The following is a 72,089-nucleotide window of genomic DNA, read 5'->3' on the forward strand; positions in this document are numbered from 1 at the left end:
CTCACCAGGTGGACCGTGGGCCAGATCCCGACCCAGAACAGGGTCAAAACAGGGTCCGACCAAATGTGTTATCTAAATAAATCATTTTTTTTTTTTAAGTCATTGTTTTTCTTTTTTGGGCGGAGGGGTGGGGCTCGACCCCTGGTGTCATATGAACACACATAAAACATGGCAAATGTGTAGAATTGCAGGAAATGAGCTTTAAAACAGCCAAATGTTTCTTGTCACGTATTCTCCCTCTCTGGCCTCTAGGTCACCAGACTACTGACTATTACGCACACCTGTCACTATCGTCACACGCCCCATCGCGTCATCAGACTCACCTGGGCTCCGTCACCTCCCTGATTACCTGCCCTATTTATGTCACTCCGTTTGGTTCCTTCCCCAGGCGTTATTGTTTCTATATCAGTTTCACGTCGGTGCGCTGTTCGTGTTTCTTGTTTTGTTCATGTTTATTTATTAAATGTATTCACTTCCTGAACTTGCTTCCCGACTCTCAGCGTACATCGTTACAGTTCTCCCTGCCCCATGACAAAATGTGTAGAATTTCAGGAAACTAGCTTTGAAACAGCAAAATATTCTCTCTGCCATATGACAAAATGTGTAGAATTTCAGGAAACTAGCTTTGAAACAGCAAAATATTCTCTCTGCCACATGACAAAATGTGTAGAATTTCAGGAAACTAGCTTTGAAACAGCCAAATATTCTCTCTGCCACATGACAAAATGTGTAGAATTTCAGGAAACTAGCTTTGAAACAGCCAAATATTCTCTCTGCCACATGACAAAATGTGTAGAATTTCTGGAAACTAGCTTTGAAACAGCAAAATATTCTCCCAGCCCCATGACAAAATGTGTAGAATTTCAGGAAACTAGCTTTGAAACAGCCAAATATTCTCCCTGCCACATGACAAAATGTGTAGAATTTCAGGAAACTAGCTTTGAAACAGCCAAATATTCTCTCTGCCACATGACAAAATGTGTAGAATTTCAGGAAACTAGCTTTGAAACAGCAAAATATTCTCTCTGCCATATGACAAAATGTGTAGAATTTCAGGAAACTAGCTTTGAAACAGCAAAATATTCTCTCTGCCACATGACAAAATGTGTAGAATTTCAGGAAACTAGCTTTGAAACAGCCAAATATTCTCTCTGCCACATGACAAAATGTGTAGAATTTCAGGAAACTAGCTTTGAAACAGCCAAAACGGTTCTGAGGGGGAAGCACACACACACACACACACACACACACACACACACACACACACACACACACACACACACACACACACACACACACACACACACACACACACACACACACACACACACACAGGGGAGAACTCTCTCCAGCAATGTGGTCTGACCTGCCTTGCTTGTAGAGGAACCAAACACATAAAAGCAGTGGCCATCAGCCAGTTAGCAGGCTACAAGGGGAACTGTACAGAACATCTGATTAATGCTGGCTGGCTGGATCTCCCTTTATAACCCACTGGAAAACTGGTCTGCTTGGCAGGGTCTGTCTGTCTGTCTGTCTGTCTGTCTGTCTGTCTGTCTGTCTGTCTGTCTGTCTGCCTGCCTGCCTGCCTGCCTGCCTGTATCTGTCTATCTGATCACCTGTCTGTCTGTCTGTCTGATCACCTGTCTGTCTGTCTGATCACCTGTCTGTCTGTCTGTCTGTCTGTCGGTCTGTCTGTCTGTCTGTCTGATCACCTGTCTGTCTGTCTGTCTGTCTGTCTGTCTGTCTGTCTGTCTGTCTGTCTGTATCTGTCTGTCTGTCTGTCTGTCTGTCTGTCTGTCTGTCTGTCTGCCTGCCTGTATCTGTCTATCTGATCACCTGTCTGTCTGTCTGATCACCTGTCTGTCTGTCTGATCACCTGTCTGTCTGTCTGTCTGTCTGTCTGTCTGTCTGTCTGTCTGTCTGTCTGTATCTGTCTATCTGATCACCTGTCTGTCTGCCTGTCTGTCTATCTGATTACTTGTCTGTCTGTCTGACGACCTGTCTGTCTGTCTGTCTGTATCTGTCTATCTGATCACTTGTCTGTCTGTCTGACCACCTGTCTGTCTGTCTGCATCCGTCTGTCTGACCACCTGTCTGTCTGTATCTGTCTGTCTGATCACCTGTTTGTCTGTCTGTATCTGTCTATCTGACCACCTGAATCTGTCTATCTGACCACCTGTCTGCCTGTGTGTATCTGTCTATCTGACCACCTGTCTGCCTGTATGTATCTGTCTATCTGACCACCTGTGTCTGTATCTGTCTATCTGACCACCTGTCTGTCTGTCTGTCTGTCTGTCTGTCTGTCTGTCTGTCTGTCTGTCTGTCTGTCTGTCTGTCTGTCTGTCTGTCTGTCTCTGAACGTCTGTCTGTCTGTCTGTATCTGTCTCTGAACACCTGCCTGTCTGTCTGTATCTGTGTATCTGACCACCTGCCTGTCTATCTGTCTGTCTGTCTGTCTGTCTGTCTGTCTGTCTGTCTGTCTGTCTGTCTGTCTGTCTGTCTATCTGACCACCTGCCTGTCTGTCTGTCTATCTGACCACCTGTCTGTCTGTCTGTCTGTCTGTCTGTCTGTCTGTCTGTCTGTCTGTCTGTCTGTCTCTGAACACCTGCCTGTCTGTCTGTATCTGTGTATCTGACCACCTGTCTGTCTGTATCTGTCTATCTGACCACCTGTCTGTCTGTCTGTCTGTATCTGACCACCTGTCTGTCTGTATCTGTGTATCTGACCACCTGCCTGTCTGTCTGTATCTGTCTGACCACCTGCCTGTCTGTCTGTCTGTCTGTCTGTCTGTCTGTCTGTCTGTCTGTCTGTCTGTCTGTATTTGTCTAACTGATCACCTGTCTGTCTGTCTGTCTGTCTGTCTGTCTGTCTGTCTGTCTGTCTGTCTGTCTGTCTGTCTGTCTGTCTGTCTGTATCTGTCTATCTGACTACCTGTCTGTCTGTATCTATCTTACCACCTGTGTGTCTGTGTATCTGACCACCTGCCTGTCTGTCTGTATCTGACCACCTGTCTGTCTGTATCTGTGTATCTGACCACCTGTCTGTCTGTCTGTATCTGTCTGACCACCTGCCTGTCTGTATTTGTCTAACTGATCACCTGTCTGTCTGTCTGTCTGTCTGTCTGTCTGTCTGTCTGTCTGTCTGTCTGTCTGTCTGTCTGTCTGTCTGTCTGTCTGTCTGTCTATCTGACCACCTGTCTGTCTGTATCTATCTTACCACCTGTTTGTCTGTGTCTGTCTATCTTACCACCTGTTTGTCTGTGTCTGTCTATCTTACCACCTGTCTGTCTGTATCTATCTTACCACCTGTTTGTCTGTATTTATCTGACCACCTGTCTGTCTGTATCTATCTGACCACCTGTCTGTCTGTATCTATCTGACCACCTGTCTGTCTGTCTGTCTGTCTGTCTGTCTGTCTGTCTGTCTGTCTGTCTGTCTGTCTGTCTGTCTTACCACCTGCCCTGGGAGGGGAGACATGAGATGAGGGGAGTGTGTGTGTGTGGTGTGGGGGGTGTATGGTGTGTGGTGTGGGGGCGTGTGTGGAGGGTGTATGGTGTGAGGGGGGAGGGGAGCAGCCAAACAGTGAGTAGGTGCAGGATGGGGAATGAAGCCCTGGATCAGATCTGTTCAGACTGACCTTGGCAGTTCCTGTCAGCTGGATGACAAACACACCCTGAGGAGAGGGGAATGGAAGTACTGCTAACCCGCGCCATGGAAACAAACCCCAGAAGTACTGCTAACCCTCGCCATGGAAACAAACCCCAGAAGTACTGCTAACCCGCGCCATGGAAACAAACCCCAGAAGTACTGCTAACCCTCGCCATGGAAACAAACCCCAGAAGTACTGCTAACCCGCGCCATGGAAACAAACCCCAGAAGTACTGCTAACCCGCGCCATGGAAACAAACCCCAGAAGTACTGCTAACCCTCGCCATGGAAACAAACCCCAGAAGTACTGCTAACCCGCGCCATGGAAACAAACCCCAGAAGTACTGCTAACCCTCGCCATGGAAACAAACCCCAGAAGTACTGCTAACCCGCGCCATGGAAACAAACCCCAGAAGTACTGCTAACCCTCGCCATGGAAACAAACCCCAGAAGTACTGCTAACCTCGCCATGGAAACAAACCCCAGAAGTACTGCTAACCCTCGCCATGGAAACAAACCCCAGAAGTACTGCTAACCCTCGCCATGGAAACAAACCCCAGAAGTACTGCTAACCCGCGCCATGGAAACAAACCCCAGAAGTACTGCTAACCCTCGCCATGGAAACAAACCCCAGAAGTACTGCTAACCCTCGCCATGGAAACAAACCCCAGAAGTACTGCTAACCCTCGCCATGGAAACAAACCCCAGAAGTACTGCTAACCCTCGCCATGGAAACAAACCCCAGAAGTATTTGCATGCAACAGCTGTGAGCTGTATATTTATATGTCTCCATGCAAATGGTTACAATGAAACAGTCCCAACGTATTGCAGCACTGAACTGCTGTCCCAACCTCCCAGATCTGATGGACAACAGCAGAGACTGAACTGCTGTCCCAACCTCCCATATATGATGGACAACAGCAGAGACTGAACTGCTGTCCCAACCTCCCAGATCTGATGGACAACAGCAGAGACTGAACTGCTGTCCCAACCTCCCAGATCTGATGGACAACAGCAGAGACTGAACTGCTGTCCCAACCTCCCAGATCTGATGGACAACAGCAGAGACTGAACTGCTGTCCCAACCTCCCAGATCTGATGGACAACAGCAGAGACTGAACTGCTGTCCCAACCTCCCAGATCTGATGGACAACAGCAGAGACTGAACTGCTGTCCCAACCTCCCAGATCTGATGGACAACAGCAGAGACTGAACTGCTGTCCCAACCTCCCAGATCTGATGGACAACAGCAGAGACAAGAGAAACGGGTAAACAGAAGAAGAGAGGAAGAGCAGGAATGGAGGATGACCTTGATAACAGACAAAGTGCAGCAGCTGTTTTCTCTCCATCAGGTATTTCTCCCCTGGGGAAAATGGTGAAGAAGTACACAACCTACAGTTAACAGACACCCACTCCAGAACACAACAACAGAATAGAAGAGGAGGAGAGGTAGAGGAGGAGAGAGGAGAGAGCAGGGGAGGAGAGAGGAGAGGGCAGGGGTGGAGAGAGGAGAGAGCAGGGGAGGAGAGAGGAGAGGGCAGGGGAGGAGAGAGGAGAGAGCAGGGGAGGAGAGAGGAGAGGAGAGGGCAGGGGAGGAGAGGAGGAGAGGGCAGGGGAGGAGAGGTGGAGAGAGCAGGGGGAGCAGGGGAGGAGAGAGGAGAGGGCAGGGGAGGAGAGAGGAGAGGGCAGGGGGAGGAGAGAGGAGAGGGCAGGGGAGGAGAGAGGAGAGGTAGAGGGAGGAGAGAGGAGAGGGCAGGGGAGGAGAGAGGAGAGGGCAGGGGAGGAGAGAGGAGGAGAGGGCAGGGGAGGAGAGAGGAGAGGGCAGGGGAGGAGGAGAGGGCAGGGGAGTAGAGGAGGAGAGGGGCAGGGGGAGGAGAGAGGAGAGAGGAGAGGGCAGGGGAGGAGAGAGGAGAGGAGAGAGCAGGGGAGGAGAGAGGAGAGGGCAGGGGAGGAGAGAGGAGAGGGCAGGGGAGGAGAGAGGAGAGGAGAGGGCAGGGGAGGAGAGAGGAGAGAGCAGGGGTGGAGAGAGGAGAGGGCAGGGGAGGAGAGAGGAGAGGGCAGGGGGAGGAGAGAGGAGAGGAGAGGGCAGGGGGAGGAGAGGAGGAGAGGGCAGGGGAGGAGAGAGGAGAGGGCAGGGGAGGAGAGAGGAGAGGGCAGGGGAGGAGAGAGGAGAGGGCAGGGGAGGAGAGGAGGTAGAGGAGAGGGCAGGGGAGTAGAGGTAGAGGAGAGGTGAGGGAGGTAGAGGAGAGGGCAAGGGAGTAGAAGGAGAGGGAAGGGGGGGAGAGGAGGAGAGGTAGAGGAGAGGGCAGGGGAGGAGAGGGAGGGGAGGGGAGGAGAGGGAGGAGAGGGAGGGGAGGGGAGGGGAGGACAGGGGAAGAGTGGTAGAGGAGAAGAGGGGAGGGGAGAGGAGGAGAGAGTAGAGGGCAGGGGAGGAGAGGGAGAGGGAAGGTGAGGAGAGGAGGTAGAGGAGAGGGCAGGGGAGTGAGAGGTAGAGGAGAGGTGAGGAGGTAGAGGAGAGGGCAAGGGAGTAGAAGGAGAGGGAAGGGGGGGAGAGGAGGAGAGGTAAAGGAGAGGGCAGGGTAGGAGAGGGGGAGAAGAGGCCAGGGGAGGAGAGGAAGAGAGGTAGAGGAGTGGCCAGGGTAGGAGAGGAAGAGAGGTAGAGGAGAGGGCAGGGTAGGGAGAGGTGTAGAAGAGGCCAGGGGAGGAGAGGAAGAGTGGTAGAGGAGAGGCCAGGGGAGGAGAGGTGGAGAGATAGAGGAGAGGCCAGGGGAGGAGAGGTGGAGAGGTAGAGGAGAGGCCAGGGGAGGAGAGGTGGAGAGGTAGAGGAGAGGCCAGGGGAGGAGAGGTGGAGAGGTAGAGGAGAGGCCAGGGGAGGAGAGGAAGAGAGGTAGAGGAGAGGCCAGGGGAGGAGAGTAAGAGAGGCAGAGGAGAGGACAGGGGAGGAGAGTAAGAGAGGTAGAGGAGAGGCCAGGGGAGGAGAGTAAGAGAGGCAGAGGAGAGGCCAGGGGAGGAGAGTAAGAGAGGCAGAGGAGAGGCCAGGGGAGGAGAGGTGGAGAGGTAGAGGAGAGGCCAGGGGAGGAGAGTAAGAGAGGTAGAGGAGAGGCCAGGGGAGGAGAGGTGGAGAGGAAAGCATATCTCTCTCCCTGTTTTGTCAACATGCTTCTCCCTCTGGACTTCCCAAGGTCTCAGACGTGTTCTTATCAGGAGGAGAGGAGAGGAGGGAGGAGGAGAGGAGTGTCCCAGGAGATGTTGACTAGCTAGCTGCCAGCCACGCCAACTGGGTTAGGAGTCAGCAGCAGAGCCTCATGTCTGTCCTAACTAAGGCTGCTTTCCAAATGTCCCTCTATTCCCCATGTAGTGCACTACTGTTGACCTGGGCCCATAATAGTAGAAAACAACCAGAATGGAGAAAGAACCATTGAAATCCCAGAATGTATGTGATGCCACCCGAGGGTCAACTCATAAAGCACATTTAAAACCTGTATTATTCAAAAACACTCAATTCTGTCAAATACTGTATATACCATCAAAATGTTTTCAAATATTGTGATATGAAATTTTGGTCATATCGCCCAGTCCAACTAATAGCCTAATAACTAATAATAGCCTAATAACTAATAACAGCCTAATAACCAATAACTCTAATAACCCAATAACTAATAATAGCCTAATAAATCTAATAGCCTAATAACTAATACTAGCCCAATAACTAATACTAGCCCAATACCTAATAACCCAATAACTAATAATAGCCCAATACCTAATAACCCAATAACTAATAATAGCCCAATACCTAATAACCCAATAACTAATAATAGCCTAATAACTAATACTAGCCTAATAACTAATACTAGCCTAATAACTATAATAGCCTAATAACTAATACTAGCCTAATAAATGTAATAGCCTAATAACGAATAATATCCTAATAAATGTAATAGCCTAATAAGTAATATAGCCTAATAACGAATAATATCCTAATAAATGTAATAGCCTAATAACGAATAATATCCTAATAAATGTAATAGCCTAATAACTAATATAGCCTAATAACTAATAATAGCCTAATAACTAATAATAGCCTAATAAATCTAATAGCCTAATAATATATCTAATAATAGCCTAATAACTAATAACTAATAATAGCATAATAACTAATAATAGCATAATAACTAATAATAGCCCAATAACTAATAGCTAATAATAGCATAATAACTAATAACAGCCGAATAACTAATAACTAATAATAGCATAATAACTAATAACAGCCGAATAACTAATAGCTACTAATAGCCTAATAACTAATAATAGCCTAATAACTAACTAATAGCCTAATAACTCTAATAGCCTAATAACTCTAATAGCCTAATAACTCTAATAGCCTAATAACTAATAACTAATAATAGCCTAATAACTAATAATAGCCTAATAACTCTAATAGCCTAATAACTCTAATAGCCTAATAACTCTAATAGCCTAATAACTCTAATAGCTATAATAGCCTAATAACTAATAATAGCCTAATAACTCTAATAGCCTAATAACTAATAATAGCCTAATAACTCTAATAGCCTAATAACTCTAATAGCCTAATAACTCTAATAGCCTAATAACTCTAATAGCCTAATAACTCTAATAGCCTAATAACTCTAATAGCCTAATAACTAATAATAGCCTAATAACTAATAATAGCCTAATAACTCTAATAGCCTAATAACTCTAATAGCCTAATAACTCTAATAGCCTAATAACTCTAATAGCCTAATAACTCTAATAGCCTAATAACTCTAATAGCCTAATAACTCTAATAGCTATAATAGCCTAATAACTAATAATAGCCTAATAACTCTAATAGCCTAATAACTCTAATAGCCTAATAACTAATAATAGCCTAATAACTAATACTAGCCTAATAACTCTAATAGCCTATTAACTCTAATAGCTATAATAGCCTAATAACTCTAATAGCCTAATAACTCTAATAGCCTAATAACTCTAATAGCCTAATAACTAATAATAGCCTAATAACTCTAATAGCCTAATAACTCTAATAGCCTAATAACTCTAATAGCCTAATAACTCTAATAGCTATAATAGCCTAATAACTAATAATAGCCTAATAACTAATAATAGCCTAATAACTCTAATAGCCTAATAACTCTAATAGCCTAATAACTAATAATAGCCTAATAACTAATACTAGCCTAATAACTCTAATAGCCTAATAACTCTAATAGCCTAATAACTCTAATAGCCTAATAACTCTAATAGCCTAATAACTCTAATAGCCTAATAACTCTAATAGCTATAATAGCCTAATAACTAATAATAGCCTAATAACTCTAATAGCCTAATAACTCTAATAGCCTAATAACTAATAATAGCCTAATAACTAATACTAGCCTAATAACTCTAATAGCCTATTAACTCTAATAGCTATAATAGCCTAATAACTCTAATAGCCTAATAACTCTAATAGCCTAATAACTAATAATAGCCTAATAACTAATAATAGCCTAATAACTCTAATAGCCTAATAACTCTAATAGCCTAATAACTAATAATAGCCTAATAACTCTAATAGCCTAATAACTCTAATAGCTATAATAGCCTAATAACTAATAATAGCCTAATAACTCTAATAGCCTAATAACTCTAATAGCTATAATAGCCTAATAACTCTAATAGCCTAATAACTAATAATAGCCTAATAACTAATAATAGCCTAATAACTCCAATAGCCTAATAACTCTAATAGCCTAATAACTAATAATAGCCTAATAACTCTAATAGCCTAATAACTCTAATAGCCTAATAACTAATAATAGCCTAATAACTCTAATAGCCTAATAACTCTAATAGCTATAATAGCCTAATAACTAATAATAGCCTAATAACTAATAATAGCCTAATAACTCTATTAACTAATAACTCTAATGGCCTAATAACTAATAATAGCCTAATAACTAATAACTGACTTCATCCTACTGCTACGATTGGATAGAGCAAGGCTTTAACTACGCTCCCTTTCACATCTCCTCACATCTGTCTCCATCGCTCATATCATATAGTATTGCTGAACATGGTGCATGTTCAAAATGATAACCAGGTAACGTTAGCTAACTACGTTGGCTATTAGCTCCTATCTGATATCTTAACACCATGTTTATCTAGCCAGCTAGCTAGCATAGTAGCTAATATAGCTAGCTAGCTAACACCACATATGAAAGGGTAAGTTATCGTAATCTTTGCTAACAGGTCACATAGCTATCTGCTTAACTAGCTTGCTTATTCCATGCATCTCCGGGCACATCGTCACAAGCCTTATTATTAGTGAATTAATTAAACTATTATTTGCAAAAGTAGTTTGATTTTGGTCACTGCGTCAATTCATCCATTTCTCAATACTTCATCTTTCTGTTGGAGAATTAGCTAGCTTGCTGCTGCTGATTTTCCCAGCTGGACATTCCTGGGCAGTGCAGTGCTTGTGGCTCAGGTGGTGAGTGGTGGCTGGCATAGCAGCAGCTTTGCTATGTAGAGGGACATAAACAGAGAAGGGCCGACAGCCCACAGACTAGAAAAGGTCAATACTGGCCCGATATATCGGCTTGGACGATTATCGGTCGTTCTCTACTACACGGAGCTACACAGAGCTACATAGGGCTACACAGAGCTACATAAAGCTACACAGGGCTACACAGGGCTACATAGAGCTACACAGGGCTACACAGAGCTACACAGAGCTATACAGGGCTACACAGAGCTACACAGGGCTAGGCTACACAGAGCTATACAGGGCTACACAGAGCTATACAGGGCTACACAGAGCTACACAGAGCTATACAGGGCTACACAGAGCTACACAGGGCTACTCAGAGCACAGGCAGGTCTTTTTAGAGATGGCTTCCCAAGCAGTCTCTCTCTCCACACCTCCCACCTCCTCTCTCTCTCCCTTCCATATTTCTTTCTCTCTCTCTCTCCACACCTCACCCCCCCTCTCTCTCTCCCTCCCTCTTTCTCTCCACATCCTACCTCCTCTCTATATCGCTCTCTCTCTCCCTTCCCCCTCTCTCCCTTCCCTGGTTCATTCACTAAGTCAGTTTAGTACATTATTCTCTGGTTCATTCACTAAGTCAGTTTAGTGCATTATTCTCTGGTTCATTCACTAAGTCAGTTTAGTACATTATTCTCTGGTTCATTCACTAAGTCAGTTTAGTACATTATTCTCTGGTTCATTCACTAAGTCAGTTTAGTACATTATTCTCTGGTTCATTCACTAAGTCAGTTTAGTACATTATTCTCTGGTTCATTCACTAAGTCAGTTTAGTACATTATTCTCTGGTTCATTCACTAAGTCAGTTTAGTACATTATTCTCTGGTTCATTCACTAAGTCAGTTTAGTACATTATTCTCTGGTTCATTCACTAAGTCAGTTTAATACATTATTCTCTGGTTCATTCACTAAGTCAGTTTAGTACATTATTCTCTGGTTCATTCACTAAGTCAGTTTAGTACATTATTCTCTGGTTCATTCACTAAGTCAGTTTAGTACATTATTCTCTGGTTCATTCACTAAGTCAGTTTAGTACATTATTCTCTGGTTCATTCACTAAGTCAGTTTAGTACATTATTCTCTGGTTCATTCACTAAGTCAGTTTAGTACATTATTCTCTGGTTCATTCACTAAGTCAGTTTAGTACATTATTCTCTGGTTCATTCACTAAGTCAGTTTAGTACATTATTCTCTGGTTCATTCACTAAGTCAGTTTAGTACATTATTCTCTGGTTCATTCACTAAGTCAGTTTAGTACATTATTCTCTGGTTCATTCACTAAGTCAGTTTAGTACATTATTATCTGGTTCATTCACTAAGTCAGTTTAATACATTATTCTCTGGTTCATTCACTAAGTCAGTTTAATACATTATTCTCTGGTTCATTCACTAAGTCAGTTTAATACATTATTCTCTGGTTCATTCACTAAGTCAGTTTAGTACATTATTCTCTGGTTCATTCACTAAGTCAGTTTAGTACATTATTCTCTGGTTCATTCACTAAGTCAGTTTAGTACATTATTCTCTGGTTCATTCACTAAGTCAGTTTAGTACATTATTCTCTGGTTCATTCAGGATTTACAGTGAAAGGATGTGTTGGGTCTTTTTATGTGGTGGCCTTCCTTCATATACTGACTGCTGTAGTGAGTCATGTCTTCCTGAATCCAAGTCCCCCTCTCCTCTCCTCTCCTCTCCTCTCCTCTCCTCTCCTCTCCTCTCCTCTCCTCTCCTCTCCTCTCCTCTCCTCTCCCTGAACCCAAGTCACCCCTTTAACTTCTGCTGTGTGTTTCTAAGTCAACTCCATGTCAAACCATGACATAACCAACCAGAGTACACAATCTGCTCTGAAAAACACAAGCGCTTCCCCAATGGCATGCTAATTCCTATGTAGGGCCCTACTGTTGACCAGGGCCCTATAGTCATACAGGGAATAGGCCCCTACTGTTGACCAGGGCCCTATGGTCATATAGGGAATAGGGTGCCATTTGAGCCACAGCCGGGATAATGTGCTTCTGACTGTAGTTGTGCCAGAGATCCTGACTGACGTTGTTTCAGTACCATCACGGCCAACGTGTGGGTGGATGAGGTAGGTAGGTGTACCTGGACCTCACTGGGGTGGGTGGGTGTACCTGGACCTGGTGTGTGTGTGTGTGTGTGTGTGTGTGTGTGTGTGTGTGTGTGTGTGTGTGTGTGTGTGTGTGTGTGTGTGTGTGTGTGTGTGTGTGTGTGTGTGTGTGTGTGAGTCTGTGTTTGTGCGTACTGTAGGTGCGTAAGTGCGTAGGTGTGTGTGTGTGTGTGTGTGTGTGTGTGTGTGTGTGTGGTGCGTAAGTGCGTAGGTGGTGTGTGTGTGTGTGTGTGTGCGTACTGTAGGTGTGTAAGTGCGTAGGTGTGTGTGTACCTGGCCCTTGCAGGCCCCAGTACAAAGGAAATCTAGCAATACCTCTATCTGCTTTATCAGTTCAGTCCAAGGGTTCAGTGACAGCCTGGAGCGGGGAGTTGACCAACTGATTTAGTGGCTAGCTGCTCTGACGGGGACTACAGGCAGGAAGGCAGGCAGGTATCCAGCCCGACCACAGCAGCTGATAGAAGGGATGTATCCCAAATGACACCCTATTCCACACAGGCCTCTGGTCAAGAGTCGCGCACTATGAAGGTAACAGGGTAACATTTGGGACGCAGAGCCGAGTGTTCAGAAAGCTTCCGTTGCTCTCCTTCACTCAGGCCCTCTCTCTACATCTTAGCCTGACATCTCTATCCACACTGATACCTCAACCATACCCTTTAACCTAAATATATCCACACTGATAACTCAATCATACCCTTTAATCTAAATATATCCAAATATATCCACACTGATACCTCTAACATACCCTTTAACCTAAATATATCCACACTGATAACTCAATCATACCCTTTAATCTAAATATATCCAAATATATCCACCCTGATACCTCTAACATACCCTTTAATCTAAATATATCCACACTGATACCTCTAACATACCCTTTAATCTAAATATATCCACCCTGATACCTCTAACATACCCTTTAATCTAAATATATCCACCCTGATACCTCTAACATACCCTTTAATCTAAATATATCCACCCTGATACCTCTAACATACCCTTTAATCTAAATATATCCACCCTGATACCTCTAACATACCCTTTAATCTAAATATATCCACACTGATACCTCTAACATACCCTTTAATCTAAATATATCCACCCTGACACCTCTAACATACCCTTTAATCTAAATATATCCACCCTGATACCTCTAACATACCCTTTAATCTAAATATATCCACCCTGATACCTCTAACATACCCTTTAATCTAAATATATCCACACTGATACCTCAACCATACCCTTTAACCTAAATATATCCACACTGATAACTCAATCATACCCTTTAATCTAAATATATCCAAATATATCCACACTGATACCTCAACCATACCCTTTAACCTAAATATATCCACACTGATTACTCAATCATACCCTTTAATCTAAATATATCCAAATATATCCACCCTGATACCTCTAACATACACTTTAATCTAAATATATCCACCCTGATACCTCTAACATACCCTTTAATCTAAATATATCCACCCTGATACCTCTAACATACCCTTTAACCTAAATATATCCACCCTGATACCTCTAACATACCCTTTAATCTAAATATATCCACCCTGATACCTCTAACATACCCTTTAATCTAAATATATCCACCCTGATACCTCTAACATACCCTTTAACCTAAATATATCCACCCTGATACCTCGAACATACCCTTTAATCTAAATATATCCACCCTGATACCTCTAACATACCCTTTAATCTAAATATATCCACCCTGATACCTCTAACATACCCTTTAATCTAAATATATCCACCCTGATACCTCTAACATACCCTTTAATCTAAATATATCCACCCTGATACCTCTAACATACCCTTTAATCTAAATATATCCACCCTGATACCTCTATCATACCCTTTAATCTAAATATATCCACCCTGATACCTCTAACATACCCTTTAATCTAAATATATCCACCCTGATACCTCTAACATACCCTTTAATCTAAATATATCCACCCTGATACCTCTAACATACCCTTTAATCTAAATATATCCAAATATATCCACACTGATACCTCAACCATACCCTTTAACCTAAATATATCCACACTGATTACTCAATCATACCCTTTAATCTAAATATATCCAAATATATCCACCCTGATACCTCTAACATACACTTTAATCTAAATATATCCACCCTGATACCTCTAACATACCCTTTAATCTAAATATATCCACCCTGATACCTCTAACATACCCTTTAACCTAAATATATCCACCCTGATACCTCTAACATACCCTTTAATCTAAATATATCCACCCTGATACCTCTAACATACCCTTTAATCTAAATATATCCACCCTGATACCTCTAACATACCCTTTAACCTAAATATATCCACCCTGATACCTCGAACATACCCTTTAATCTAAATATATCCACCCTGATACCTCTAACATACCCTTTAATCTAAATATATCCACCCTGATACCTCTAACATACCCTTTAATCTAAATATATCCACCCTGATACCTCTAACATACCCTTTAATCTAAATATATCCACCCTGATACCTCTAACATACCCTTTAATCTAAATATATCCACCCTGATACCTCTATCATACCCTTTAATCTAAATATATCCACCCTGATACCTCTAACATACCCTTTAATCTAAATATATCCACCCTGATACCTCTAACATACCCTTTAATCTAAATATATCCACCCTGATACCTCTAACATACCCTTTAATCTAAATATATCCACCCTGATACCTCTAACATACCCTTTAATCTAAATATATCCACCCTGATACCTCTAACATACCCTTTAATCTAAATATATCCACCCTGATACCTCTATCATACCCTTTAATCTAAATATATCCACCCTGATACCTCTAACATACCCTTTAATCTAAATATATCCACCCTGATACCTCTATCATACCCTTTAATCTAAATATATCCACCCTGATACCTCTAACATACCCTTTAATCTAAATATATCCACCCTGATACCTCTAACATACCCTTTAATCTAAATATATCCACCCTGATACCTCTAACATACCCTTTAATCTAAATATATCCACCCTGATACCTCTAACATACCCTTTAATCTAAATATATCCACCCTGATACCTCTAACATACCCTTTAATCTAAATATATCCACCCTGATACCTCTAACATACCCTTTAATCTAAATATATCCACCCTGATACCTCTAACATACCCTTTAATCTAAATATATCCACCCTGATACCTCTAACATACCCTTTAATCTAAATATATCCACCCTGATACCTCTAACATACCCTTTAATCTAAATATATCCACCCTGATACCTCTAACATACCCTTTAATCTAAATATATCCACCCTGATACCTCTAACATACCCTTTAATCTAAATATATCCACCCTGATACCTCTAACATACCCTTTAACCTAAATATATCCACCCTGATACCTCTAACATACCCTTTAATCTAAATATATCCACCCTGATACCTCTAACATAACCTTTAATCTAAATATATCCACCCTGATACCTCTAACATACCCTTTAATCTAAATATATCCACCCTGATACCTCTAACATACCCTTTAATCTAAATATATCCACCCTGATACCTCTAACATACCCTTTAATCTAAATATATCCACCCTGATACCTCTAACATACCCTTTAATCTAAATATATCCACCCTGATACCTCTAACATACCCTTTAATCTAAATATATCCACCCTGATACCTCTAACATACCCTTTAATCTAAATATATCCACCCTGATACCTCTAACATACCCTTTAATCTAAATATATCCACCCTGATACCTCTAACATACCCTTTAATCTAAATATATCCACCCTGATACCTCTAACATACCCTTTAACCTAAATATATCCACCCTGATACCTCTAACATACCCTTTAATCTAAATCATTTAAAACGCCTTGTGGGGGAGTTGGTTGTGTCGTGTTGAGATTTCCATATACGAGCATGGATGTGCATACATGCACGCACGCGCACACACACGCGCACACACACACACACACACACACACACACACACACACACACACACACACACACACACACACACACACACACACACACACACACACACACACACACACACACACACTCAGTGTTTGGTGGAATGGGGTCAAAGGTGACTCACCCATTTCCTGGGTCTGCCTCTAGGTCTCTTCTCTCCAGAGGCCAGGGCTTTCTGCAAAGCAAACACAAGACTCGTCATTAGACACAACATATAGAAAATAAATCTAGAAACATATCAGAAATAAATCTAGAAAAATATCTAGAAATATATGTAGAAATATATCAATAAATAAATCTAGAAATATATCAAGAAATACATCTAGAAATATATGTAGAAATATATCAAGAAATAAATCTAGAAATATATCAAGAAATACATCTAGAAATATATATAGAAATATTTCTCATATATGATAGTTGTTATTTATTTATCCCCCTGCAGGGATAACAGATAAAACAAATACATTACCATGACATTTGACATCTTTGAAATGTATCAGATACTCTTATCCAGAGCTACTTACAATCAGTGATACACTGTTAGAAAAAAGGCTCTTATCCAGAGCTACTTACAATCAGTGATACACTGTTAGAAAAAAGGCTCTTATCCAGAGCTACTTACAATCAGTGATACACTGTTAGAAAAAAGACTCTTATCCAGAGCTACTTACAATCAGTGATACACTGTTAGAAAAAAGACTCTTATCCAGAGCTACTTACAATCAGTGATACACTGTTAGAAAAAAGACTCTTATCCAGAGCTACTTACAATCAGTGATACACTGTTAGAAAAAAGGCTCTTATCCAGAGCTACTTACAATCAGTGATACACTGTTAGAAAAAAGGCTCTTATCCAGAGCTACTTACAATCAGTGATACACTGTTAGAAAAAAGACTCTTATCCAGAGCTACTTACAATCAGTGATACACTGTTAGAAAAAAGACTCTTATCCAGAGCTACTTACAATCAGTGATACACTGTTAGAAAAATACTCTTATCCAGAGCTACTTACAATCAGTGATACACTGTTAGAAAAAAGACTCTTATCCAGAGCTACTTACAATCAGTGATACACTGTTAGAAAAAAGGCTCTTATCCAGAGCTACTTACAATCAGTGATACACTGTTAGAAAAAAGACTCTTATCCAGAGCTACTTACAATCAGTGATACACTGTTAGAAAAAAGACTTCCAGAATGGTTCTTTGGCTCTCCCCATAGGAGAACCCTTTGAAGAACCCTTTTGGGTTCTATGTAGAACCTTTCCTCTCCTCCTCCATCCATCCCTCCCTCCCCCTCCCTCCCTCCCTCCCTCCCTCCCTCCCTCCCTCCCTCCCTCCCTCCCTCCTACCATGCTCTATATCAGAGGAGTAGCAGCAAGATAAGCAGGTATGTCAGACAGGAAGTTACATCTTGTTCCAGTCTCTGAGCTCATCCTAACACTAACAGCTTCACTGTAATCAGTCCACTATGGGCCCTGGTCAAAAGTACACTCTTAGATAAAAGGGTTCCAAAAGGGTTCTTCCACTGTCTCCCACAGGAGAACCCTTTTTGGTTTCTGGTAGAACCCTTTTTGGTTCCAGGTAGAACTCTTTTGGGTTCCATGTAGTTGGGTTATCGCTGCACCTGCGATAAAATCTGGCAAATATGTGTACGCGACCAATAACATTTTATTTGATAATTGTCTCAGACGGTAGAGCTATACGGCTTCTTCTTCTCATGTCTCTGTGACTGCCTCGTCCTCTAACTCCTCCACCTCCTCTTCTACCTCCTCCTCTTCCACCTCCTCCTCTTCCACCTCCTTCTCGTCTACCTCCACCTCCTCCTCTACCTCCACCTCCTCCTCTACTTCCTCCTCTTCCTCCTTCTCGTCTACCTCCACCTCCTCCTCTACCTCCTCCTCTTCCACCTCCACCTCCTCCTCTACTTCCTACTCCTCCTACCCCTCCACCTCCTCTTCCACCACCTCCTCTACCTCCGACCCCCCTCCTCTTCCTCTACCTCCTCCTCTACCTCCCCCTCCTCCACCTCCTCTTCTACCTCCACCTCCTCCTCCTTTTCTACCTCCACCACCTCCTCCTCCTCTACCGCCTCCTCTTCCTCCTCCTCTTCCACCTCCACCTCCTCCTCCTTTTCTACCTCCACCTCCTCCTCCTCCTCTACCTCCTCCATTTCTACCTCCACCTCCTCCTCCTCCCCCTCCTCCTCCTCCTTTTCTACCTCCTCCACCTCCTCTACCTCCCCCTCCTCCTCTTCCACCTCCTCCTCCTCTTCCACCTCCTCTACCTCCCCCTCCTCCTCTTCCACCTCCTCCTCCTCTTCCACCTCCTCTACCTCCCCTCCTCCTCTTCCACCTCCTCCTCCTCTTCCACCTCCTCCTCCTCTACCTCCCCCTCCTCTACCTCCTCCTCCCCACCTCCCCCTCCTCTACCTCCCCCTCCTCCTCTTCCACCTCCTCCTCCTCTTCCTCCTCCACCTCCTCCACCAGAGAGCCAAGAGCCCTGTCCCAGGTTCCAGGGGAATTCTAGCCTAGGTATCCCTTACCCAACCAAACAGGAATGCAGGGTAAATATAGTGTGGCTTTGTGATGTTAACTGAGTCAACCTGAGTGTAGTGATGACTGGGTGGAAAACTATGCTATGTTGTACTTATCAGGAAAGGCATTGATGAATGGCCAACGCAATTTCCCTTGAAGGCCTCCATTATCAGCCAAATAATGATCATTTTGTGCAAAAACTCCAATTCAGACAGGCCCACCGGGCTAAAGATGGGCCATCAACTCTTACTGCCCTATGGCCAGTCCTCCCCTGTCTCAGAGAGATCCCCTCTGCAGGTGGCTCGTCTCACAGCCTCATCTCTCTGCTGAGATTATCTCTTATCTGCCAAACATCCCCACAACCACCCCTACTGCTCTGGAGGTTACTAGCCTACCAGTCACCAAACGTCAAAGCACAGACTAGAGCCAACTACATCTCAACAAACCAACAAGCCTAAAGGACTAAAAGCTAGTGAGATGATGATTCGCACAATAACACATTTATGTTGACATTTTTTCCTCAGGGACGTTTTCAACCTGTGTCTGTAGACGAGCTCGAATTTTCTACATTCCACCCTTATTCCCATGGTGTGCTGCAGACAGACACACAGACGAGATGCCCCCAGACAGACACACAGACGAGATGCCCCCAGACAGACACACAGACGAGATGCCCCCAGACAGACACACAGACGAGATGCCCCCAGACAGACACACAGACGAGATGCCCCCAGACAGACACACAGACGAGATGCCCCCAGACAGACACACAGACGAGATGCCCCCAGACAGACACACAGACGAGATGCCCCCAGACAGACACACAGACGAGATGCCCCCAGACAGACACACAGACGAGATGCCCCCAGACAGACACACAGACGAGATGCCCCCAGACAGACACACAGACGAGATGCCCCCAGACAGACACACAGACGAGATGCCCCCAGACAGACACACAGACGAGATGCCCCCAGACAGACACACAGACGAGATGCCCCCAGACAGACACACAGACGAGATGCCCCCAGACAGACACACAGACGAGATGCCCCCAGACAGACACACAGACGAGATGCCCCCAGACAGACACACAGACGAGATGCCCCCAGACAGACACACAGACGAGATGCCCCCAGACAGACACACAGACGAGATGCCGCCAGACAGGGGCCGTGTCTCAAATTACACCCTATTCCCGAATTAGTGCACTATTTTTGACCAGAGGCATTTGGGACACAGAACATGTTTACAGCAGGGATTAAGTCAGACTGGAACTTGACTGGTTAACAGTCTTCTGTCGTATTGTGAGACAACTTGACTGGTTAACAGTCTGTCGTATTGTTAGACAACTTGACTGGTTAACAGTCTGTCGTATTGTTAGACAACTTGACTGGTTAACAGTCTTCTGTCGTATTGTTAGACAACTTGACTGGTTAACAGTCTGTCGTATTGTTAGACAACTTGACTGGTTAACAGTCTGTCGTATTGTTAGACAACTTGACTGGTTAACAGTCTGTCGTATTGTTAGACAACTTGACTGGTTAACAGTCTGTCGTATTGTTAGACAACTTGACTGGTTAACAGTCTGTCGTATTGTTAGACAACTTGACTGGTTAACAGTCTGTCGTATTGTTAGACAACTTGGTATTGTAATCATTACCAGCACCTAAATATAAACATTACCAGCACCTAAATATAAACATTACCAGCACCTAAATATAAACATTACCAGCACCTAAATATATACATTACCAGCACCTAAATATATACATTACCAGCACCTAAATATAAACATTACCAGCACCTAAATATCAACATTACCAGCACCTAAATATAAACATTACCAGCACCTAAATATAAACATTACCAGCACCTAAATATATACATTACCAGCACCTAAATATAAACATTACCAGCACCTAAATATAAACATTACCAGCACCTAAATATAAACATTACCAGCACCTAAATACACACATTACCAGCACCTAAATATAAACATTACCAGCACCTAAATATAAACATTACCAGCACCTAAATATAAACATTACCAGCACCTAAATATATACATTACCAGCACCTAAATATAAAAATTACCAGCACCTAAATATAAACATTACCAGCACCTAAATATATACATTACCAGCACCTAAATATATACATTACCAGCACCTAAATATAAACATTACCAGCACCTAAATATAAACATTACCAGCACCTAAATATAAACATTAACAGCACCTAAATACACACATTACCAGCACCTAAATATAAACATTACCAGCACCTAAATATAAACATTACCAGCACCTAAATATAAACATTACCAGCACCTAAATATAAACATTACCAGCACCTAAATATAAACATTACCAGAACCTAAATTGAGTACCAGCACTTATTTCAGTCCACTTCAAGCACTGCTGCTCACCACCACTACAGCCAATCAGTGTTCTTTAACCCAGTTGTATGATTGCATTTTAATGAGGGGATTTAATGGTCTGTAACACAACACCCTCACAGTGTTTTCATTTAATGGTCTGCAACACAACACCCTCACAGTGTTTTCATTTAATGGTCTGTAACACAACACCCTCACAGTGTTTTCATTTAATGGTCTGTAACACAACACCCTCACAGTGTTTTCATTTAATGGTCTGCAACACAACACCCTCACAGTGTTTTCATTTAATGGTCTGCAACACAACACCCTCACAGTGTTTTCATTTAATGGTCTGCAACACAACACCCTCACAGTGTTTTCATTTAATGGTCTGTAACACAACACCCTCACAGTGTTTTCATTTAATGGTCTGCAACACAACACCCTCACAGTGTTTTCATTTAATGGTCTGTAACATAACACCCTCACAGTGTTTTCATTTAATGGTCTGCAACACAACACCCTCACAGTGTTTTAATTTAATGGTCTGCAACACAACACCCTCACAGTGTTTTAATTTAATGGTCTGCAACACAACACCCTCACAGTGTTTTCATTTAATGGTCTGCAACACAACACCCTCACAGTGTTTTCATTTAATGGTCTGTAACATAACACCCTCACAGTGTTTTCATTTAATGGTCTGTAACACAACACCCTCACAGTGTTTTAATTTAATGGTCTGTAACACAACACCCTCACAGTGTTTTCATTTAATGGTCTGTAACACAACACCCTCACAGTGTTTTCATTTAATGGTCTGTAACACAACACCCTCACAGTGTTTTAATTTAATGGTCTGTAACACAACACCCTCACAGTGTTTTCATTTAATGGTCTGTAACACAACACCCTCACAGTGTTTTCATTTAATGGTCTGTAACACAACACCCTCACAGTGTTTTAATTTAATGGTCTGTAACACAACACCTTCACAGTGTTTTAATTTAATGGTCTGTAACACAACACCCTCACAGTGTTTTCATTTAATGGTCTGTAACACAACACCCTCACAGTGTTTTCATTTAATGGTCTGCAACACAACACCCTCACAGTGTTTTCATTTAATGGTCTGCAACACAACACCCTCACAGTGTTTTCATTTAATGGTCTGTAACACAACACCCTCACAGTGTTTTCATTTAATGGTCTGTAACACAACACCCTCACAGTGTTTTCATTTAATGGTCTGTAACACAACACCCTCACAGTGTTTTAATTTAATGGTCTGTAACACAACACCCTCACAGTGTTTTCATTTAATGGTCTGTAACACAACACCCTCACATGTTAATGACTGGAATGATTGAATGAATAACTTGGGGATACAAGACAAGTTTCCACATATTCAGGGCTGTGCCAGCCAACTAGTACCTACATACATCATGTGTGGGGATCTGATAGGATCATGTTACAACACGTTTAAACCACTAAGGCCATAATTAACACGGCACAATGCTTTGGATAGGCCAGAATCTTAACCAATCCTAAGGCCATAATTAACACAGCACAATGCTTTGGATATGCCAGAATCTTAACCAATCCTAAGGACATAATTAACACGGCACAATGCTTTGGATAGGCCAGAATCTTAGCCAATCCTAAGGCCATAATTAACACGGCACAATGCTTTGGATAGGCCAGAATCTTAACCAATCCTAAGGCCATAATTAACACGGCACAATGCTTTGGATAGGCCAGAATCTCAACCAATCCTAAGGCCATAATTAACACAGCACAATGCTTTGGATAGGCCAGAATCTTAACCAATCCTAAGGCCATAATTAACATGGCACAATGCTTTGGATAGGCCAGAACCTTAACCAATCCTAAGGCCATAATTAACACAGCACAATGCTTTGGATAGGCCAGAATCTTAGCCAATCCTAAGGCCATAATTAACACGGCACAATGCTTTGGATAGGTCAGAATCTTAGCCAATCCTAACTCCTAGTTCAAATTAAAACATCACTCACTATAATTGTTACGATTGTCCATAACTCAGGCTGCTTCCTAAAAAGGCACCCTATTCCCTATATAGTGCACTACTTTTGACCAGAGCCCTATGGGAAGAGGGTGCAATTTGGAATTCAGTCTTAATTTATGAGGTCATCTGTTTTGGTTTATAAGCAATTAATAACTTGACGCTTCTTTCCCAGAAAGCACATCTGTGGCACACAATCAGGTCTGGGAAGTGGGGCATACTAACAATAGGGTGCCATTTGGGACGCAGAAGTGTGTCAAAGCCCTGTACATCAAGCCCTGTACATCAAGCACCAATTGTTATGAAAACTTGAAATCGGCCCTAATTAATCGGCCTTTCTGATTAATCGTCCGACCTCTAATATCAAGCCCTGTATATCAAGCCCTGTACCTCAAGCCCTGTATAACAAGCCCTGTATTTCAAGCCCTGCACATCAAGCCCTGCATATCAGGCCCTGTACATCAAGCCCTGTATATCAGGCCCTGTACATCAAGCACTGTACATCAAGCCCTGTATATCAAGCCCTGTATAACAAGCCCTGTATATCAAGCCCTGTATATCCAGCCCTGCATTTCAAGCCCTGCATATCAAGCCCTGTACATCAAGCCCTGTATATCAAGCCCTGTACATCAAGCCCTGTACTTCAAGCCCTGTATATCCAACCCTGTATATCCAGCCCTGTATATCCAGCCCTGTATATCAAGCCCTGCATATCAAAATCTGCAAAGCAAGCCCTGCATATCAATCCCTGCATATCAAGCCCTGTATATCAAGCTCTGTATATCCAGCCCGGTATATAAATCCCTGCATATCAAGGCCTGTATATCAAGCCCTGTATATCAAGCTCTGTATATCCAGCCCTGTATATCAAGCCCTGTATATCAAGCCCTGCCGACCGTACACATCCTCATATCATACACATCACCTCATCTTTCAGAATGGTAGTCGGTGTGATTGATTTGAGGAACAGAAAGTGAACGTTGAAGGTGCCTGCTCAGCTCTGGCTCCTTTCATCTTTTAGTAGGTGTATCTCCTTTACGTTTATCAGAACAATGCCATTTCCAGGCTTTCCTAGTCGATCGCCAAACAGTTCAGTAAAAAGGCGGATGATAAAGCCTTGCGTTCCTATTGTTTTCATTTGTTTCTCTCTGTTTGCACTAGGGGAGTTTGATTCAGCTGCCCTGCGTGCCGGGTAGTCGATCTGATCCCATTATGAACCAATTCATGTGTCTGAAGGTACAAACTCTGCCTACCCGGCGGGCGGGCCCGGAGAGCAAATCAAGTACACCTATAGGCCTACCCCTGGCCAATCAGATAGCTCAGATGACCTGCAGCCTCTACCAGCCAACAGCTAAGCTGATAGTCGACCACAGTGTGAGACTTCAAAACTTTTAAAACCACGACGAGAGAGAGACTGTCAACGAATACAGCAAATAGCTGCTGTTTATAAGAGTAAGTTCATGTTTAAGTTATTCAGCACTGTCAACACTTTATTCAACACTTTCATAAAGCCATAAAATGGCCGCTCCCTTATCCACTCACATTACAAAGTGTATCGATAGACGTGCATTGTTATTAACGGCTTGTGTCCATTTTTTAATATGGAGGAATATTTCACGTTCTCTGGTCATACGAGTAACAACATGAACTGGTGCATGAGGCCAGAAAACAATGAAGTGTGACTGGAGTTTCTCCATCCGCTGGAAGACTGATGGTCAGTCAGCGGAGGGAGGAAGAACAGAGGGACGGTGCTCTCTCTTTCTCCCTCTCTCCTTCCCTCTCTCTCTCTCTTTCTCCCTCTCTCCTTCCCTCTCTCTCTCTCTTTCTCCCTCTCTCCTTCCCTCTCTCTCTCTCTTTCTCCCTCTCTCCTTCCCTCTCTCTCTCTCTCTCTCCCTCTCTCCTTCCCTCTCTCTCTCTTTCTCCCTCTCTCCTTCCCTCTCTCTCTCTCTTTCTCCCTCTCTCCTTCCCTCTCTCTCTCTCCCTCTCTCCTTCCCTCTCTCTCTCTCTTTCTCCCTCTCTCCTTCCCTCTCTCTCTCTCTTTCTCCCTCTCTCCTTCCCCCTCTCTCTCTCTTTCTCCCTCTCTCCTTCCCCTCTCTCTCTCTTTCTCCCTCTCTCCTTCCCTCTCTCTCTCTCCCTCTCTCCTTCCCTCTCTCTCTCTCTTTCTCCCTCTCTCCTCCCCTCTCTCTCTCTTCTCCCTATCTCCTTCCCTCTCTCTCTCTCTCTTTCTCCCTCTCTCCTTCCCTCTCTCTCTCTCTCTTTCTCCCTCTCTCCTTCCCTCTCTCTCTCTTTCTCCCTCTCTCCTTCCCTCTCTCTCTCTCTTTCTCCCTCTCTCCTTCCCTCTCTACCTCCGCTGCTGAGACTGACCATCAGATGCAGCCTCTCTACTACTCTCTCTCTCTCTCTCTCTCCTTCCCTCTCTCTCTCTCTTTCTCCCTCTCTCCTTCCCTCTCTCCCTCCGCTGCTGAGACTGACCATCAGATGCAGCCTCTCTGCTGCTCTCTCCTTCCCTCTCTCTCTCTCTCCTTCCCCTCTCCTTCCCTCTCTCCCTCCATTGCTGAGACTGACCATCAGATGCAAGCACCATCAGTCCAGTAAAAATAAAAGCTAATTCAATTTATGCCTCGCAATTAATACAACAAATGAACAATTACCAGTGTGATCATATGCCTCACGTTTTGAAATATAAATATAAAATGGTCTGAGAAGAACAACATTGACAGGGCAATTTAAGAATAGTCAATATGCAGTGATAATGTATTGGGCCTATAGCCTACTGCACAAACCGCATTGCTACACAACTGTTTTTAATTGGTTAATGTTGCATAGACTTATCGGAGGGCCTGTTGTCCGGGCCTCTGGCTGTCTCTATGGGGGAGCCACAGAGTTCAATTCTCGGGCCGACTCTTTTCTCTGTTTACATCAATGATGTCGCTCTTGCTGCTGGTGATTCTTTGATCCACCTCTACGCAGACGACACCATTCTGTATACCTCTGGCCCCTCTTTGGACACTGTGTTAACAACCCTCCAGACGAGATTCAACGCCATACAACACTCCTTCCATGGCCTCCAACTGCTCCTAAATACAAGTAAAACTAAATGCATCCTCTTCAACCGCTCGCTGCCTGCACCTGCCCGCCCGTCCAGCATCACTACTCTGGACGGCTCTGACTTAGAATATGTGGACAACTACAAATACCTGGGTGTCTGGTTAGACTGTAAACTCTCCTTCCAGACTCACTTTAAACATCTCCGAAGCAAAATTAAATCTAGAACCGGCTTCCTATTTCACAACAAAGCATCCTTCACTCATGCTGCCAAACATACCGTCGTAAAACTGACTATCCTACCGATCCTCAACTTCGGTGATGTCATTTACAAAATAGCCTCCAACACTCTACTCAGCAAATTGGATGCAGTCTATCACAGCACCATCCGTTTTGTCACCAAAGCCCCATATACTACCCACCACTTCGACCTGTATGCTCTCGTCGGCTGACCCTCGCTTCATATTCGTCGCCAAACCCACTGGCTCCAGGTCATCTATAAGTTCTGCTAGGTAAAGCCCCGCCTTATCTCAGTTCACTGGTCACCATAGCAGCACCCACTCGTAGCACGTGCTCCAGCAGGTATATCTCACTGGTCACCCCCAAAGCCAATTCCTCCTTTGGCTGCCTTTCCTTCCAGTTCTCTGCTGCCAATGACTGGAACAAACTGCAAAAATCACTGAAGCTGGAGACTCATATCTCCCTCACTAACTTTAAGCACCAGCTGTCAGAGCAGCTCACAGATCACTGCACCTGTACATAGCCCATCTGTAAATAGCCCATCCTACTACCTCATCCCCATACTGTATTTATTTATTTATCTTGCTCCTTTGCACCCCAGTATCTCTACTTGCACACTCATCTTCTGCACATCTATCACTCCAGTGTTTAATTACTATATTGTAATTATTTCGCCACTATAGCCTATTTATTGCCTTACCTCCCTTATCCTACCTCATTAGCACACACTGTATATAGACTCTTTGTATTGTATTATTGACTGTATGTTTGCTTATTCCATGTGTAACTCTGTGTTGTTGTTTGTGTACCACTGCTTTGCTTTATCTTGGCCGGGTCACAGTTGTCACGACCTCCACCGAAGTCGGTCCCTCTCCTTGTTCGGGCGGCGTTCGGCGGTCGACGTCACCGGCCTTCTAGCCATCGCCGATCCACTTTTCATTTTTCATTTGTTTTGTCTTTGTCTTACACACCTGGTTTCAATCCCCCCAATTACTTGTTCATTATTTAACCCTCTGTTCCTCCATGTTTGTTTGTGAGTGATTGTTTGTATGTAAGACGGTCCGTTATGTGGGCTAGATTATTGTATTATATTTGTCTATTTTGAGTAAATGGCGTTTATTTACTCATATCTGCTGTCCTGCGCCTGACTCCTCTACACCAGCTACACACAGACCTCATTACAGCAGTTGTAAATGAGAACTTGTTCTCAACTAGCCTACCTGGTTAAATTAAGGTGAAATGAAATAAATAAATAAAATGATGTTTTTTTAAGTCATGTTTATAAAAAAATCTCAGCGGTAGATCATCGGCTTGCGTTTTGACTCAGAAAGTGACCTGGGCTCAGAAAAATGTTGGTGACCACTGCTGCCTGTTGGCTCATAGAAGGAAGCTGCTGTAGACTGCTGCCTGTTGGCTCATAGAAGGAAGCTGCTGTAGACTGCTGCCTGTTGGCTCATAGAAGGAAGCTGCTGTAGACTGCTGCCTGTTGGCTCATAGAAGGAAGCTGCTGTAGACTGCTGCCTGTTGGCTCATAGAAGGAAGCTGCTGAAATGGGAGTCTAGATTTGGACGTGTTGTCATTGCATTGACAATAATCTGCCAAATACATGAGTCATCCTACTGTTGTTTTACAAAACAATGTTTACAATGCCAGGAACGAGGGTTTAATTCCTGCTGGGGCCACCCATAGAACGAGGGTTTAATTCCTGCTGGGGCCACCCATAGGACAAGGGTTTAATTCCTGCTGGGGCCACCCATAGGACAAGGGTTTAATTCCTGCTGGGGCCACCCATAGGACAAGGGTTTAATTCCTGCTGGGGCCACCCATAGAACGAGGGTTTAATTCCTGCTGGGGCCACCCATAGGACAAGGGTTTAATTCCTGCTGGGGCCACCCATAGGACAAGGGTTTAATTCCTGCTGGGGCCACCCATAGGACAAGGGTTTAATTCCTGCTGGGGCCACCCATAGGACAAGGGTTTAATTCCTGCTGGGGCCACCCATAGGACAACGGTTTAATTCCTGCTGGGGCCACCCATAGGACAACGGTTTAATTCCTGCTGGGGCCACCCATAGGACAACGGTTTAATTCCTGCTGGGGCCAGCAATAGGACAAGGGTTGAATTCCTGCTGGGGCCACCCATAGGACAAGGGTTTAATTCCTGCTGGGGCCACCCATAGGACAAGGGTTTAATTCCTGCTGGGGCCACCCATAGGACAAGGGTTGAATTCCTGCTGGGGCCACCCATAGGACAAGGGTTTAATTCCTGCTGGGGCCACCCATAGGACAAGGGTTGAATTCCTGCTGGGGCCACCCATAGGACAAGGGTTTAATTCCTGCTGGGGCCACCCATAGGACAAGGGTTGAATTCCTATATACAATAGCACTGTGTCACTGCATGTGTGTCAGGGTTAGGGTGAGGTGATGAGGTGTCAGGGTGTGTGTGTGTATGTGTGTGTGTGTGTGTGTGTGTGTGTGTGTGTGTGTGTGTGTGTGTGCGTGCGTGCGTGCGTGCGTGCGTGCGTGCGTGCGTGCGTGCGTGCGTGCGTGTGTGTGTTAAAGTTCAGTAGCATGGTTCTCACCCTGGCGGCTGCCTTGGAGGGGCATTTGTTCTTGCTGCCTCTGGGACGACCCCTTGGTCGTTTAGGGACGGGCTCTCCAGTAGGTTCCTATGGGCAGACAGACAGTCAGTCAGACAGAAAGACATAGAGACAGTCAGACAGACAGTCAGACAGACATAGAAACAGTCAGACAGACAGAGAGACCGTCAGACAGAGAGACCGTCAGACAGAGAGACAGTCAGACAGACATAGAAACAGTCAGACAGACAGAGAGACCGTCAGACAGAGAGACCGTCAGACAGAGAGACCGTCAGACAGAGAGACAGTCAGACAGACAGACATGGAGACAGTCAGACAGACAGACAGACATGAAGACAGTCAGACAGACAGTCAGACAGACATGGAGACAGTCAGACTGACATAGAGACAGTCAGACAGACAGACAGAGAGACAGTCAGACAGACAAAAAGACAGTCAGACAGACATAGAGACAGTCAGACAGTATGAGATAGAGACAGTCAGTCAGACCGTCAGAGAGACAGTCAGAGAGACAGTCAGACAGACATAGGGACAGTCAGAGACATAGAAACAGTCAGACAGACATAGATACAGTCAGACAGGCAGAGAGACAGTTAGACAGACAGAAAGACAGACATAGAGACAGTGAGACAGTCAGACAGACATCGAGACAGTCAGACATAGAGACAGTCAGACAGACAGTCAGACAGACATAGAAACAGTCAGACAGACAGAGAGACCGTCAGACAGAGAGACCGTCAGACAGAGAGACAGTCAGACAGACAGACATGGAGACAGTCAGACAGACATGAAGACAGTCAGACAGACAGTCAGACAGACATGGAGACAGTCAGACTGACATAGAGACAGTCAGACAGACAGACAGAGAGACAGTCAGACAGACAAAAGACAGTCAGACAGACATAGAGACAGTCAGACAGTATGAGATAGAGACAGTCAGTCAGACCGTCAGAGAGACAGTCAGAGAGACAGTCAGACAGACATAGGGACAGTCAGAGAGACATAGAGAGTCTGTCTACCATTTACTGGTGGTCTCTTAGTCTGTCTACTGGTGGTCTCTCAGTCTGTCTACTGGTGGTCTCTTAGTCTGTCTACCATTTACTGGTGGTCTCTTAGTCTGTCTACTGGTGGTCTCTCAGTCTGTCTACTGGTGGTCTCTTAGTCTGTCTACCATTTACTGGTGGTCTCTTAGTCTGTCTACTGGTGGTCTCTTAGTCTGTCTACCATTTACTGGTGGTCTCTTAGTCTGTCTACCATTTACTGGTGGTCTCTTAGTCTGTCTACTGGTGGTCTCTTAGTCTGTCTACCATTTACTGGTGGTCTCAGTCTGTCTACTGGTGGTCTCTTAGTCTGTCTACTGGTGGTCTCAGTCTGTCTACTGGTGGTCTCAGTCTGTCTACTGGTGGTCTCTTAGTCTGTCTACTGGTGGTCTCTTAGTCTGTCTACCATTTACTGGTGGTCTCTTAGTCTGTCTACTGGTGGTCTCTTGATCTGTCTACCATTTACTGGTGGTCTCTTAGTCTGTCTACTGGTGGTATCTTAGTCTGTCTACTGGTGGTCTCTTAGTCTGTCTACTGGTGGTCTCTTAGTCTGTCTACCATTTACTGGTGGTCTCTTAGTCTGTCTACTGGTGGTCTCTTAGTCTGTCTACTGGTGGTCTCTTAGTCTGTCTACCATTTACTGGTGGTCTCAGTCTGTCTACTGGTGGTCTCTTAGTCTGTCTACCATTTACTGGTGGTCTCTTAGTCTGTCTACTGGTGGTCTCTTAGTCTGTCTACCATTTACTGGTGGTCTCTTAGTCTGTCTACTGGTGGTCTCTTAGTCTGTCTACTGGTGGTCTCTTAGTCTGTCTACTGGTGGTCTCTTAGTCTGTCTACTGGTGGTCTCTTAGTCTGTCTACCATTTACTGGTGGTCTCTTAGTCTGTCTACCATTTACTGGTGGTCTCTTAGTCTGTCTACTGGTGGTCTCTTAGTCTGTCTACTGGTGGTCTCTTAGTCTGTCTACCATTTACTGGTGGTCTCTAGTCTGTCTACCATTTACTGGTGGTCTCTTAGTCTGTCTACCATTTACTGGTGGTCTCTAGTCTGTCTACCATGTGCGTGAGAGCGAGACAGAGAGTTGTTTCTGCATTAAAAAAACTAAATCTGAATCTTAGATCTGAACTGATACCTGTAGAGAACCATTCACACAGACCTGATACCTGTAGAGAACCATTCACACTGACCTGATACCTGTAGAGAACCATTCACACAGACCTGATACCTGTAGAGAACCATTCACACTGACCTGATACCTGTAGAGAACCATTCACACTGACCTGATACCTGTAGAGAACCATTCACACTGACCTGATACCTGTAGAGAACCATTCACACAGACCTGATACCTGTAGAGAACCATTCACACTGACCTGATACCTGTAGAGAACCATTCACACAGACCTGATACCTGTAGAGAACCATTCACACTGACCTGATACCTGTAGAGAACCACCTGATACCTGTAGAGAACCATTCACACTGACCTGATACCTGTAGAGAACCATTCACACAGACCTGATACCTGTAGAGAACCATTCACACAGACCTGATACCTGTAGAGAACCATTCACACAGACCTGATACCTGTAGAGAACCATTCACACAGACCTGATACCTGTAGAGAACCATTCACACAGACCTGATACCTGTAGAGAACCACCTGATACCTGTAGAGAACCATTCACACAGACCTGATACCTGTAGAGAACCATTCACACTGACCTGATACCTGTAGAGAACCATTCACACACACCTGATACCTGTAGAGAACCACCTGATATCTGTAGAGAACCATTCACACAGACCTGATACCTGTAGAGAACCACCTGATACCTGTAGAGAACCATTCACACAGACCTGATACCTGTAGAGAACCATTCACACAGACCTGATACCTGTAGAGAACTATTCACACTGACCCGATACCTGTAGAGAACCATTCACACTGACCTGATACCTGTAGAGAACCATTCACACAGACCTGATACCTGTAGAGAACCATTCACACAGACCTGATACCTGTAGAGAACCATTCACACAGACCTGATACCTGTAGAGAACCATTCACACAGACCTGATACTTGTAGAGAACCATTCACACTGACCTGATACCTGTAGAGAACCACCTGATACCTGTAGAGAACCATTCACACAGACCTGATACTTGTAGAGAACCATTCACACTGACCTGATACCTGTAGAGAACCACCTGATACCTGTAGAGAACCATTCACACAGACCTGATACCTGTAGAGAACCATTCACACTGACCTGATACCTGTAGAGAACCATTCACACTGACCTGATACCTGTAGAGAACCATTCACACAGACCTGATACCTGTAGAGAACCATTCACACAGACCTGATACCTGTAGAGAACCATTCACACAGACCTGATACCCGTAGAGAACCATTCACACAGACCTGATACCTGTAGAGAACCATTCACACAGACCTGATACCTGTAGAGAACCATTCACACTGACCTGATACCTGTAGAGAACCATTCACACTGACCTGATACCTGTAGAGAACCATTCACACAGACCTGATACCTGTAGAGAACCACCTGATATCTGTAGAGAACCATTCACACTGTCCTGATACCTGTAGAGAACCATTCACACAGACCTGATACCTGTAGAGAACCATTCACACAGACCTGATACCTGTAGAGAACCATTCACACTGACCTGATACCTGTAGAGAACCACCTGATACCTGTAGAGAACCATTCACACTGACCTGATACCTGTAGAGAACCATTCACACAGACCTGATACCTGTAGAGAACCATTCACACAGACCTGATACCTGTAGAGAACCATTCACACTGTCCTGATACCTGTAGAGAACCATTCACACAGACCTGATACCTGTAGAGAACCATTCACACAGACCTGATACCTGTAGAGAACCATTCACACAGACCTGATACCTGTAGAGAACCATTCACACAGACCTGATACTTGTAGAGAACCATTCACACTGACCTGATACCTGTAGAGAACCACCTGATACCTGTAGAGAACCATTCACACTGACCTGATACCTGTAGAGAACCATTCACACTGACCTGATACCTGTAGAGAACCACCTGATACCTGTAGAGAACCACCTGATACCTGTAGAGAACCATTCACACTGACCTGATACCTGTAGAGAACCACCTGATACCTGCAGAGAACCACCTGATACCTGTAGAGAACCATTCACACTGACCTGATACCTTTAGAGAACCATTCACACAGACCTGATACCTGTAGAGAACCATTCACACAGACCTGATACCTGTAGAGAACCATTCACACTGACCTGATACCTGTAGGGAACCATTCACACTGACCTGATACCTGTAGAGAACCATTCACACTGACCTGATACCTGTAGAGAACTATTCACACTGACCTGATACCTGTAGAGAACCATTCACACTGACCTGATACCTGTAGAGAACCATTCACACTGACCTGATACCTGTAGAGAACCATTCACACTGACCTGATACCTGTAGAGAACCATTCACACAGACCTGATACCTGTAGAGAACCATTCACACTGACCTGATACCTGTAGAGAACCATTCACACAGACCTGATACCTGTAGAGAACCATTCACACAGACCTGATACCTGTAGAGAACCATTCACACTGACCTGATACCTGTAGAGAACCATTCACACTGACCTGATACCTGTAGAGAACCACCTGATATCTGTAGAGAACCATTCACACAGACCTGATACCTGTAGAGAACCATTCACACTGACCTGATACCTGTAGAGAACCATTCACACTGACCTGATACCTGTAGAGAACCATTCACACTGACCTGATACCTGTAGAGAACCATTCACACAGACCTGATACCTGTAGAGAACCATTCACACAGACCTGATACCTGTAGAGAACCATTCACACAGACCTGATACCTGTAGAGAACCATTCACACTGACCTGATACCTGTAGAGAACCATTCACACAGACCTGAAACCTGTAGAGAACCATTCACACTGACCTGATACCTGTAGAGAACCATTCACACAGACCTGATACCTGTAGAGAACCATTCACACTGACCTGATACCTGTAGAGAACCATTCACACAGACCTGATACCTGTAGAAAACCATTCACACTGACCTGATACCTGTAGAGAACCACCTGATACCTGTAGAGAACCATTCACACAGACCTGATACCTGTAGAGAACCATTCACACTGACCTGATACCTGTAGAGAACCATTCACACAGACCTGATACCTGTAGAGAACCACCTGATACCTGTAGAGAACCATTCACACTGACATGATACCTGTAGAGAACCATTCACACTGACCTGATACCTGCAGAGAACCATTCACACTGACCTGATACCTGTAGAGAACCATTCACACTGACCTGATACCTGCAGAGAACCATTCACACTGACCTGATACCTGCAGAGAACCATTCACACTGACCTGATACCTGTAGAGAACCATTCACACTGACCTGATACCTGTAGAGAACCACCTGATACCTGTAGAGAACCATTCACACAGACCTGATACCTGTAGAGAACCATTCACACTGACCTGATACCTGTAGAGAACCATTCACACAGACCTGATACTTGTAGAGAACCATTCACACTGACCTGATACCTGTAGAGAACCACCTGATACCTGTAGAGAACCATTCACACAGACCTGATACTTGTAGAGAACCATTCACACTGACCTGATACCTGTAGAGAACCACCTGATACCTGTAGAGAACCATTCACACAGACCTGATACCTGTAGAGAACCATTCACACTGACCTGATACCTGTAGAGAACCATTCACACTGACCTGATACCTGTAGAGAACCATTCACACAGACCTGATACCTGTAGAGAACCATTCACACAGACCTGATACCTGTAGAGAACCATTCACACAGACCTGATACCTGTAGAGAACCATTCACACAGACCTGATACCTGTAGAGAACCATTCACACTGACCTGATACCTGTAGAGAACCATTCACACTGACCTGATACCTGTAGAGAACCATTCACACAGACCTGATACCTGTAGAGAACCACCTGATATCTGTAGAGAACCATTCACACTGTCCTGATACCTGTAGAGAACCATTCACACAGACCTGATACCTGTAGAGAACCATTCACACAGACCTGATACCTGTAGAGAACCATTCACACTGACCTGATACCTGTAGAGAACCCACAACCTGATACCTGTAGAGAACCATTCACACTGACCTGATACCTGTAGAGAACCATTCACACAGACCTGATACCTGTAGAGAACCATTCACACAGACCTGATACCTGTAGAGAACCATTCACACAGACCTGATACCTGTAGAGAACCATTCACACAGACCTGATACCTGTAGAGAACCATTCACACAGACCTGATACCTGTAGAGAACCATTCACACAGACCTGATACCTGTAGAGAACCATTCACACAGACCTGATACCTGTAGAGAACCATTCACACAGACCTGATACCTGTAGAGAACCATTCACACTGACCTGATACCTGTAGAGAACCATTCACACTGACCTGATACCTGTAGAGAACCATTCATACAGAACCTGATACCTGTAGAGAACCATTCACACTGACCTGATACCTGTAGAGAACCATTCACACAGACCTGATACCTGTAGAGAACCAAGACCTGATACCTGTAGAGAACCATTCACACGACCTGATACCTGTAGAGAACCATTACACCTGATACCTGTAGAGAACCATTCACACAGACCTGATACCTGTAGAGAACCATTCACACTGACCTGATACCTGTAGAGAACCATTCACACAGACCTGATACCTGTAGAGAACCATTCACACTGACCTGATACCTGTAGAGAACCATTCACACAGACCTGATACCTGTAGAGAACCATTCACACTGACCTGATACCTGTAGAGAACCATTCACACTGACCTGATACCTGTAGAGAACCATTCACACTGACCTGATACCTGTAGAGAACCATTCACACAGACCTGATACCTGTAGAGAACCATTCACACTGACCTGATACCTGTAGAGAACCATTCACACAGACCTGATACCTGTAGAGAACCATTCACACTGACCTGATACCTGTAGAGAACCATTCACACAGACCTGATACCTGTAGAGAACCATTCACACTGACCTGATACCTGTAGAGAACCATTCACACAGACCTGATACCTGTAGAGAACCATTCACACAGACCTGATACCTGTAGAGAACCATTCACACAGACCTGATACCTGTAGAGAACCATTCACACTGACCTGATACCTGTAGAGAACCATTCACACTGACCTGATACCTGTAGAGAACCATTCACACAGACCTGATACCTGTAGAGAACCATTCACACAGACCTGATACCTGTAGAGAACCATTCACACAGACCTGATACCTGTAGAGAACCATTCACACAGACCTGATACCTGTAGAGAACCATTCACACTGACCTGATACCTGTAGAGAACCATTCACACAGACCTGATACCTGTAGAGAACCATTCACACAGACCTGATACCTGTAGAGAACCATTCACACAGACCTGATACCTGTAGAGAACCATTCACACAGACCTGATACCTGTAGAGAACCATTCACACTGACCTGATACCTGTAGAGAACCATTCACACAGACCTGATACCTGTAGAGAACCATTCACACAGACCTGATACCTGTAGAGAACCCACCTGATACCTGTAGAGAACCATTCACACTGACCTGATACCTGTAGAGAACCACACAACCTGATACCTGTAGAGAACCATTCACACAGACCTGATACCTGTAGAGAACCATTCACACTGACCTGATACCTGTAGAGAACCATTCACACAGACCTGATACCTGTAGAGAACCATTCACACAGACCTGATACCTGTAGAGAACCATTCACACAGACCTGATACCTGTAGAGAACCATTCACACTGTAGACCACCTGATACCTGTAGAGAACCATTCACACAGACCTGATACCTGTAGAGAACCATTCACACTGACCTGATACCTGTAGAGAACCATTCACACTGACCTGATACCTGTAGAGAACCACCTGATATCTGTAGAGAACCATTCACACAGACCTGATACCTGTAGAGAACCATTCACACTGACCTGATACCTGTAGAGAACCATTCACACTGACCTGATACCTGTAGAGAACCATTCACACTGACCTGATACCTGTAGAGAACCATTCACACAGACCTGATACCTGTAGAGAACCATTCACACAGACCTGATACCTGTAGAGAACCATTCACACAGACCTGATACCTGTAGAGAACCATTCACACTGACCTGATACCTGTAGAGAACCATTCACACAGACCTGAAACCTGTAGAGAACCATTCACACTGACCTGATACCTGTAGAGAACCATTCACACAGACCTGATACCTGTAGAGAACCATTCACACTGACCTGATACCTGTAGAGAACCATTCACACAGACCTGATACCTGTAGAGAACCATTCACACTGACCTGATACCTGTAGAGAACCTGACCTGATACCTGTAGAGAACCATTCACACAGACCTGATACCTGTAGAGAACCATTCACACTGACCTGATACCTGTAGAGAACCATTCACACAGTGTACCTGTGAGAAACCTGATACCTGTAGAGAACCATTCACACTGACCTGATACCTGTAGAGAACCATTCACACTGACCTGATACCTGTAGAGAACCATTCACACTGACCTGATACCTGTAGAGAACCATTCACACTGACCTGATACCTGTAGAGAACCATTCACACTGACCTGATACCTGTAGAGAACCATTCACACTGACCTGATACCTGTAGAGAACCATTCACACTGACCTGATACCTGTAGAGAACCTACCTGATACCTGTAGAGAACCATTCACACAGACCTGATACCTGTAGAGAACCATTCACACTGACCTGATACCTGTAGAGAACCATTCACACAGACCTGATACCTGTAGAGAACCCACCTGATACCTGTAGAGAACCATTCACACTGACCTGATACCTGTAGAGAACCATTCACACTGACCTGATACCTGCAGAGAACCATTCACACTGACCTGATACCTGTAGAGAACCATTCACACAGACCTGATACCTGTAGAGAACCATTCACACAGACCTGATACCTGTAGAGAACCATTCACACTGACCTGATACCTGTAGAGAACCATTCACACTGACCTGATACCTGTAGAGAACCATTCACACTGACCTGATACCTGTAGAGAACCATTCACACTGACCTGATACCTGTAGAGAACCATTCACACTGACCTGATACCTGTAGAGAACCATTCACACAGACCTGATACCTGTAGAGAACCACCTGATACCTGTAGAGAACCATTCACACTGACCTGATACCTGTAGAGAACCATTCACACTGACCTGATACCTGTAGAGAACCATTCACACTGACCTGATACCTGTAGAGAACCATTCACACTGACCTGATACCTGTAGAGAACCATTCACACTGACCTGATACCTGTAGAGAACCATTCACACACACCTGATACCTGTAGAGAACCATTCACACAGACCTGATACCTGTAGAGAACCATTCACACTGACCTGATACCTGTAGAGAACCATTCACACAGACCTGATACCTGTAGAGAACCATTCACACTGACCTGATACCTGTAGAGAACCATTCACACTGACCTGATACCTGTAGAGAACCACCTGATACCTGTAGAGAACCATTCACACAGACCTGATACCTGTAGAGAACCATTCACACTGACCTGATACCTGTAGAGAACCATTCACACAGACCTGATACCTGTAGAGAACCATTCACACAGACCTGATACCTGTAGAGAACCATTCACACTGACATGATACCTGTAGAGAACCATTCACACTGACCTGATACCTGCAGAGAACCATTCACACTGACCTGATACCTGTAGAGAACCATTCACACAGACCTGATACCTGTAGAGAACCATTCACACAGACCTGATACCTGTAGAGAACCATTCACACAGACCTGATACCTGTAGAGAACCATTCACACAGACCTGATACCTGTAGAGAACCACCTGATACCTGTAGAGAACCATTCACACTGACCTGATACCTGTAGAGAACCATTCACACTGACCTGATACCTGTAGAGAACCATTCACACAGACCTGATACCTGTAGAGAACCATTCACACAGACCTGATACCTGTAGAGAACCATTCACACAGACCTGATACCTGTAGAGAACCATTCACACAGACCTGATACCTGTAGAGAACCATTCACACAGACCTGATACCTGTAGAGAACCATTCACACAGACCTGATACCTGTAGAGAACCATTCACACTGACCTGATACCTGTAGAGAACCATTCACACTGACCTGATACCTGTAGAGAACCATTCACACTGACCTGATACGTGTAGAGAACTATTCACACTGACCTGATACCTGTAGAGAACCATTCACACAGACCTGATACCTGTAGAGAACCATTCACACTGACCTGATACCTGTAGAGAACCATTCACACTGACCTGATACCTGTAGAGAACCATTCACACAGACCTGATACCTGTAGAGAACCATTCACACTGACCTGATACCTGTAGAGAACCACCTGATACCTGTAGAGAACCATTCACACTGACCTGATACCTGTAGAGAACTATTCACACTGACCTGATACCTGTAGAGAACCATTCACACAGACCTGATACCTGTAGAGAACCATTCACACAGACCTGATACCTGTAGAGAACCATTCACACTGACCTGATACCTGTAGAGAACCACCTGATACCTGTAGAGAACCATTCACACTGACCTGATACCTGTAGAGAACTATTCACACTGACCTGATACCTGTAGAGAACCATTCACACAGACCTGATACCTGTAGAGAACCATTCACACTGACCTGATACCTGTAGAGAACCATTCACACAGACCTGATACCTGTAGAGAACCATTCACACAGACCTGATACCTGTAGAGAACCATTCACACTGACCTGATACCTGTAGAGAACCATTCACACTGACCTGATACCTGTAGAGAACCATTCACACTGACCTGATACCTGTAGAGAACCATTCACACTGACCTGATACCTGTAGAGAACCATTCACACAGACCTGATACCTGTAGAGAACCATTCACACTGACATGATACCTGTAGAGAACCATTCACACTGACCTGATACCTGTAGAGAACCATTCACACAGACCTGATACCTGTAGAGAACCATTCACACAGACCTGATACCTGTAGAGAACCATTCACACAGACCTGATACCTGTAGAGAACCATTCACACAGACCTGATACCTGTAGAGAACCATTCACACTGACCTGATACCTGCAGAGAACCATTCACACTGACCTGATACCTGTAGAGAACCATTCACACTGACCTGATACCTGTAGAGAACCATTCACACAGACCTGATACCTGTAGAGAACCATTCACACTGACCTGATACCTGTAGAGAACCATTCACACTGACCTGATACCTGTAGAGAACCATTCACACTGACCTGATACCTGTAGAGAACCATTCACACTGACCTGATACCTGTAGAGAACCATTCACACTGACCTGATACCTGTAGAGAACCATTCACACAGACCTGATACCTGTAGAGAACCATTCACACAGACCTGATACCTGTAGAGAACCATTCACACTGACCTGATACCTGTAGAGAACTATTCACACAGACCTGATACCTGTAGAGAACCATTCACACTGACCCGATACCTGTAGAGAACCATTCACACAGACCTGATACCTGTAGAGAACCATTCACACTGACCTGATACCTGTAGAGAACCATTCACACTGACCTGATACTTGTAGAGAACCATTCACACAGACCTGATACCTGTAGAGAACCATTCACACTGACCTGATACCTGTAGAGAACCATTCACACTGACCTGATACCTGTAGAGAACCATTCACACAGACCTGATACCTGTAGAGAACCATTCACACAGACCTGATACCTGTAGAGAACCATTCACACAGACCTGATACCTGTAGAGAACCATTCACACTGACCTGATACCTGTAGAGAACCACCTGATATCTGTAGAGAACCATTCACACAGACCTGATACCTGTAGAGAACCATTCACACTGACCTGATACCTGTAGAGAACCATTCACACAGACCTGATACCTGTAGAGAACCATTCACACTGACCTGATACCTGTAGAGAACCATTCACACTGACCTGATACCTGTAGAGAACCACCTGATACCTGTAGAGAACCATTCACACTGACCTGATACCTGTAGAGAACCATTCACACTGACCTGATACCTGTTTTCTGGTTACAGGTTCTGTGAAAATGCAGGAATCATGACTAGGTCTTTTTGTGGTTATTAATTGACTGTTTTTTTTAACCCCCATACCCCTTTCAGATAACAGCTGCTGTACAGAAGCTGGCATGGTAAATTAGTGGGATATTTGTCTGGTTATAAAAGGGGTATGTAACGCCAAACTGTTATGCTTTGGTCACCAGTTGTTGTTTTTGCATTTAAAAAAAAAACGTCATGTGTTTTATGAATGATGATGTGAGTCACATTACGACTTCCTTTAGGCACTGAATCATATCCTTTATTAACAGTAAACACATCTACATGAAGACTTTAAATACATATCGGGTGTGTGAGTCAACTTGATGGAATATCTTCTAATGAACATCACCTAGCTATAAGATCACTAGGCATGGTCAATCAAAACATAGCCTGAATAGGTCCCTACACAGGGACAGCGTGTGTATAGCCTGAATAGGTCCCTACACAGGGACAGCGTGTGTGTATAGCCTGAATAGGTCCCTACACAGGGACAGCGTGTGTATAGCCTGAATAGGTCCCTACACAGGGACAGCGTGTGTATAGCCTGAATAGGTCCCTACACAGGGACAGCGTGTGTATAGCCTGAATAGGTCCCTACACAGGGACAGCGTGTGTATAGCCTGAATAGGTCCCTACACAGGGACAGCGTGTGTATAGCCTGAATAGGTCCCTACACAGGGACAGCGTGTGTATAGCCTGAATAGGTCCCTACACAGGGACAGCGTGTGTATAGCCTGTCTGTCTCCAATCAAATACAAACCAAATTGTTGAGTCGTTCACGGCAAAGTTATATTGAAGGAAATGTGTTACAAAGTAAATGACTGTGTAGCAGCTATGCATAGGCTCAACCTATAGCCGAGATTTACTGGCGAAGCTAAGGGGATAAAACATCCTTACGGTCTATATCATTTCTAAAATAGAAACAGCCGTTACAATTTCACACAATTATATTATTCCCTGTATATTTCAAATACATGGAATTGTATAGTTCTGCGATCCTATATGTTGTTGAATCGTGAAAGTAAACCTGGGCGGTTCGATGGGCTTATCTACAACGACTGAGTCCTCTCTACTTACAATCATTACCAACCTTAACGTCCTAGAACCGCATTTCAAAACAAACCGAAACCGTTTTGTAAAACAGTAACAACAACATTCCATGTTTTACTGTCTCTGCACATCGGTTTGATTGTTCCAGGTTTTGCGTTAACAACATCGGTACAGCGCTGCAAGCTGCATCCGGACAGAGTTGCCTATCCCCAAAGCGCAATGGGAACACACACACACACACACACTAGCATAGTAGCAACTGCATATATGTCTGACATGTATGTTAACCTACATCGGATTAATAAATACATTAAGACCGACCTTAACAGGCTTCCTCGGTCTGCCCGGTCTGCGCTTGGCCGGAGCCTCTGCAGCCGCCGCTGGCTCCTGCTCCTGGGTCCCGGTCCCTGAACTCTCCCCGGCTTCTTCACCGCGTGCACTCATTGTGACTTTGTACCAAAATAGTAATCTCTCCTGCAGCAGTTTCTAGTCTACTGTACTACTACACACGGTCAGCCTGGAGCCTATCCTGCCCTGCCTGCCTGCCTGCCTGCACACCAACCGACCACACCACCAGCCACCGGACGTCCTGGTGCACGATTTTGAGAGGGGGAATCCTCTTGTTGTAAACTAATGCACGAATCAACCGGTGTGTAGTCTATCAAAATGAATCGGAATAAGTTGGTGCTACTGAAAAGAAAAAACTAAATAAATAAAAAACGCCTGAGGGAGATGTTGCTTGAGTGTATTATGAACAGCACGTGCTGCCCACTTCGGTATTTGGCTCAGTTTAAAAAAAACTCCCCGTCTCCCCTTTCTGTGGAAGTGGGTGGGGGGTGGCTTTGGTGATAAAATAAGCCCGTGATCGATTGGAATTTCAGCTCCCGTCGTTACAAATGAGCGGGAGAACTATTGAAATGAAATGGTGACAGCAGCCGCACTGTCAAATCCACGTGTCACGATTTGACTGACAAATAACAATAACTAGACTTTTATACCCTAGGCTATATGGCCGGGGCAAGAGTTTTTTTTTACATGGATTGGCAAGACTACAAAAAACAGAGGGCATTATAAATGCATCTCCACAGCCCACACGAAACCAGCCTACTCACTGAATGAGAATGAGGTAAAAAAAAAAAAATGAAAACAAAAAAAACTAAGAGAAAGAGGGGAAGAAAGCACCTTTCCTGTGGGTGGATAATGGAGGAGAGGAGGAGAGGAGGAGGGAGGCACCACAAAACAGAAAAAAAACTGGCCCTATGCCAGAGAAAACATGAGTAATTCTGCAATGCTAAGAGGGAGACCACAGTGAGACAAAGTCACGTGTCCAGCAGCACCATTCATGTAACTGGCATAGGTCCAATCAGAGAGGGGAGAGCAGTGGAGCTCCAGGCAAAGAGGGGTCAGCAGTGCAGCACCAGGCAGAGAGGGAAGAGCAGTGTAAGTCCAGGAAGAGAGGGGAGAGCAGTGCAGCACCAGGCAGAGAGGGAAGAGCAGTGTAAGTCCAGGAAGAGAGGGGAGAGCAGTGCAGCTCGAGACAGAGAGGGGAGAGAAGTGCAGCTCCAGGCAGAGAGGGGAGAGCAGTGCAGCACCAGACAGTGCAGCTCCAGGCAGAGAGGGGAGAGCAGTACAGCACCAGGCAGAGAGGGGAGAGCAGTGCAGCTCCAGGCAGAGAGGGGAGAGCAGTGCAGCTCCAGGCAGACAGGGGAGAGCAGTGCATCTCCAGGCATAGAGGGGAGAGCAGTGCAGCTCCAGGCAGACAGGGGAGAGCAGTGCATCTCCAGGCATAGAGGGGAGAGCAGTGCAGCTCCAGGCAGAGAGGGGAGAGCAGTACAGCTCCAGACAGAGAGGGGATTGCAGTGTAAATCCAGGAAGAGAGGGGAGAGCAGTGCTGCTCCAGGCAGAAAGGGGAGAGCAGTGCAGCTCCAGGCAGACAGGGGAGAGCAGTGCAGCTCCAGGCAGACAGGGGAGAGCAGTGCAGCTCCAGGCAGAGAGGGGAGAGCAGTGCAGCTCCAGGCAGAGAGGGGAGAGCAGTGCAGCTCCAGGCAGAAAGGGGAGAGCAGTGCTGCTCCAGGCAGACAGGGAGAGCAGTGCAGCTCCAGGAAGAGAGGGGAGAGCAGTGCAGCTCCAGGCTGAGAGGGGAGAGCAGTGCAGCTCCAGGCTGAGAGGGGAGAGCAGTGCAGCTCCAGGCAGAGAGGGGAGAGCAGTGCAGCTCCAGGCAGACAGGGGAGAGCAGTGCAGCTCCAGGCAGACAGGGGAGAGCAGTGCAGCTCCAGGCAGACAGGGGAGAGCAGTGCAGCTCCAGGCAGAGAGGGGAGAGCAGTGCAGCTCCAGGCAGAGAGGGGAGAGCAGTGCAGCTCCAGGCAGAAAGGGGAGAGCAGTGCTGCTCCAGGCAGACAGGGGAGAGCAGTGCAGCTCCAGGAAGAGAGGGGAGAGCAGTGCAGCTCCAGGCTGAGAGGGGAGAGCAGTGCAGCTCCAGGCTGAGAGGGGTGAGCAGTGCAGCTCCAGGCAGAGAGGGGAGAGCAGTGCAGCTCCAGGCAGACAGGGGAGAGCAGTGCAGCTCCAGGCAGAGAGGGGAGAGCAGCTCATTTCATAATAGACAGAATGAGAGTATGTATTCCTATTATGAACTCTAACCCCACCCACTATTGGAGATCGGAATCCCATCAGCTATCTATGGCCAGGCTATCTGTGGCCAGACCTTCTGTGGCCAGGCTATCTGTGGCCAGGCTATCTGTGGCCAGACCTTCTGTGGCCAGGCTTTCTGTGGCCAGGCTGTCTGTGGCCAGGCTTCTGATTTATCCTTTAGAGATTTCTGTGGCCAGGCATCTGATTTATCCATTAGAGATTTATCTAGGCTGCTAACCAGCAGTGAGATGCAGGGTGCTAACCAGCAGTTAGATGGATGCAGGGTGCTAACCAGCAGTTAGATGGATGCAGGCTGCTAACCAGCAGTGGGATGCAGGGTGCTAACCAGCAGTGGGATGCAGGGTGCTAACCAGCAGTGTGATGGATGCAGGGTGCTAACCAGCAGTGTGATGGATGCAGGGTGCTAACCAGCAGTGAGATGCAGGGTGCTAACCAGCAGTGGGATGCAGGGTGCTAACCAGCAGTGAGATGCAGGGTGCTAACCAGCAGTGGGATGGATGCAGGGTGCTAACCAGCAGTGGGATGGATGCAGGGTGCTAACCAGCAGTGGGATGCAGGGTGCTAACCAGCAGTGGGATGCAGGGTGCTAACCAGCAGTGGGATGCAGGGTGCTAACCAGCAGTGGGATGCAGGGTGCTAACCAGCAGTGGGATGCAGGGTGCTAACCAGCAGTGGGATGCAGGGTGCTAACCAGCAGTGAGATGGATGCAGGGTGCTAACCAGCAGTGGGATGCAGGGTGCTAACCAGCAGTAGGATGGATGCAGGGTGCTAACCAGCAGTGAGATGGATGCAGGGTGCTAACCAGCAGTGGGATGGATGCAGGGTGCTAACCAGCAGTGGGATGGATGCAGGGTGCTAACCAGCAGTGGGATGCAGGGTGCTAACCAGCAGTGGGATGCAGGGTGCTAACCAGCAGTAGGATGGATGCAGGGTGCTAACCAGCAGTGGGATGGATGCAGGGTGCTAACCAGCAGTGGGATGGATGCAGGGTGCTAACCAGCAGTGGGATGCAGGGTGCTAACCAGCAGTGAGATGCAGGGTGCTAACCAGCAGTGGGATGCAGGGTGCTAACCAGCAGTGGGATGGATGCAGGGTGCTAACCAGCAGTGAGATGCAGGGTGCTAACCAGCAGTGAGATGCAGGGTGCTAACCAGCAGTAGGATGCAGGGTGCTAACCAGCAGTGGGATGTAGGGTGCTATCCAGCAGTGGGATGCAGGGTGCTAACCAGCAGTAGGATGCAGGGTGCTAACCAGCAGTGGGATGTAGGGTGCTATCCAGCAGTGGGATGCAGGGTGCTAACCAGCAGTGAGATGCAGGGTGCTAACCAGCAGTGGGATGCAGGGTGCTAACCAGCAGTGGGATGCAGGGTGCTAACCAGCAGTGAGATGCAGGGTGCTAACCAGAAATGGGATGCAGGGTGCTAACCAGCAGTGGGATGAAGGGTGCTAACCAGCAGTGGGATGCAGGGTGCTAACCAGCAGTGGGATGCAGGGTGCTAACCAGCAGTGGGATGCAGGGTGCTAACCAGCAGTGGGATGCAGGGTGCTAACCAGCAGTGGGATGCAGGGTGCTAACCAGCAGTAGGATGCAGGGTGCTAACCAGCAGTGGGATGGATGCAGGGTGCTAACCAGCAGTGAGATGCAGGGTGCTAACCAGCAGTGGGATGCAGGGTGCTAACCAGCAGTGGGATGCAGGGTGCTAACCAGCAGTGGGATGCAGGGTGCTAACCAGCAGTGGGATGCAGGGTGCTAACCAGCAGTGGGATGGAGGGTGCTAACCAGCAGTGGGATGGATGCAGGGTGCTAACCAGCAGTGAGATGCAGGGTGCTAACCAGCAGTGGGATGCAGGGTGCTAACCAGCAGTGAGATGGATGCAGGGTGCTAACCAGCAGTGAGATGCAGGGTGCTAACCAGCAGTGAGATGCAGGGTGCTAACCAGCAGTGAGATGCAGGGTGCTAACCAGCAGTGAGATGGATGCAGGGTGCTAACCAGCAGTGGGATGGATGCAGAGTGCTAACCAGCAGTGAGATGGATGCAGGGTGCTAACCAGCAGTGTGATGGATGCAGGGTGCTAACCAGCAGTAGGATGCAGGGTGCTAACCAGCAGTGAGATGCAGGGTGCTAACCAGCAGTGGGATGCAGGGTGCTAACCAGCAGTGGGATGCAGGGTGCTAACCAGAAATGGGATGCAGGGTGCTAACCAGCAGTGGGATGCAGGGTGCTAACCAGCAGTGAGATGCAGGGTGCTAACCAGCAGTGGGATGTAGGGTGCTAACCAGCAGTGGGATGCAGGGTGCTAACCAGCAGTAGGATGCAGGGTGCTAACCAGCAGTGGGATGTAGGGTGCTATCCAGCAGTGGGATGCAGGGTGCTAACCAGCAGTGGGATGGATGCAGGGTGCTAACCAGCAGTGGGATGGAGGGTGCTAACCAGCAGTGGGATGCAGTGTGCTAACCAGCAGTGGGATGCAGGGTGCTAACCAGCAGTGGGATGCAGGGTGCTAACCAGCAGTGGGATGGAGGCAGGGTGCTAACCAGCAGTGGGATGCAGGGTGCTAACCAGCAGTGGGATGCAGGGTGCTAACCAGCAGTGAGATGCAGGGTGCTAACCAGCAGTGGGATGCAGGGTGCTAACCAGCAGTGGGATGCAGGGTGCTAACCAGCAGTGGGATGGATGCAGGGTGCTAACCAGCAGTGGGATGGATGCAGGGTGCTAACCAGCAGTGGGATGGATGCAGGGTGCTAACCAGCAGTGGGATGGAGGCAGGGTGCTAACCAGCAGTGGGATGCAGGGTGCTAACCAGCAGTGGGATGCAGGGTGCTAACCAGCAGTGAGATGCAGGGTGCTAACCAGCAGTGGGATGCAGGGTGCTAACCAGCAGTGGGATGCAGGGTGCTAACCAGCAGTGGGATGGATGCAGGGTGCTAACCAGCAGTGGGATGGATGCAGGGTGCTAACCAGCAGTGGGATGCAGGGTGCTAACCAGCAGTGGGATGCAGGGTGCTAACCAGCAGTGGGATGCAGGGTGCTAACCAGCAGTGGGATGCAGGGTGCTAACCAGCAGTGGGATGCAGGGTGCTAACCAGCAGTGGGATGCAGGGTGCTAACCAGCAGTGGGATGGATGCAGGGTGCTAACCAGCAGTGGGATGCAGGGTGCTAACCAGCAGTGGGATGCAGGGTGCTAACCAGCAGTGGGATGCAGGGTGCTAACAAGCAGTGGGATGCAGGGTGCTAACCAGCAGTGGGATGCAGGGTGCTAACCAGCAGTGGGATGCAGGGTGCTAACCAGCAGTGGGATGCAGGGTGCTAACCAGCAGTGGGGATGCAGGGTGCTAACCAGCAGTGGGATGGATGCAGGGTGCTAACCAGCAGTGGGATGCAGGGTGCTAACCAGCAGTGGGATGCAGGGTGCTAACCAGCAGTGGGATGCAGGGTGCTAACCAGCAGTGGGATGCAGGGTGCTAACCAGCAGTGGGATGCAGGGTGCTAACCAGCAGTGGGATGCAGGGTGCTAACCAGCAGTGGGATGCAGGGTGCTAACCAGCAGTGAGATGCAGGGTGCTAACCAGCAGTGAGATGGATGCAGGGTGCTAACCAGCAGTGGGATGGTGGGTGCTAACCAGCAGTGGGATGCAGGGTGCTAACCAGCAGTGGGATGGATGCAGGGTGCTAACCAGCAGTGGGATGCAGGGTGCTAACCAGCAGTAGGATGGATGCAGGGTGCTAACCAGCAGTGAGATGGATGCAGGGTGCTAACCAGCAGTGAGATGCAGGGTGCTAACCAGCAGTGAGATGGATGCAGGGTGCTAACCAGCAGTGGGATGGTGGGTGCTAACCAGCAGTGGGATGCAGGGTGCTAACCAGCAGTGGGATGGATGCAGGGTGCTAACCAGCAGTGGGATGCAGGGTGCTAACCAGCAGTGGGATGCAGGGTGCTAACCAGCAGTGGGATGGATGCAGGGTGCTAACCAGCAGTGGGATGGATGCAGGGTGCTAACCAGCAGTGGGATGCAGGGTGCTAACCAGCAGTGGGATGGATGCAGGGTGCTAACCAGCAGTGAGATGCAGGGTGCTAACCAGCAGTGGGATGCAGGGTGCTAACCAGCAGTGGGATGCAGGGTGCTAACCAGCAGTGGGATGGATGCAGGGTGCTAACCAGCAGTGAGATGCAGGGTGCTAACCAGCAGTGGGATGGAGTGTGCTAACCAGCAGTGGGATGCAGGGTGCTAACCAGCAGTGAGATGGATGCAGGGTGCTAACCAGCAGTGGGATGCAGGGTGCTAACCAGCAGTGGGATGCAGGGTGCTAACCAGCAGTGGGATGCAGGGTGCTAACCAGCAGTGGGATGCAGGGTGCTAACCAGCAGTGAGATGCAGGGTGCTAACCAGCAGTGGGATGCAGGGTGCTAACCAGCAGTGGGATGCAGGGTGCTAACCAGAAATGGGATGCAGGGTGCTAACCAGCAGTGGGATGCAGGGTGCTAACCAGCAGTGAGATGCAGGGTGCTAACCAGCAGTGGGATGTAGGGTGCTAACCAGCAGTGGGATGCAGGGTGCTAACCAGCAGTAGGATGCAGGGGTGCTAACCAGCAGTGGGATGTAGGGTGCTATCCAGCAGTGGGATGCAGGGTGCTAACCAGCAGTGGGATGGATGCAGGGTGCTAACCAGCAGTGGGATGGAGGGTGCTAACCAGCAGTGGGATGCAGGGTGCTAACCAGCAGTGAGATGGATGCAGGGTGCTAACCAGCAGTGGGATGCAGGGTGCTAACCAGCAGTGGGATGCAGGGTGCTAACCAGCAGTGGGATGCAGGGTGCTAACCAGCAGTGGGATGCAGGGTGCTAACCAGCAGTGGGATGCAGGGTGCTAACCAGCAGTGGGATGCAGGGTGCTAACCAGCAGTGGGATGCAGGGTGCTAACCAGCAGTGGGATGCAGGGTGCTAACCAGCAGTGAGATGCAGGGTGCTAACCAGCAGTGGGATGCAGGGTGCTAACCAGCAGTGGGATGCAGGGTGCTAACCAGCAGTGGGATGTAGTGTGCTAACCAGCAGTGGGATGCAGGGTGCTAACCAGCAGTGAGATGCAGGGTGCTAACCAGCAGTGGGATGGATGCAGGGTGCTAACCAGCAGTGGGATGCAGGGTGCTAACCAGCAGTGGGATGCAGGGTGCTAACCAGCAGTGGGATGTAGTGTGCTAACCAGCAGTGGGACGGAGGCAGGGTGCTAACCAGCAGTGAGATGCAGGGTGCTAACCAGCAGTGGGATGCAGGGTGCTAACCAGCAGTGGGATGCAGGGTGCTAACCAGCAGTAGGATGCAGGGTGCTAACCAGCAGTGGGATGCAGGGTGCTAACCAGCAGTGGGATGGATGCAGGGTGCTAACCAGCAGTGGGATGCAGGGTGCTAACCAGCAGTGGGATGCAGGGTGCTAACCAGCAGTGGGATGGATGCAGGGTGCTAACCAGCAGTGGGATGGATGCAGGGTGCTAACCAGCAGTGAGATGGATGCAGGGTGCTAACCAGCAGTGGGATGGATGCAGGGTGCTAACCAGCAGTGAGATGCAGGGTGCTAACCAGCAGTGGGATGCAGGGTGCTAACCAGCAGTGGGATGCAGGGTGCTAACCAGCAGTGGGATGGATGCAGGGTGCTAACCAGCAGTGGGATGCAGGGTGCTAACCAGCAGTGGGACGGAGGCAGGGTGCTAACCAGCAGTGGGATGCAGGGTGCTAACCAGCAGTGGGATGCAGGGTGCTAACCAGCAGTGGGATGCAGGGTGCTAACCAGCAGTGGGATGCAGGGTGCTAACCAGCAGTGAGATGCAGGGTGCTAACCAGCAGTGGGATGCAGGGTGCTAACCAGCAGTGGGATGCAGGGTGCTAACCAGCAGTGGGATGCAGGGTGCTAACCAGCAGTGAGATGCAGGGTGCTAACCAGCAGTGGGATGCAGGGTGCTAACCAGCAGTGGGATGCAGGGTGCTAACCAGCAGTGGGATGCAGGGTGCTAACCAGCAGTGAGATGCAGGGTGCTAACCAGCAGTGGGATGCAGGGTGCTAACCAGCAGTGGGATGCAGGGTGCTAACCAGCAGTGAGATGCAGGGTGCTAACCAGCAGTGGGATGCAGGGTGCTAACCAGCAGTGGGATGCAGGGTGCTAACCAGCAGTGAGATGCAGGGTGCTAACCAGCAGTGGGATGCAGGGTGCTAACCAGCAGTGGGATGCAGGGTGCTAACCAGCAGTGGGATGGATGCAGGGTGCTAACCAGCAGTGGGATGCAGGGTGCTAACCAGCAGTGGGATGCAGGGTGCTAACCAGCAGTGGGATGCAGGGTGCTAACCAGCAGTGGGATGTAGTGTGCTAACCAGCAGTGGGATGCAGGGTGCTAACCAGCAGTGAGATGCAGGGTGCTAACCAGGATGCTGCTATGCTGCTGGTATGAACCTACAGAAAATGGCAGCGAAAGCCAGGGAACATAAGGCCAGGGAACATAACTAAAGGCCAGGGAACATAATGCCAGGGAACATAACTAAAGGCCAGGGAACATAACTAAAGCCCAGGGAACATAACTAAAGGCCAGGGAACATAACTAAAGACCAGGGAACATAACTAAAGGCCAGGGAACATAACTAAAGACCAGGGAACATAAGGCCAGGGAACATAACTAAAGGCCAGGGAACATAACTAAAGACCAGGGATCATAAGGCCAGGGAACATAACTAAAGGCCAGGGAACATAACTAAAGGCCAGGGAACATAACTAAAGGCCAGGGAACATAAGGCCAGGGAACATAACTAAAGGCCAGGGAACATAACTAAAGACCAGGGAACATAACTAAAGGCCAGGGAACATAACTAAAGGCCAGGGAACATAAGGCCAGGGAACATAACTAAAGGCCAGGGAACATAACTAAAGGCCAGGGAACATAAGGCCAGGGAACATAACTAAAGGCCAGGGAACATAACTAAAGGCCAGGGAACATAACTAAAGGCCAGGGAACATAACTAAAGACCAGGGAACATAACTAAAGACCAGGGAACATAACTAAAGACCAGGGAACATAAGGCCAGGGAACATAACTAAAGGCCAGGGAACATAACTAAAGACCAGGGAACATAAGGCCAGGGAACATAACTAAAGGCCAGGGAACATAACTAAAGACCAGGGAACATAACTAAAGACCAGGGAACATAAGGCCAGGGAACATAACTAAAGGCCAGGGAACATAACTAAAGACCAGGGAACATAACTAAAGACCAGGGAACATAACTAAAGACCAGGGAACATAACGAAAGGCCAGGGAACATAACTAAAGACCAGGGAACATAAGGCCAGGGAACATAACTAAAGGCCAGGGAACATAACTAAAAGGCCAGGGAACATAACTGAATACCATGGAACATAACTAAAGGACAGGGAACATAACTAAAGGCCAGGGAACATAACTAAAGGCCAGGGAACATAACTAAAGGCCAGGGAACATAACTAAAAGCCAGGGAACATAACTAAAGACCAGGGAACATAACTAAAGGCCAGGGAACATAACTAAAGGCCAGGGAACATAACTAAAGGCCAGGGAACATAACTAAAGGCCAGGGAACATAAGGCCAGGGAACATAACTAAAGGCCAGGGAACATAACTAAAGGCCAGGGAACATAACTAAAGACCAGGGAACATAACTAAAGGCCAGGGAACATAACTAAAGACCAGGGAACATAAGGCCAGGGAACATAACTAAAGGCCAAGGAACATAACTAAAGACCAGGGAACATAACTAAAGGCCAGGGAACATAACTAAAGACCAGGGAACATAAGGCCAGGGAACATAACTAAAGGCCAGGGTACATAACTAAAGGCAGGGCCAGGGAACATAACTAAAGGCCAGGGAACATAACTAAAGGCCAGGGAACATAACTAAAGGCCAGGGAACATAACTAAAGGCCAGGGAACATAACTAAAGTCCAGGGAACATAACTAAAGGCCAGGGAACATAACTAAAGGCCAGGGAACATAACTAAAGACCAGGGAACATAACTAAAGGCCAGGGAACATAACTAAAGGCCAGGGAACATAAGGCCAGGGAACATAACTAAAGGCCAGGGAACATAACTAAAGGCCAGGGAACATAAGGCCAGGGAACATAACTAAAGGCCAGGGAACATAACTAAAGGCCAGGGAACATAAGGCCAGGGAACATAACTAAAGGCCAGGGAACATAACTAAAGACCAGGGAACATAACTAAAGGCCAGGGAACATAACTAAAGGCCAGGGAACATAACTAAAGGCCAGGGAACATAACTAAAGGCCAGTGAACATAACTAAAGGCCAGGGAACATAACTACAGACCAGGGAACATAACTAAAGGCCAGGGAACATAACTAAAGGCCAGGGAACATAACTAAAGGCCAGGGAACATAACTAAAGGCCAGGGAACATAACTACAGACCAGGGAACATAACTAAAGGCCAGGGAACATAACTAAAGGCCAGGGAACATAAGGCCAGGGAACATAACTAAAGGCCAGGGAACATAACTAAAGGCCAGGGAACATAACTAAAGACCAGGGAACATAACTAAAGACCAGGGAACATAAGGCCAGGGAACATAACTAAAGGCCAGGGAACATAACTAAAGGTCAGGGAACATAACTGAAGACCATGGAACATAACTAAAGGACAGGGAACATAACTAAAGGCCAGGGAACATAACTAAAGGCCAGGGAACATAACTAAAGGCCAGGGAACATAACTAAAGACCAGGGAACATAACTAAAGGCCAGGGAACATAACGAAAGGCCAGGGAACATAACTAAAGGCCAGGGAACATAAGGCCAGGGAACATAACTAAAGGCCAGGGAACATAACTAAAGACCAGGGAACATAACTAAAGGCCAGGGAACATAACTAAAGGCCAGGGAACATAACTAAAGGCCAGGGAACATAACTAAAGACCAGGGAACATAACTAAAGGCCAGGGAACATAACTAAAGACCAGGGAACATAACTAAAGGCCAGGGAACATAACTAAAGGCCAGGGAACATAAGGCCAGGGAACATAACTAAAGGCCAGGGAACATAACTAAAGACCAGGGAACATAACTAAAGGCCAGGGAACATAACTAAAGGCCAGGGAACATAAGGCCAGGGAACATAACTAAAGGCCAGGGAACATAACTAAAGGCCAGGGAACATAAGGCCAGGGAACATAACTAAAGGCCAGGGAACATAACTAAAGACCAGGGAACATAACTAAAGGCCAGGGAACATAACTAAAGACCAGGGAACATAACTAAAGACCAGGGAACATAACTAAAGACCAGGGAACATAAGGCCAGGGAACATAACTAAAGGCCAGGGAACATAACTAAAGACCAGGGAACATAAGGCCAGGGAACATAACTAAAGGCCAGGGAACATAACTAAAGACCAGGGAACATAACTAAAGACCAGGGAACATAAGGCCAGGGAACATAACTAAAGGCCAGGGAACATAACTAAAGACCAGGGAACATAACTAAAGACCAGGGAACATAACTAAAGACCAGGGAACATAACGAAAGGCCAGGGAACATAACTAAAGACCAGGGAACATAAGGCCAGGGAACATAACTAAAGGCCAGGGAACATAACTAAAAGGCCAGGGAACATAACTGAAGACCATGGAACATAACTAAAGGACAGGGAACATAACTAAAGGCCAGGGAACATAACTAAAGGCCAGGGAACATAACTAAAGGCCAGGGAACATAACTAAAAGCCAGGGAACATAACTAAAGACCAGGGAACATAACTAAAGGCCAGGGAACATAACTAAAGGCCAGGGAACATAACTAAAGGCCAGGGAACATAAGGCCAGGGAACATAACTAAAGGCCAGGGAACATAACTAAAGGCCAGGGAACATAACTAAAGACCAGGGAACATAACTAAAGGCCAGGGAACATAACTAAAGACCAGGGAACATAAGGCCAGGGAACATAACTAAAGGCCAAGGAACATAACTAAAGACCAGGGAACATAACTAAAGGCCAGGGAACATAACTAAAGACCAGGGAACATAAGGCCAGGGAACATAACTAAAGGCCAGGGTACATAACTAAAGGCAGGGCCAGGGAACATAACTAAAGGCCAGGGAACATAACTAAAGGCCAGGGAACATAACTAAAGGCCAGGGAACATAACTAAAGGCCAGGGAACATAACTAAAGTCCAGGGAACATAACTAAAGGCCAGGGAACATAACTAAAGGCCAGGGAACATAACTAAAGACCAGGGAACATAACTAAAGGCCAGGGAACATAACTAAAGGCCAGGGAACATAAGGCCAGGGAACATAACTAAAGGCCAGGGAACATAACTAAAGGCCAGGGAACATAAGGCCAGGGAACATAACTAAAGGCCAGGGAACATAACTAAAGGCCAGGGAACATAAGGCCAGGGAACATAACTAAAGGCCAGGGAACATAACTAAAGACCAGGGAACATAACTAAAGGCCAGGGAACATAACTAAAGCCCAGGGAACATAACTAAAGGCCAGGGAACATAACTAAAGGCCAGGGAACATAACTAAAGGCCAGGGAACATAACTACAGACCAGGGAACATAACTAAAGGCCAGGGAACATAACTAAAGGCCAGGGAACATAACTAAAGGCCAGGGAACATAACTAAAGGCCAGGGAACATAACTACAGACCAGGGAACATAACTAAAGGCCAGGGAACATAACTAAAGGCCAGGGAACATAAGGCCAGGGAACATAACTAAAGGCCAGGGAACATAACTAAAGGCCAGGGAACATAACTAAAGACCAGGGAACATAACTAAAGACCAGGGAACATAAGGCCAGGGAACATAACTAAAGGCCAGGGAACATAACTAAAGGTCAGGGAACATAACTGAAGACCATGGAACATAACTAAAGGACAGGGAACATAACTAAAGGCCAGGGAACATAACTAAAGGCCAGGGAACATAACTAAAGGCCAGGGAACATAACTAAAGACCAGGGAACATAACTAAAGTCCAGGGAACATAACGAAAGGCCAGGGAACATAACTAAAGGCCAGGGAACATAAGGCCAGGGAACATAACTAAAGGCCAGGGAACATAACTAAAGACCAGGGAACATAACTAAAGACCAGGGAACATAACTAAAGGCCAGGGAACATAACTAAAGGCCAGGGAACATAACTAAAGGCCAGGGAACATAACTAAAGACCAGGGAACATAACTAAAGGCCAGGGAACATAACTAAAGGCCAGGGAACATAAGGCCAGGGAACATAACTAAAGGCCAGGGAACATAACTAAAGACCAGGGAACATAACTAAAGGCCAGGGAACATAACTAAAGGCCAGGGAACATAACTAAAGGCCAGGGAACATAACTAAAGGCCAGGTAACTTAATCAAAGATAGGGACAAATTGCAGGCAAAGAAGGATGTGTTCGATCACAATGGTGTTATCATTGAAAATGTTTCACTGAATTTTTTGTTGAATTTATGTACAACTGATTTGTTCTCACATTTCTAAATTCTTTCCCCTGTAATAGTTGTTTTGCTTTCAATACTTTTCGGTTCATGTTTTGCTTTCAATATCATTATTTTTGTTTGCAATAATAAAAATGTTGTTCTTATTTTTCCCTGATATGAATGATATTAACCCATAGCCTATGTACAGTACCAGTCAAACGTTTGGGACACACCTACTCATTCCAGGGTTTTTCTTTATTTTTACTATTTTCTACATTGTAGAATAATAGTGAAGACATCAAAACCTATTATATAACACATATGGAATCATGTATAACCATATGTGTTATTTCATAGTTTTGACGTCTTCACTATTATTCTACAATGTAGAAAATAGTAAAAATAAAGAAAAACCCTGGAATGAGTAGGTGTGTCCCAAACGTTTGACTGGTACTGTATGTGCTCGGTCTCAGAGAGAGGGACCTCCAACAGCCGCGTCGTCTTTGAAGTCTCCCGCCCATCGACTGGAGTAAAGATCAATTACACAAGAACAACAGCGAGGAAGAATCCGACTGCTTTACGTGGAGGCCCCTTTCCCACGATCTGACCAGCCTCAGCTGCCCTGCTCACACACACACACACACACACACACACACACACACACACACACACACACACACACACACACACACACACACACACACACACACACACAGCCCACCTCCCAATTAGCACCCTATTCCCTATTTAGTGCACTAGGCAACTTCCATTCCAAATGGGCTCATGGGCGCACTATGTAGGGCATGGGGGGGGCCATTTGGGATGGAGACACAGCCAATGGCGAGTCCTCCCCTCTCCGCTCCTCTCCTCTGAATACTATTGTGTTGGACATGGGTTTTAAAAAGCCTAGTGGAACGGTAGATTGGGCATCTTGAACTCAAAAGGCCACAGAACCAAACACCAAAGTGGAGCTAATTATTTTAATGAATGAGCTTCAATGTTATAATTTGTATTTTATACATACATGTATTCTTATCTATTTGTAATCCCTATGTGTAAAAGTTGTAAAACAATGTCATTCTAAAAGAGAAATAACATCCTCTATTTTCTATTAATGATTGCCGTAACAGAAGTCTTTATGATGGGCTGCCTCTGTGACTTCGTTAGGGGGTGATCCGCGGGTTTGTTCTGTGAAAGAGAGTGATTCATTTGTCATTGGTATTCGCTTCATTCAGAAAAAACAGCCCTCAGACCCCCAAAGAAGGTGGAGGCAGCAGAAAAGAATTTGGCTGTTTTTTTCTCCCCCCCAGTTCTCTCCCCTGCCTCCCCCAGACCCCGCCCCTGCCTTCCCCAGACCCCTCCTCCCTCCTCCCCCAGACCCCCTCCTCCCCCAGACCCCTCCTCCCTCCTCCCTCCTCCCCCAGACCCCTCCTCCCCCAGACCCCCTCCTCCCCCAGACAGAGCGGCGTCAGGAGAACAAGCACATGAAAGGAATACAATCAATAGCCACTGCAGAGAAAAAAAACCCTATTAAAACCGAAAGATCGATTACTTCTGTACAACTTCTGATGTTCAAATCTCTCAGGCATTGGGATTTAAGTTTTAACTGCACACACACAGGCTATTGTAGATTTAGGATTTAACTTCATGGGGTACAACAATAAAACTATAAAATAAACGTTTTATTTTTTTTGAATTCCTGGAGAGCATTGCGTTGTGTGAGGAGGGAATTTGGTAGCTCTTGCCTTTAGGGAAAGCAGCATTATTTGTAGTGGTTTTAATTGTGTGTTTTTTGTTTTTTACAGTAGGCCTAGTTGTGATGTTGACGTGGAATAGATCTGTTTGTAAAATAGTTATTCTCGCAGTAGGCCTAGTTGTGATGTTGACGTGGAATAGATCTGTTTGTAAAATAGTTATTCTCGCAGTAGGCCTAGTTGTGATGTTGACGTGGAATAGATCTGTTTGTAAAATAGTTATTCTCGCAGTAGGCCTAGTTGTGATGTTGACGTGGAATAGATCTGTTTGTAAAATAGTTATTCTCGCAGTAGGCCTAGTTGTGATGTTGACGTGGAATAGATCTGTTTGTAAAATAGTTATTCTCGCAGTAGGCCTAGTTGTGATGTTGACGTGGAATAGATCTGTTTGTAAAATAGTTATTCTCGCAGTAGGCCTAGTTGTGATGTTGACGTGGAATAGATCTGTTTGTAAAATAGTTATTCTCGCAGTAGGCCTAGTTGTGATGTTGACGTGGAATAGATCTGTTTGTAAAATAGTTATTCTCGCAGTAGGCCTAGTTGTGATGTTGACGTGGAATAGATCTGTTTGTAAAATAGTTATTCTCGCAGTAGGCCTAGTTGTGATGTTGACGTGGAATAGATCTGTTTGTAAAATAGTTATTCTCGCAGTAGGCCTAGTTGTGATGTTGACGTGGAATAGATCTGTTTGTAAAATAGTTATTCTCGCAGTAGGCCTAGTTGTGATGTTGACGTGGAATAGTCATGGTAGTACAGTACTAGTGCAGTCATTCCATCTAAAGCCCCTGAGATATAAAGAGTGGTGTCAATACAGGGACTAGGGTAGTACATGCTTTTCAAAAGACATTCTGGGGTTGAAAGCAGATTCCCTTTTCTGTACTGAGAGAGGGGGGAGACAGAGGCATAGAGGGAGACAGAGAGAGAGAGAGAAGGAGAGAGAGGAGACAGGGAAAGAGAGGGAAGGAGGGGAGGAGAAAGGGAAAGAGAGGGAAGGAGGGAGAAGAGACAGGGAAAGAGAGATTATTCTGGGCTATACAGTGGGAGAGGAGACAGGGAAAGAGAGATTATTCTGGGCTATACAGTGGGAGAGGAAACAGGGGAACAGAGATTATTCTGGGCTATACAGTGGGAGAAGAGACAGGGAAAGAGAGATTATTCTGGGCTATACAGTGGGAGAGGAGACAGGGAAAGAGAGATTATTCTGGACTATACAGTGGGAGAGGAGACAGGGAAATAGAGATTATTCTGGACTATACAGTGGGAGAGGAGACAGGGAAAGAGAGATTATTCTGGACTATACAGTGGGAGAGGAGACAGGGAAAGAGAGATTATTCTGGACTATACAGTGGGAGAGGAGACAGGGAAAGAGAGATTATTCTGGACTATACAGTGGGAGAGGAGACAGGGAAAGAGAGATTATTCTGGACTATACAGTGGGAGAGGAGACAGGGAAACAGAGATTATTCTGGGCTATACAGTGGGAGAGGAGACAGGGAAAGAGAGATTATTCTGGGCTATACAGTGGGAGAGGAGACAGGGAAACAGAGATTATTCTGGACTATACAGTGGGAGAGGAGACAGGGAAAGAGAGATTATTCTGGGCTATACAGTGGGAGAGGAGACAGGGAAACAGAGATTATTCTGGGCTATACAGTGGGAGAGGAGACAGGGAAAGAGAGATTATTCTGGGCTATACAGTGGGAGAGGAGACAGGGAAAGAGAGATTATTCTGGGCTATACAGTGGGAGAGGAGACAGGGAAAGAGAGATTATTCTGGGCTATACAGTGGGAGAGGAGACAGGGAAAGAGAGATTATTCTGGGTTATACAGTGGGAGAGGAGACAGGGAAACAGAGATTATTCTGGACTATACAGTGGGAGAGGAGACAGGGAAGGGAAAACTCCTCTCTAGTTCGACTGCGGACGTACACTAAAGGATTTGAAGCCAAACGCACCGCATCCCCCTGCCAACCCATGTCAAAGTTAACCGTTTCACCCCAGTGTGTGTGTGTGTGTGTGGTGTGTGTGTGTGTGTGTGTGTGTGTGTGTGTGTGTGTGTGTGTGTGTGTGTGTGTGTGTGTGTGTGTGTGTGTGTGTGTGTGTGTGTGTCCATGCAGCACCACCACATATGTGATGCATTTATGGAGTAGAGCTGTGAGCTAGCTGCTGTGAGGGGGTCTTACTACATTTATGGAGTAGAGCTGTGAGCTAGCTGCTGTGAGGGGGGTCTTACTACATTTATGGAGTAGAGCTGTGAGCTAGCTGCTGTGAGGGGGGTCTTACTACATTTATGGAGTAGAGCTGTGAGCTAGCTGCTGTGAGGGGGTCTTACTACATTTATGGAGTAGAGCTGTGAGCTAGCTGCTGTGAGGGGTCTTACTACATTTATGGAGTAGAGCTGTGAGCTAGCTGCTGTGAGGGTGTCTTACTACATTTATGGAGTAGAGCTCCCAGCCTATAGACAGAAACTAAAACAGGAAGCGCCCGTGCTCAGGTCTGTTCAACGCTGGTCCGACCAATCGGATTTCACGCTTCAAGATTGCTTCGATCACGTGGACTGGGATGTGTTCCGCATAGCGTCGGACAATAACATTGATGAATACACTGATTCGGATGAGCGAGTTTATTAGCAAGTGCATCGGTGATGTTGTACCCACAGTGTCTAATAAAACATTCCCCAACCAGAAACCGTTGATTGATGGCAGCATTCGCGCAAAACTGAAAGCGAGAACCACTGCTTTTAATCAGGGCAAGGTGACCGGAAACATGACCGAATACAAACAGTGTAGCTATTCCCTCCGCAAGGCAATCAAACAAGCTAAGCGTCAGTATAGAGACAAAGTGGAGTCGCAATTCAACGGCTCAGACACGAGAGGTATGTGGCAGGGTCTACAGTAAATCACGGACTACAAAAGGAAAACCAGCCTCGTTGCGGACCATGATGTCTTGCTCCCAGACAAACTAAACAACTTCTTTGCTCGCTTTGAGGACAATACAGTGCCACTGACACGGCCCGCTACCAAAACCTGTGGGTTCTCCTTCACTGCAGCCAATGTGAGTAAAACATTTAAACGTGTTAACCCTCGCAAGGCTGCCGGCCCAGACGGCTTCCCCAGCCGTGTCCTCAGAGCATGCACAGACCAGCAGGCTGGTGTGTTTACGGACATATTCAATCAATCCTTATCCCAGTCTGCTGTCCCCACATGCTTCAAGAGGGCCACCATTGTTCCTGTTCCCAAGAAAGCGAAGGTAACTGAGCTAAATGACTATCGCCCTGTAGCACTCACTTCCGTCATCATGAAGTGCTTTGAGAGACTAGTCAAGGACCATATCACCTCCACCTTACCTGACACCCTAGACCCACTCCAATTTGCATACCGCCCCAATAGGTCCACAGACGACGCAATCGCAATCACACTGCACACTGCCCTTATCCATCTGGACAAGAGGAATACCAATGTAAGAATACTGTTCATTGACTACAGCTCAGCATTTAACACCATAGTACCCTCCAAACTCGTCACTAAGCTCGAGACCCTGGGTCTCGTCCCCGCCCTGTGCAACTGGGTCCTGGACTTCCTGACGGGCCGCCCCCAGGTGGTGAGGGTAGGTAACAACATCTCCACCCCGCTGATCCTTAACACTGGGGCCCCACAAGGGTGCGTTCTCAGCCCTCTCCTGTACTCCCTGTTCACCCATGACTGCGTGGCCATGCACGCCTCCAACTCAATCATCAAGTTTGCAGACGACACTACAGTGGTAGGCTTGATTACCAACAACGACGAGGCGGCCTACAGGGAGGAGGTGAGGGCCCTCGGAGTGTGGTGTCAGGAAAACAACCTCACACTCCACGTCAACAAAACAAAGGAGATGATGGTGGACTTCAGGAAACAGCAGAGGGAGCACCCCCTATCCACATCGACGGGACAGTAGTTTTAAGTTCCTCGGCGTACACATCACGGACAAACTGAAATGGTCCACCCACACAGACAGCGTGGTGAAGAAGGCGCAACAGCGCCTCTTCAACCTCAGGAGGCTGAAGAAATTCGGCTTGTCAACAAAAACACTCACAAACTTTAACAGATGCACAATCGAGAGCATCCTGTCGGGCTGTATCACTGCCTGGTACGGCAGCTGCTCCGCCCACATCCATAAGGCTCTCCAGAGGGTAGTGAGGTCTGCACAACGCATCACCGGGGGCAAACTACCTGCCCTCCAGGACACCTACACCACCCGATGTCACAGGAAGGCCAAAAAGATCATCAAGGACAACAACCACCCGAGCCACTGCCTGTTCACCCCGCTACCATCCAGAAGGTGAGGTCAGTACAGGTGCATCAAAGCTGGGACCGAGAGACTGAAAAACAGCTTCTATCTCAAGGCCATCAGACTGTTAAACAGCCATCACTAACATTGAGTGGCTGCTGCCAACATACTGACTCAATCTCTAGCCACTTTAATAATGAAAAATTGATGTAATAAATGTATCACTAGCCACTTTAAACAATGCCACTTTATATAATGTTTACATACCCTACATTACTCATCTCATATGTATATACTGTACTCGATACCATCTACTGCATCTTGCCTACGCCGTTCGGCCATCACTCATTCATATGTTTTTATGTACATATTCTTATTCATTCCTTTACACTTGTGTGTATGAGGTAGTTGTTGTGGAATTGTTAGGTTAGATTACATGTTAGATTTTACTGCATGGTCGGAACTAGAAGCACAAGCATTTCGCTACACTCGCATTAACATCTGCTAACCATGTGTATGTGACAAATAACATTTGATTAGATTTGATTTGAGCTGTGAGCTAGCTGCCGTTAAGGGGTCTTACTACATTTATGGAGTAGAGCTGTGAGCTAGCTGCTGTGAGGGGGTCTTACTACATTTATGGAGTAGAGCTGTGAGCTAGCTGCTGTGAGGGGGTCTTACTACATTTATGGAGTAGAGCTGTGAGCTAGCTGCTGTGAGGGGGTCTTACTACATTTATGGAGTAGAGCTGTGAGCTAGCTGCTGTGAGGGGGTCTTACTACATTTATGGAGTAGAGCTGTGAGCTAGCTGCTGTGAGGGGGTCTTACTACATTTATGGAGTAGAGCTGTGAGCTAGCTGCTGTGAGGGGGTCTTACTACATTTATGGAGTAGAGCTGTGAGCTAGCTGCCGTGAGGGGGTCTTACTACGACAATGTGTCCCAAATGGAAACATATTCCATAAATAGTGCACTACTTTACTTTGACCAGTACCGTAACTCTATTGCTACACTTCCCTCTGACTGGTTATTAAACAGCACTTTCTTTTCTAAGGTCCTCTCTCTCTCTCTCTCTCTCTCTCTCTCTCTCTCTCTCTCTCTCTCTCTCTCTCTCTCTCTCTCTCTGTCTCTGTCTCTCTCTGTCTCTGTCTCTCTCTCTCTCTCTCTCTCTCTCTCTCTCTCTCTCTCTCTCTCTCTCTCTGTGTCTCTCTCTCTCTCTCTCTCTCTCTCTCTCTCTCTCTCTCTCTCTCTCTCTCTCTCTCTCTCTCTCTCTCTCTCTCTCTCTCTCTCTCTCTCTCTCTCTCTCTCTCTCTCTTTCTCTTTCTCTCTCTGTCTCTCTCGCTCTCTCACTCTCCCTCTCATTCTCTCTCTTTCTCTCAATGCAGAAAAATAAATCTGCTTTTACCCCAGTAATGTCTTTTGAAATGTATGTTTTGAGAAGGAGAGCGATAACAATAGAACCACTGCTGTGTACAGTCGTGACCAAAAGTTTTGAGAATGACACAAATATTAACACAAAGTCTGCTGCCTCAGTTTGTATGATGGCAATTTGCATATACTCCAGAATGTTATGAAGAGTGATCAGATGAATTGCAATTAATTGCAAAGTCCCTCTTTGCCATGCAAATGAACTGAATCCCCCAAAAACATTTCCACTGCATTTCAGCCCTGCCACAAAAGGACCAGCTGACATCATTTCAGTGATTCTCTCATTAACACAGGTGTGAGGGGTTGACGAGGACAAGGCTGGAGATCACTCTGTCATGCTGATTGAGTTCGAATAACAGACTGGAAGCTTCAAAAGTAGGGTGGTGCTTGGAATCATTGTTCTTCCTCTGTCAACCATGGTTACTTGCAAGGAAACACGTGACGTCATCATTGCTTTGCACAAAAAGGGCTTCACAGGCAAGGATATTGCTGCTAGTAAGTGTGCACCTAAATCAACCATTTATCGGATCATCAAGAACATCAAGGAGAGCGGTACAATTGTTGTGAAGAAGGCTTCAGGGCGCCCAAGAAAGTCCAGCAAGCGCCAGGACCGTCTCCTAAAGTTGATTCAGCTGCGGGATTGGGGCACCACCAGTATAGAGCTTGCTCAGGAATGGCAGCAGGCAGGTGTGAGTGCATCTGCACGCACAGTGAGGTGAAGACTTTTGGAGGATGGCCTGGTGTCAAGAAGGGCAGCAAAGAAGCCACTTCTCTCCAGGAAAAACATCAGGGACAGACTGATATTCTGCAAAAGGTACAGGGATTGGACTGCTGAGGACTGGGGTAAAGTCATTTCATCTAATGAATCCCCTTTCTGATTGTTTGGGGCATTCGGAAAAAGATTGTCCAGAGAAGACAAGGTGAGCACTACCATCAGTCCTGTGTCATGCCAACAGTAAAGCATCCTGAGACCATTCATGTGTGGGGTTGCTTCTCAGCCAAGGGAGTGGGCTCACTCACAATTTTGACCAAGAACACAGCCATGAATAAAGAATGGTACCAACACATCCTCCGAGAGCAACTTCTCCCAACCATCCAGGAATAGTTTGGTGATGAACAATGCCTTTTCCAGCATGATGGAACATCTTGCCATAAGGAAAAAGTGATAATTAAGTGGCTCGGGGAACAAAACATTGATATTTTGGGTCCATGGGTGGAAACTCCCCAGACCTTAATCACATTGAGAACTTGTGGTCAATCCTCAAGAAGCGGGAGGACAAACAAAACCCCACAAATTCTGACAAACTCCAAGCATTGATTATGCAAGAATGGGCTGCCATCAGTCAGGATGTGGCCCAGAAGTTAATTGACAGCATGCCAGGGCAGATTGCAGAGGTCTTGAAAGAGAAGGGTCAACACTGCAAATATTGACTCTTTGCATCAACTTCATGTAATTGTCAATAAAAGCCTTTGACACTTATGAAATGCTTGTAATTATACTTCAGTTTTCCATAGTAACATCTGACAAAAATATCTAAAGACACTGAAGCAGCAAACTTTGTGGAAATTAATATTTGTGTCATTCTCAAAACTTTTGGCCACGACTGTAGTCTGAGGGAGAAGGGGAGGAGGAGACAGTCTCACCTTGATCCAAGGTATAGACTAGCCAATAGGAGGAGGGTCAAGGTATAGTGTAGCCAACAGGAGGAGGGTCTAGGTATAGTGTAGCCAATAGGAGGAGGGTCTAGGTATAGTGTAGCCAATAGGAGGAGGGTCTAGGTATAGTGTAGCCAATAGGAGGAGGGTCAAGGTATAGTGTAGCCAACAGGAGGAGGGTCTAGGTATAGTGTAGCCAATGGGAGGAGGGTCTAGGTATAGTGTAGCCAATAGGAGGAGGGTCTAGGTATAGTGTAGCCAACAGGAGGAGGGTCTAGGTATAGTGTAGCCAATAGGAGGAGGGTCTAGGTATAGTGTAGCCAACAGGAGGAGGGTCTAGGTATAGTGTAGCCAATAGGAGGAGGGTCTAGGTATAGTGTAGCCAGGAGGAGGGTCTAGGTATAGTGTAGCCAATAGGAGGAGGGTCTAGGTATAGTGTAGCCAATAGGAGGAGGGTCTAGGTATAGTGTAGCCAATAGGAGGAGGGTCTAGGTATAGTGTAGCCAGGAGGAGGGTCTAGGTATAGTGTAGCCAATAGGAGGAGGGTCTAGGTATAGTGTAGCCAATAGGAGGAGGGTCTAGGTATAGTGTAGCCAATAGGAGGAGGGTCTAGGTATAGTGTAGCCAATAGGAGGAGGGTCAAGGTATAGTGTAGCCAATAGGAGGAGGGTCTAGGTATAGTGTAGCCAATAGGAGGAGGGTCTAGGTATAGTGTAGCCAATAGGAGGAGGGTCTAGGTATAGTGTAGCCAACAGGAAGAGGGTCTAGGTATAGTGTAGCCAATAGGAGGAGGGTCTAGGTATAGCGTAGCCAATAGGAGGAGGGTCTAGGTATAGTGTAGCCAACAGGAGGAGGGTCTAGGTATAGTGTAGCCAATAGGAGGAGGGTCTAGGTATAGTGTAGCCAACAGGAGGAGGAGGGTCTAGGTATAGTGTAGCCAACAGGAGGAGGGTCTAGGTATAGTGTAGCCAATAGGAGGAGGGTCTAGGTATAGTGTAGCCAATAGGAGGAGGGTCTAGGTATAGTGTAGCCAATAGGAGGAGGGTCTAGGTATAGTGTAGCCAACAGGAGGAGGAGGGTCTGGGTATAGTGTAGCCAACAGGAGGAGGGTCTAGGTATAGTGTAGCCAATAGGAGGAGGAGGGTCTAGGGTATAGTGTAGCCAGGAGGAGGGTCTGGGTATAGTGTAGCCAATAGGAGGAGGGTCTAGGTATAGTGTAGCCAATAGGAGGAGGGTCTAGGTATAGTGTAGCCAATAGGAGGAGGGTCTAGGTATAGTGTAGCCAATGGGAGGAGGGTCTAGGTATAGTGTAGCCAATAGGAGGAGGGTCTAGGTATAGTGTAGCCAGGAGGAGGAGGGTCTAGGTATAGTGTAGCCAATAGGAGGAGGGTCTAGGTATAGTGTAGCCAACAGGAGGAGGGTCTAGGTATAGTGTAGCCAATAGGAGGAGGGTCTAGGTATAGTGTAGCCAGCAGGAGGAGGGTCTAGGTATAGTGTAGCCAATAGGAGGAGGGTCTAGGTATAGTGTAGCCAATAGGAGGAGGGTCTAGGTATAGTGTAGCCAACAGGAGGAGGGTCTAGGTATAGTGTAGCCACAGGAGGAGGGTCTAGGTATAGTGTAGCCAATAGGAGGAGGGTCTAGGTATAGTGTAGCCAGGAGGAGGGTCTAGGTATAGTGTAGCCAATAGGAGGAGGGTCTAGGTATAGTGTAGCCAACAGGAGGAGGGTCTAGGTATAGTGTAGCCAATAGGAGGAGGGTCTAGGTATAGTGTAGCCAATAGGAGGAGGGTCTAGGTATAGTGTAGCCAATAGGAGGAGGGTCTAGGTATAGTGTAGCCAGGAGGAGGGTCTAGGTATAGTGTAGCCAACAGGAGGAGGGTCTAGGTATAGTGTAGCCAATAGGAGGAGGGTCTAGGTATAGTGTAGCCAACAGGAGGAGGGTCTAGGTATAGTGTAGCCAACAGGAGGAGGGTCTAGGTATAGTGTAGCCAACAGGAGGAGGGTCTAGGTATAGTGTAGCCAATAGGAGGAGGGTCTAGGTATAGTGTAGCCAACAGGAGGAGGGTCTAGGTATAGTGTAGCCAACAGGAGGAGGGTCTAGGTATAGTGTAGCCAACAGGAGGAGGGTCTAGGTATAGTGTAGCCAATAGGAGGAGGGTCTAGGTATAGTGTAGCCAATAGGAGGAGGGTCTAGGTATAGTGTAGCCAACAGGAGGAGGGTCTAGGTATAGCGTAGCCAATAGGAGGAGGGTCTAGGTATAGTGTAGCCAACAGGAGGAGGGTCTAGGTATAGTGTAGCCAACAGGAAGAGGGTCTAGGTATAGTGTAGCCAATAGGAGGAGGGTCTAGGTATAGTGTAGCCAATAGGAGGAGGGTCTAGGTATAGTGTAGCCAATAGGAGGAGGGTCTAGGTATAGTGTAGCCAATAGGAGGAGGGTCTAGGTATAGTGTAGCCAATAGGAGGAGGGTCTAGGTATAGTGTAGCCAATAGGAGGAGGGTCTAGGTATAGTGTAGCCAATAGGAGGAGGGTCTAGGTATAGTGTAGCCAATAGGAGGAGGGTCTAGGTATAGTGTAGCCAACAGGAGGAGGGTCTAGGTATAGTGTAGCCAATAGGAGGAGGGTCAAGGTATAGTGTAGCCAACAGGAGGAGGGTCTAGGTATAGTGTAGCCAATAGGAGGAGGGTCTAGGTATAGTGTAGCCAGGAGGAGGGTCTAGGTATAGTGTAGCCAATAGGAGGAGGGTCTAGGTATAGTGTAGCCAACAGGAGGAGGGTCTAGGTATAGTGTAGCCAATAGGAGGAGGGTCTAGGTATAGTCTAGCCAATAGGAGGAGGGTCTAGGTATAGTGTAGCCAACAGGAGGAGGGTCTAGGTATAGTGTAGCCAATAGGAGGAGGGTCTAGGTATAGTGTAGCCAATAGGAGGAGGGTCTAGGTATAGTGTAGCCAACAGGAGGAGGGTCTAGGTATAGTGTAGCCAATAGGAGGAGGGTCTAGGTATAGTGTAGCCAACAGGAGGAGGGTCTAGGTATAGTGTAGCCAATAGGAGGAGGGTCTAGGTATAGTGTAGCCAATAGGAGGAGGGTCTAGGTATAGTGTAGCCAACAGGAGGAGGGTCTAGGTATAGTGTAGCCAATAGGAGGAGGGTCTAGGTATAGTGTAGCCAATAAGAGGAGGGTCTAGGTATAGTGTAGCCAACAGGAGGAGGGTCTAGGTATAGTGTAGCCAATAGGAGGAGGGTCTAGGTATAGTGTAGCCAATAGGAGGAGGGTCTAGGTATAGTGTAGCCAATAGGAGGAGGGTCTAGGTATAGTGTAGCCAATAGGAGGAGGGTCTAGGTATAGTGTAGCCAAGAGGAGGAGGGTCTAGGTATAGTGTAGCCAATAGGAGGAGGGTCTAGGTATAGTGTAGCCAATAAGAGGAGGGTCTAGGTATAGTGTAGCCAATAGGAGGAGGGTCTAGGTATAGTGTAGCCAACAGGAGGAGGGTCTAGGTATAGTGTAGCCAATAGGAGGAGGGTCTAGGTATAGTGTAGCCAATAGGAGGAGGGTCTAGGTATAGTGTAGCCAATAGGAGGAGGGTCTAGGTATAGTGTAGCCAACAGGAGGAGGGTCTAGGTATAGTGTAGCCAATAGGAGGAGGGTCTAGGTATAGTGTAGCCAATAGGAGGAGGGTCTAGGTATAGTGTAGCCAATAGGAGGAGGGTCTAGGTATAGTGTAGCCAACAGGAGGAGGGTCTAGGTATAGTGTAGCCAATAGGAGGAGGGTCTAGGTATAGTGTAGCCAATAGGAGGAGGGTCTAGGTATGGTGTAGCCAACAGGAGGAGGGTCTAGGTATAGTGTAGCCAATAGGAGGAGGGTCTAGGTATAGTGTAGCCAATAGGAGGAGGGTCTAGGTATAGTGTAGCCAACAGGAGGAGGGTCTAGGTATAGTGTAGCCAACAGGAGGAGGGTCTAGGTATAGTGTAGCCAATAGGAGGAGGGTCTAGGTATAGTGTAGCCAACAGGAGGAGGGTCTAGGTATAGTGTAGCCAATAGGAGGAGGGTCTAGGTATAGTGTAGCCAATAGGATGAGGGTCTAGGTATAGTGTAGCCAATAGGAGGAGGGTCTAGGTATAGTGTAGCCAACAGGAGGAGGGTCTAGGTATAGTGTAGCCAATAGGAGGAGGGTCTAGGTATAGTGTAGCCAATAGGAGGAGGGTCTAGGTATAGTGTAGCCAACAGGAGGAGGGTCTAGGTATAGTGTAGCCAATAGGAGGAGGGTCTAGGTATAGTGTAGCCAACAGGAGGAGGGTCTAGGTATAGTGTAGCCAATAGGAGGAGGGTCTAGGTATAGTGTAGCCAATAGGAGGAGGGTCTAGGTATAGTGTAGCCAACAGGAGGAGGGTCAAGGTATAGTGTAGCCAATAGGAGGAGGGTCTAGGTATAGTGTAGCCAATAGGAGGAGGGTCTAGGTATAGTGTAGCCAATAGGAGGAGGGTCTAGGTATAGTGTAGCCAATAGGAGGAGGGTCTAGGTATAGTGTAGCCAATAGGAGGAGGGTCTAGGTATAGTGTAGCCAATAGGAGGAGGGTCTAGGTATAGTGTAGCCAACAGGAGGAGGGTCTAGGTATAGTGTAGCCAACAGGAGGAGGGTCTAGGTATAGTGTAGCCAATAGGAGGAGGGTCTAGGTATAGTGTAGCCATAGGAGGAGGGTCTAGGTATAGTGTAGCCAATAGGAGGAGGGTCTAGGTATAGTGTAGCCAACAGGAGGAGGGTCTAGGTATAGTGTAGCCAACAGGAGGAGGGTCTAGGTATAGTGTAGCCAACAGGAGGAGGGTCTAGGTATAGTGTAGCCAAAGGAGGAGGGTCTAGGTATAGTGTAGCCAACAGGAGGAGGGTCTAGGTATAGTGTAGCCAACAGGAGGAGGGTCTAGGTATAGTGTAGCCAATAGGAGGAGGGTCTAGGTATAGTGTAGCCAACAGGGAGGAGGGTCTAGGTATAGTGTAGCCAACAGGAGGAGGGTCTAGGTATAGTGTAGCCAATAGGAGGAGGGTCTAGGTATAGTGTAGCCAACAGGAGGAGGGTCTAGGTATAGTGTAGCCAACAGGAGGAGGGTCTAGGTATAGTGTAGCCAATAGGAGGAGGGTCTAGGTATAGTGTAGCCAATAGGAGGAGGGTCTAGGTATAGTGTAGCCAATAGGAGGAGGGTCTAGGTATAGTGTAGCCAACAGGAGGAGGGTCTAGGTATAGTGTAGCCAATAGGAGGAGGGTCTAGGTATAGTGTAGCCAATAGGAGGAGGGTCTAGGTATAGTGTAGCCAACAGGAGGAGGGTCTAGGTATAGTGTAGCCAATAGGAGGAGGGTCTAGGTATAGTGTAGCCAACAGGAGGAGGGTCTAGGTATAGTGTAGCCAATAGGAGGAGGGTCTAGGTATAGTGTAGCCAATAGGAGGAGGGTCTAGGTATAGTGTAGCCAACAGGAGGAGGGTCTAGGTATAGTGTAGCCAATAGGAGGAGGGTCTAGGTATAGTGTAGCCAACAGGAGGAGGGTCTAGGTATAGTGTAGCCAAGAGGAGGAGGGTCTAGGTATAGTGTAGCCAATAGGAGGAGGGTCTAGGTATAGTGTAGCCAAGAGGAGGAGGGTCTAGGTATAGTGTAGCCAGCAGGAGGAGGGTCTAGGTATAGTGTAGCCAACAGGAGGAGGGTCTAGGTATAGTGTAGCCAACAGGAGGAGGGTCTAGGTATAGTGTAGCCAACAGGAGGAGGGTCTAGGTATAGTGTAGCCAACAGGAGGAGGGTCTAGGTATAGTGTAGCCAACAGGAGGAGGGTCTAGGTATAGTGTAGCCAGAGGAGGAGGAGGGTCTAGGTATAGTGTGGCCAATAGGAGGAGGGTCTAGGTATAGTGTAGCCAACAGGAGGAGGGTCTAGGTATAGTGTAGCCAACAGGAGGAGGGTCTAGGTATAGTGTAGCCAGCAGGAGGAGGGTCTAGGTATAGTGTAGCCAATAGGAGGAGGGTCTAGGTATAGTGTAGCCAACAGGAGGAGGGTCTAGGTATAGTGTAGCCAATAGGAGGAGGGTCTAGGTATAGTGTAGCCAATAGGAGGAGGGTCTAGGTATAGTGTAGCCAATAGGAGGAGGGTCTAGGTATAGTGTAGCCAGGAGGAGGGTCTAGGTATAGTGTAGCCA

At 46.5% G+C, this 72,089-nt stretch overlaps 1 protein-coding gene across 2 annotated transcripts; it reads right to left on the reverse strand.

Annotated features, from left to right (window-relative positions):
• Positions 1–16,438: 16,438 nt before the first annotated feature.
• Positions 16,439–43,835, reverse strand: LOC123743791 (high mobility group protein HMGI-C). Of its 2 annotated transcripts, none has more exons than XM_045722362.1 (3): positions 43,021–43,834; positions 29,201–29,287; positions 16,439–16,541 (listed from the first exon to the last, which is right to left on the reverse strand). In XM_045722362.1, the coding sequence occupies exons 1-3, from the start codon at positions 43,141–43,143 to the stop codon at positions 16,476–16,478; spliced, it is 276 nt and encodes a 91-aa protein (XP_045578318.1). In that variant the 5' UTR covers positions 43,144–43,834; the 3' UTR covers positions 16,439–16,475. The 2 variants fall into 2 exon arrangements, with proteins under 2 accessions (XP_045578318.1, XP_045578319.1); XM_045722363.1 differs by lacking the exon at positions 16,439–16,541 and adding an exon at positions 27,842–28,140 and having other exon boundaries at positions 43,021–43,835.
• Between the last annotated feature and the right edge of the window lie 28,254 nt (positions 43,836–72,089).

This window comes from Salmo salar, chromosome ssa07, assembly GCF_905237065.1.
Source record: "Salmo salar chromosome ssa07, Ssal_v3.1, whole genome shotgun sequence".
NCBI lineage: Eukaryota > Metazoa > Chordata > Actinopteri > Salmoniformes > Salmonidae > Salmo > Salmo salar.

What these genes read in the sequence shown, in the direction of transcription:
- LOC123743791 (XM_045722362.1), bottom strand. Translation starts at nt 43,143, where the DNA reads ATGAGTGCACGCGGTGAAGAAGCCGGGGAGAGTTCAGGGACCGGGACC. An exon ending in GACCGAGGAAGCCTGTTAAG is followed by an intron (nt 29,288 to 43,020) that starts GTCGGTCTTAAT and finishes GTCTGCCCATAG; the next exon opens with GAACCTACTGGAGAGCCCGT. An exon ending in CCTCCAAGGCAGCCGCCAGG is followed by an intron (nt 16,542 to 29,200) that starts GTGAGAACCATG and finishes TTTGCTTTGCAG; the next exon opens with AAAGCCCTGGCCTCTGGAGA.